Raw genomic sequence first — 72089 nt, forward strand, 5'->3', positions numbered from 1 at the left:
TATAAATGACCTTTATTCTTCTGATCTTGGAGCTTGCCAAAACTGAAATGCAGTTGGCACAGTTAATGAATGAAGTCCAGCTGCTACCTCAGAGGCTTGTAACAGATCCAGATGATAACATGACTTATCTCTATGCTGTGTGATGGATGTAAATGAATTCTACTTACTGTAGATTTTCTTTAATAGAAACCCAATTTCACGTGGAGTAGGACAAAGTGTGATATTTTGTGTTATACCACTTCCTCCTGACTAGCCTGCTGAGTGTAAATGAATCTAAACTTCTCACTGTCACATTCATCACACAGCTTTTGCTGTGTGCAATTTATCTTTCTCCCAGAGAAGACTAAAAATGCAACATCGTGATAGAAGATGCACATGGCTGCATGCTGTACAAGGAAGATAAATGCTTCCTGTTGAACAGCAAAGTCAATTGGTGTCTTTGGGTGGAGTTGTTTTTTCTCCAAATGATCTTTTCAGTTCATTTCCCACAGTTCTTACAATCAACAGAACTAACGTTGCTCCTGGAATTAATCAATAATTTAAAACAAAGCAATCTTGCTTAACTCTGTAGCTAGTGCCTTATATACCATTTAATAAAGACTCCTGAATTAAATTACTCCCCAATAGAAGGAGGTAAAAGAGGGGGATTTAAGAGATAAGATTTTATCTCTAGTAAAACGTGATCGAAAGCTCTTTAATTCTACAGTTTATTTACCCCATATTCTTTGTCTCTGGCTTCTCCTTTGGCACAGACTATTCAGCATGTTTGACATAATGGAGGTGCATCATGCAGCTAGCCCTTTGTCTTTGGTGTCTACTCCCTGACTTCCATGCTCAAAGGACTGGAACTATTTGCATTGTTTTCTGGGTAAGATTTAACAGCTTTAAGCTACCTGAGACTTTTGCTAAATTTCACATATTGAACACTTTTCCCCCTCTTTCACAAAATCAAAGGGAAACTTCTCATTTCACCAATAACACATCACGATGCAAAGAACTGTATGAGGAAATAAAGGCTGGAAATGAATGATAATGGAAGGCACTTAAATAATGGGAGACACTCAGATACTGTGGACCAGGGGTAGGCAACCTATGGCACGCGAGCTGATTTTCAGTGGCACTCACACTGCCCGGGTCCTGGCCACTGGTCCCGGGGGCTCCACTGCTGGCCTGGGGTACTGGCCGCTGGCCCGCTGCCAGCTGGGGTTCTGTCCATTGGCCCCGTTCAGCCTGCTCCTAACCCCGGGTCCCGGCCACCGGTCTGGAGGGCTCTGCAGCTGCCCCCTGCTGTGGCCCACTGGCCCCAGCCTGGGGCAGTGAGGGGTGTAGACAGAGGCAAGAGGAGGCACAACTCGGCACCCCACCTTAAAAATTGTTCCAGCACCACTGTACTGGGATATTTTTAAGTCCTGATTTGCTGCTTACATTACTATCATGCCAAATGGACCAGCACACTGCGTTTGACGTTGAGATTAGAATGTACATGCAAGAACTGGAATCAGAATTTTCTGACAGGTTTCAAGATTTCAAGAAATCAATTTCAAGATTTTGGCCCAATGCTTTCTTTTCTAATTAAACCTGAAAAGTTCAATGAAAGCAACTTGGATTTTTCTGTATTTCAGTGGACGGGTGTTGAAGATTTTGAAATGCAGCTCATTCAGTTAAAAAGCTCAGAATTGTGTGCATCAAAGTTTGGAGATCTGCGGAGTGCACTTGAAGCTACTGAGAGAGATCATGGGGCATCTATTCTGACTTGCTGGATGTCCCTGCCAGTGAAGTGTAACTGTTCGAAGAAAATTGCGTTTGCAATTGTGGTAAACCCAGGACAAACAGCTACAAAAGGGGAGTAGTAATTAGTCCCAGGGGATTAAAAGGCCCCTCCCGATCCACTGAGGAGAGAAAACCAGGGGGCAATAAGGTTCAGCTGGAAAAGGGGTTGCTAGGGAACCAATTAGGTTCAGCTGACTCCAACTACTTGGGACCTTTTTAAACCCTCCCCGGGTGATAGGAGGGGGAGAGTGAGGGAGTGAGAGGAGCAGGGAAGTTGCCAGTAGGCTGTTTGTAGCAGACACCAGACCTTCCTAGTAGGGAGATTGCACTCGCTCCCCAGAAGGGAAGGAAAACAAGCACAAGGGACTGACTGAGGAGAGGAGTAGCACGACCCTGTGCCACCTATAAGGATTCGCCTTGCCCCAAACCTGAGTCTCCAAGGCTAAAAAGGACTGAGCCTACTGAGGCGAACAAGATATTTTGCCACACAATGCTTTCAGCATTTGGATCCACATACCACATTAAATCTGTCCTCTGTCCCTCTCGGAGCTGGTTAACAACTGATCGTTCAGAAGCCTGTGTGCAACTTAAAGTATCCAAATACATGCTAGACATTGGAAACTCGGCAAGGAAAAGCAAGGGCAAGGATCACACTAAACTGATAAAATCTGCATTTTCATTTAATTTTAAATGAAGCTTCTTAAACATTTTAAAAACCTTATTTACCTTGCATACAACAATAGTTTAATTATATATTATAGACTTACAGAAAGATACCTTCTAAAATTGTTAAAATGTATTACTGGCATGCAAAACCTTAAATTAGAGTGAATAAATGAAGACTCGGCACACCACTTCTGAAAGGTTGCCGACCCCTGCTGTGGACCATACAAATACCTTGACAGAGAGACATCTGTTTCTTTTCCCTCCCCCTCTTGGTGTTCTTCACCTATTCTTCCACTCATCCCCTAAGCCATCCCCTTTTCTTATGAGGTTAGTATCAGACTCAGAAACATCAATTGTAAGAGCAAACTTTGGGCCAAATGCATATTTTGCTTAGGATGATCACTTTTTTTTTTTCAAATTTAATTCCAGTTCCAAGAGTTGCTAGAAATTCCATTTTCCATTCTGCAGGAAATTGACATTTTGAAATTTCTGTTTATTCTGCATCAGACGAAAAAGTTGAAATTTCTCACAGAATGAAAAAGTTGAAAAATGTAAACTTGGAAACATCAAAACATTCCATCAAACCAATTTCAACCAGCTCTACCAGTTATGAAGAGTCCCAACCAAGTGTATTTTATAAAAATCTGTAAACAAAATGAGTTGATCTCTAGCCATAAGAGGTCACTATTCAGAGAAGAAGTGAGTGAAGCAGAAAAGGAAGCAGCTGGGGAAAATGGACACAGACAACTCAATATAGTGGCAGGAGGTTGCTTGAGCATGCATCTCCACTCTCTCACCATCTATAATCATATTGACTGGCAGGAGGATGCAGCATCTTGCTGGCTGTTCTGAGAGCTGCAGTTATCAGAACACTAGTCACAAGGAATTCCTGCCAGCAAACATAATGCAATGTTTCTCTAAGTGACGAGAAACATCTTGATTACTGATTTGTGGGTTTGGGTGTGTTTTTGTAAAGGGCAAGGGGAAGAAAAAAGCAGAGGGGGTGGGATGCAGCAATGGGTGGGAGAGTGGAATGTTTATATCTTTGGTCATAGTGCTCTAGATCCCCTCCTGAAATATTATGGGGAAAAAAGCAAAGGAGAGAGAACAAGGGAAGAAACGTGAGGATGATCCACTCACAGGCAGACACTGGGCAGAGAAGAAAATGGTCTGTGAAGGAGCCAGCAAGTTTCTTTAACAATGATGACAGACCCATCCAATGCAGCAGATCTAACACAGCAAGAGATGAACTTGCAATGTTTGAACAGGTCCTTACAGAGTAGACATAGCCTTGAACCAGCTCACAGCCCCATCCTAAAGTTTAAAGAAGTGTAGATTCAGATCCAAACTCTGCAGCTAGGACACATTCCTAGAGAAAACGAAGCATGTATACCAAATGCTCAAAAATCCACACATCTTCACATCCATAAACCTGGTCTCTCAATGACATGGAAGATAACTTCGCAAAATAGCCCTCAATGGTAGATGAATAGAAAAATCAATCTAGGAAGAAAGCAGGACCCTTTGTAATGAGCTGGTTGATTATCAAAAAAATGGAATTCATTCAGCAGAGCTGGCAATATTGTCTGACCTTTGACTAAATAAATTAGATAACATCCATGCAGCAATATTCTTGTTTTTGTAGGAGAGTCATGACTGACTGCTTTTAATCGTGTTCTGGGGCGCTCTGAAAAGATTTTCACTAGTTTGCCCTTTATTATGCAGAGGACAGTTGTCTTTCTAGATTCACTTTTAGCTTTTATAAAATGAATGGATCTGGAATGTATGTAAAAGAACTTGCTCAATACCTCTACTGGCAGGGCAGCAACAGAGACCCGGTAAATTACAACTTCTTTGCTTTCTGATAAATCATTTTTCACCTCTGTATTTAAACAGCACAAAAATAGCATGTTCAAAAAAAAGTGACAGCAGAGTCTGGGTTATAAAATGCAGGATAACAATATAATTCAAAATTGGGGTTACATCTTTAATTACTTCAGCTGTGCAGCACAGATGGCATATGAGATTTTGCCATTCTTTGGAGACCTTCATGCAATACCTATCATAGGGTTCATTAGAGATTAGATTTCTGCCTGAAGTGTGTCTGTACTTAGTGGACTGAAATGCCTTTAAAACACTGTCACATCAAGCAAATGTTTCAGGTATAATATAGTGGGGACTCCGTTTTTATAGTCGTGTTCTCCAAGGAGACTTGTTGCTAGAGCTTTTAATGGCACTTTTCAGCTAGCAGTCTACCTGGGAATAAGTCATAGCAATTGTAGTTGCTTTTGTTATCAGACGTCTCATTGGTCCAGCAGGGATTCAAGAAAGGTAGAAAGTGCCATCCCCTCACTCCATCCCCTCCCCAAAGTCCTTGCTCCGTGTCTTCCCGCTCCCTCCCTGAAGCCCCTGCCAGCTCACTGCACTCCGCCATCCCACAAGCCTCTCTACCAGCCGCCAAATAGCTGTTTGGTGGCACCCCCAATCAGCTGTTTGGTGGTGCCCTGATCAACTAAGCGGGGGTGCCACCAAACAGCTATGGCGGGTGGGTGCTGAGCACCCACTATTTTTTTTTCCATGGGTGCTCCAGCCCCAGAGTACCCACGGAGTTGGCACATACGAGAAGTGAATTTGGCCAGTGTTACTGATGTAGGGATCTTGTAGAGGGTGTGTGCCAGTGGAAATGCTGCATAATACAGGCACACACACCTCCCACCTGAACTCTCAGCACGAAAAATCCAGAGTAACCCCTTTTCCTCACACTCAGATATCTGGTAATGGGGGAGAAGGGAACAATGAGGAGAGGGGCTGAGAGGGAAAACAGGATCATAAAGAGCAAAGACATAAAAGGTATGAAGGCATGGTATGTCTGCACTGCAAGTGAAGGTTTGATTGCATACCTGTATTAGTTTTAATCTAGTTGGCACAGTTAACAATAGTAGCATAGATGTCATGGCATGGGCTTCAGCACAAGCTAACAACTAGAGTACAAGCCCACCAAAGACCCTGGGGACAACTTCAGGTTGCTGGCTCAGTCCTCCATGTCTACTGTTATTACCCATACAAGCTAGATTAAAGCTAGCATGGGTCTGCCTATCCATGCAGCAATCACAGCGTCACTTGCGATGTAGACATTCTTTAAAAGAGATAAAGGGCCAGAGAGAGAAAAGGGAATGAACAAAACAGGCGGAGGGCATCAGTGGAATGAAGTGGGGAAGAGAGGCAGTGAGGAGGAGGAGACGGGAAATTAAAACATCAATGGATTAAATTCTGGCCCACTGAAGTCAATGGCAAAACTCCCATTGACTTCAGTTGAGCCAGGATTTCACCCAGGTGCTTTTTGTTCCAGCTCCTATAAATCCTATTTCCCGCTACGTCCCATGTGTTTCTATGGGCCATGACCACTCTTTTTTAAAAATCTGTTTAATGACAATATCTTGAGGAAGTGACAGGCAGCTTTGCCAATTAGTAAAATAAATGTAATGCCATCATACAAAACTTTCTTCAGTGATTCATAACTAGATAATTTTCCTTGTGAAGTACTTGGTAGTAGTTTTGAACATAGAATTCATAGCAAATAATTTTATTCAGTGAATTTTGCCTCAATTTCTCTTCACAAATTGACTAAGAGCCACTCGTGATTATTCTAAGACTTGTAATTATTTACTAACTAACTACTGTGAATGTTCATGAGCAGTTTGCAACAAGTGAATTATATATCAAAGGGCTTTGTTGGTTAGATTTGCTTGGAACAACATAAGTTTGAAGACATAAGTGCAAGCAAAGCCTTGATGGAGAGACTCCTCAGTCTGGCTCCAGGGGAGGTAAATAAGAATGTACGCTCATGCCTGCTGGAGTCACTCACTGTCTTTCAACATTTTCAGAGGCATTTCTTTCCTAGCATTACCAAAGAGGAGAGAGACCTAGGCATGCTCATGTTTTCTGCATCCTTAATTTAAAAAGTCAGTTTCTAGTGCCAGCATGAGGATGACTCATCATGGCCAAAGCACTTGCAATATTAATCCGGTAGCTGGAAAGGGAGCTGTTCTACTTAAATCAAAATTCATCCAAACACACACAGATTTGCTTGAAATTCAAACTAAGCTTATGATTGGCAGAACACTTACGGGGTGTTACCTTCAAGTTGAGAGGGAGGCATCAGTTATGAAAACAGAATTTCTCCTTGGATTCTCCTTGGAAATCATGCATTCTAAAAGAGAAAGCATGAACTATTAAGAAAAGGGAAATATCAGAGAGTTCACTTTATAAAACATATTAAGTCCAAGGCTTGATTCCTCCACACATTCTTGCATTATTATTATTATAACGTATAGGAATCAGCAAATGTGTATATGGAAATAGGTAAACCAAATTGACAACTTCTATCTCCTAACAATTCAGCTGGTTCCACAATGCAGCTTGTTGAATCTTCTCAATGAAGGATAAAATAAATTAGGTTTCTGTTGCTTGAAAATTATCCTCAATTTGAGTTTTTATTTTCCAAGGCTACAGGTTATCTCCCTGGATCATTTGTATAAATACAGAGTAGAGTGCTTAAAGGGAACCATATACATTTCTGTGTATCCCTAGCTTTTAAATAAAGCAGTCTCAGTTAGGTGGGAGAAAACAGGTAAAAAGATAACATTTATTTAAGAATCCAAAATACACAAAAATAGAGAGGAAAATCGAACCCTTGAAGAAATAAGAATTTGCTTTTAAAAAGGTAAGTTAAATGACACTAAGAATCAGCACTGAATTGTAACACAGTATTCCTGTGTATTCTTATATTAAAATGTTTTGATAACCACATCCCTCTCTGCAATCAGAAAGTAAGCTCATAATCTACCTTGAAAACTGGAGATCTGTCACCTCAACTGTCAAACCCATAACCTGACCTGCTGTTCAGTCCCTTGGGCCTTGTCTACACCAGATTCTGAGCAGGTTTTGACAACATAGGGTGAAACCCTGACCCCTTTAAAATCAATGGCAAAAGTCTCATTGACTTCATTAGGGCTCAGTTTTCACCCATAAGGGTACATCTACACAGCAGCTAGGAGCATTCTTCCCACCTACGATAGACAGACACTCATTCGCTGTACTTGAGCTAGTGCGTTAAAAGTAGCAGTGTAGCCAGGGACATATGGGCAGCACCTCGGGCTTGTCACCTGAATATGCACCCAGGGTCTGCGCTACTCCCAGCTATGCTTCTATCTTTAGCATAGTAGCTCGAGCCAAGCTAGTGTGTGTCTGTCTGTCTGCACTGGGAAGCATGCTTCCAGCTGCAGAGTTGACATACCCATAATAGTTAAAAATTCCAGCAATGACCCAGAGCCTTGCCCACATTAGCAGTCCCACCATTGCTACACTGGTGGAGCTGAACCAATGAAAGCAATGGTGGGGGAAAAGGGAAATGTAGTCATAGCCTAGGAGGGACAACTTTAGCTCTTAATTTAAACATTCTCTCATTCAGTCCACTCAGCAAGGCCTCCATCCTGTAAGATTCAGAGAATTCCAGCCCCAATCCAGTACAGCATTTAAGCACATGCTTAATTTTTAAGGATATGTGTAGTCCATTGACTGTAATGGGGTCAGTCAGGTCCTTAGGTATATGACTTAAGTGCTTTGTTGGGTTGAGGGTCAGAATTCTCAGCCACATAAGATGGAGCCTCAGAGAAGCCTGGGACTTCACTTTCATATCAGGCCAGGCCTCCTCCCATGTTTTCTTGTTCTGTCTTCCTTTTCACAAAGAACATCTCAAAGGTGAATCCTTTCACCTGGCATGTGGCCTGCATAATGTTCTCCTGCCTTGCCCATTAAACACTTCACAATAATAATTTAGAAGATCTTCAGCTACAGAAAAATTTAGAAAAGAAATTCAAAGGGAGCCAAGCTCTTAAAAATCTAACAAGATTATTGTCAGATTGTATCTGATGCAACTTTTCAAAGCTGGCCTATAATGAGATGTGCCCTTTTTCAGGATATTATCAACTTTGGGAAGCACTATGAAGTATAGAAAAAAGCCTGAAAAGAACTACTGTCCTTGCCAAAAATTTGTACTGTGAATATTGAATAACAGAACAGTAGAGTAAGCAATATAAATTAAATTTGAGAGGCAAGAACAGTTCTATTTTTCATAAACGAATGCATGATAAGACAAATCTTGTGGCATGTTAGGTAGCTTTGCACCAAATACTGTCTGAGTGACTAATCTGTGTGATCAGATACGTAGTTAATTCAGGGAAATTAAGTAGTTCTGTTTCTGTCTCTCAACAAGATAGTCTGCATACTTTAAGAAACTGTTGTTAGAACTTTACAGTTCCAGAGAAACATTATTGTTTTATGAATTACAGAGTTTACCATCTGCCTACTTTTCTTCTTGAGGTTAAATGGTGATAAGTTTCAGAGTAGCAGCCGTGTTAGTCTGTATTCACAAAAAGAAAAGGAGTACTTGTGGTACCTCGTCTCTCAAGTGCTTTTCTTTTTGCAAATGGTGATAAGTTTCTCAGGCATTTTTAAGGCATGCTGACCTTCATTATTAATCCTGCTATTGACATCAATATGATTATCTAATTTTGCTCAATATATTTCTCAGTATTGGTTAAAGTGGATATATGAAAGTATATTCAGTATACTGTATTCACCAACAATACAAATATGGCTGGGACAGTAGTTAGGTAACACGATGGAACCCCACTGCAAACTTGGGAACTTTCATAACTAATTATTTTGCTATCTGATGAAATCAGCTAGATAAATTAACTAAACAAACTAAAAGGAATAGTCCACCCTTTCCAGCCAGTATGTTCCCAGCATGATCCATCCAATTATCCTGGCTATCATTGGAGAAGGTCAGTCATTTGAATCTAATATCTTAGACAAGGACTAATTTTACTAGAACTTGTGATCCAGATTCAGGGCCATTCTGTGACTACTTTGTAGTCATTTGCTTGGGCTAAGTGGTCACAAATCTGAAGTACTGAGACAGAAGAACATTCCCCTTGCATGGGGAAATTCTCCATTGGCATAGCGCCACTGTAGCAGCTCATACACCTACCTCCCCTGATCCCCCCCCACCCCCACACGCTGCCTCTGGCATTGGGAGTGGGATTTGATAAAAGGGCTCATGGCTGGAACACATCACACCAACCACTGCATCCAAAGAGGGCAGCTGGGAGTAAAACAGTGGCCCTCAGACTGCTTTACTCTGTACTGCATACAGGGACAGGATCAACAGCCAATGACCTCAGGCACAGATAACTATAAAGATGATTTAAAGTAACTTTCAGTTTCTCTCCAGTACGGTACTGGGCAGGGCTTGACCAGAGCGGAGAATCTGGGTCTGCATAGAGTCATATTTTGAAGAGTTCTCATTCATTGCATTTATCTAATCCTGTTAGTTCCTTCCAATGAATTCCATATGCCACTACTTTGATGTTCAAACAATATTGATGCTGATTTAGTTAAAATGGACAAAAAGAAAATGACTTCTAGACTATATTGTAGTCATATAATATATTCCTTTAAAGGCATCTGAATGTTATCCAAAATGTAAGACCCGGAGTATGACTATTGGGCCATTCAACCACTGCTAGTAGATAGTTCCCTTGACTATCCTTTGATTCTATAACAAAATGAACCTGGAGCTAAACTTATGCCTAACGGATTTAAGCAAGCACAGTTCTGACTGCTCCAAAAGCCAGAATCCCTAATGAATCTATGCATCTCTGAAATCTTCAAGTATGTATGTGCTTAATCATGCTAGAAAAGTGCCAAAATTTTTCCCATTTAAATTAATATAAGCCATATATTATAATGTGATGCTAGAACAAAGAATTTGGTCTGTCTATAACATTGTCTTCAGTGTTTATTTCTAATTTTCACATTGTATCTAAGCAAGCTACTCAAATTTAAATTCCCTAAACCCATATTGTCTCACTGTTGGTTAAAATATTCTTTGTGAAATGAACTTGGTAAGCTGTCCCTCTGGGAAAGTCGTTTAATTGTCAACCACTTTGAATTTTTTTCTCACTTTTATGTTCTTGTTCAAATATAACTTGTTTTATCTAGCAGCACAGGGTCAATTTCAGTCATGAAATTAAACTTAGTGAAGCAAGTATTTACAATTGCCCAAACTACAAGGAAAACAGCTTAAATCAAGTTTGCTTTGTTTTTTTTTAATGTTTCTCTCCTTTCTTCTATTCATTAACTATGTTAATTTATTGACTAGGTATTTATGGCCCAGATCTTTTGAATAGGACTGAAACATGAAAAAACATGTATTTGTTCTGTACGCCTTTGAACACACAAGGACAATGCTGTAATAGAAAATTCCTAAACTGTTTCATATCAAGGAACCAATTAGACTGGGTTTGGAAATGAATGCTGAAGGTTGAACACTGAAGATCATTTGTGTATCATCAACAAATGAAATCTGTCTCCAAACAGATGAAAACATCCTTATTTGCTCATAGTGAAAATATATGCAGGCATGATGCTTTAAACAAATAGATGTCACTATAAGTCTTAAAGTATTGGCCCACATCTTCAAAATTTTACATGTGCATAATTTGTATATGCAGTTATTGTGATTTCATGTGCAAATGTGTTAATGATGTATGCAAACACTCAGTGGTCATTTGTGGGTGCAAAATGTGCATGTCTTCAATTGTGAGAATCTGGACCATCACAGACTGGTATGTTTAGGACTCCAGCAGTTTCAGACTTTACTCTTAAACTTTTGTTACGCTATTTTTACATGTGCCTTTAAACTAGTCCTAAGGATCACATGATTGCAGTTTCCTGCAAACTTCCTTTAATCACACATCTTCTGGACCCCATTAAATCTTATCTGTGACAAAACATGCTGCCAAGCATTTCCTTCCCACTTGGGGTTTAATCCAAGACCTTCCCAGGGAATAACACTCTTGACTTCATTCACAGAGACCACTAAGCAGCAACCAGAGGCAAACTGAAGGAAGAGAGACTACTGATGCCAAGGGTCACTCACCCGGAAAACAGAAAGTATAGACCTGACATTTCTGGAGGATTTATTTGGCAGGTGAGAGGGCTGGGAGTGAAAGCTGCAGTGGTGCAAGGTTATGAATGTGTACTGTTCCCTCAAAGGATGTATTACTATGTCATACCTACACACTGACTGTGACACAACCCTAACTGAAATGTAGGAGTGGCTAGAAATGTTTTGAATTCCAGTCACTGGCAAATGCAGCCCATGTGCTGTATTAAAAGTTTTTTTTTTCTCTCTTCCCATGTAGATTTTGGTTACTGCACTATTTGCAGAAGGATCACTTTGCTGCATCGATATCACAGCTTGGGTTTGTGGCATATATTAATGGAAGCACATGCTCAGATAATTAGGATTTGCAGCATTCATAGGAACACACTGTCCTTGTCACAGTCATTTTTGTGAACTTTGCATTTATTGTGTGACTACCACAGCGCTCCCTCTGTTAATTAGTGAAATGGCTCACTGTTTGTGATTATCGTTGGCCTGAAATCAGCCTTCTGCAATTCACTATCTATTTCACCTTGCCCATGCTGTGAAAAAACGAGTGTGTGATGATCAAATGTTCTGTGGTGCTCAGGTTATTGGCTTCTGTCTTTTATGCTTCCCGCTGTACAATGCATTTAACCATTTGGATATGAATTTGAGTCCCTGTTGGAAATTCTGATCCCTTATGTACTCTGGAGGGAATTCTGCATCTCTGCACATGTGCAGAATTCATGGCTCCTGCAGATTTCTTTGCTTACCCACCAAAAAATGACTTCTGATGGGAAAGCAAAGGAAAGCTGCAAGAGCGGTCATGCGCCCACCCCCTGGCAGTGCAGACAGGTTGGTTTGGGCACCCAGAGCAGCTGGTAGAGACATAAATCACTGCCTGGGGGTGGGAGTGGGATAGTCATGTGTAAGAGAGAGAAAGAGAAACACTGTCCCTCTTGCTCGCTATTGCAGCATGCTTGTGTGGAGGGGCATGGCTTTGGGGTATTTCTGAAGAGGTAAGCATGGGACAGGCTCTGTTCCCTCAGGCAGAGGAGAATGTGGCAGCCTGCCTGCTTAGTGAATTGTTCCCATTGTTCTTAGTGAATTCCCCCAGGAGTATAAAACAGGTGTAAAAATTGTAAGGCTCCTTTACATTGCCAGAGAGGTGTAAAGGAGCCTTTATTATAATGGACAGTATGGCCTTACAAATGCTTATGGTGCTTTAGTGATTAGAACTGGTCTAAATTTTTGGACTGAAAAAATTTCCTATCAAAATGTGCTCCATGAACTGTTTGCTAATGACCTTTTTGGAGATGGTCAGTAGCCAGTATAAATTGTGAGTTTGAGTCCCCAGCCCTTACTTTCTCTTCAGTTGTCTATGATGTAACACTGAGCATATGACTGCATATATTTATTGACTAATAATTAGAAGTAAAGGGTTGATACTAGCTACATCACTGTTAGATAGAGGGGTTTGGAGATTTCCTCCAATGCTCCCCACACCCATTCTCCATCAATTGTATTGTAGTTTAAATAAATTTCCAAAATAATTGAAATGAGCTGGATTTTATTGCATTATTTTGACAAAAAATAAGCAGAATTTTAAAATATTGTGTGCAGAATTTTTAATTTTTTGGTGCAGAATTCCTCCAGGAGTACTTACGGGAACCTTCTCTTTCCCTCACTCACATGGAAAGGTACAAGGACCTGCTGTGCTGGGGACATTTGGAAGAGAGTATGTGGGGGATAAGACCATGAATCCTTCTATTCATTAATGAGATTTATGTGCATATGTTCCCCCTGCACTGCTTCAACTGTTCCCTCTTCCCCAGTGCCCATAGATGGCAGGAGACCATAGCAACTACTTTTGGGAGAACTGTGCCATCTTTTTCTCTGAATTTGTTGCCCTAAAGCAATTGTCACTGAAGGATTAATGAAGGCTTGGATTTGAAAATACTGGGGCATGTAAAAACAAGTAGCTTCATTGCAATATGTATATATGGTCCATTAAAAAGAAACTCCAAGAAAATATTGAGACACTGAAGTCATGAGATGCCAGGCATAAAGTTGCATGTGCAACCTTTGTTGTGACTCCAGGTGTATACATCATGATACAGGCCCTGACTCTGAATCCAGCTGAACTTCATAACTCTTTTGCACTCCCTCAATGCCCAGGTTTCCAAGGGCTGATTTGGTCCTGACACAAGATAGAGCAGCGTTGTTACAGCTAGAGCCCAGCAGCACTCTGACCACAGCCCTGCCATATCTTTCCATGCCTTCTACTCTCGGAGTTGAAAGGTGGGGTGGTGGAGAGCTGGCTTAAGAAATGGCAGAATATCAAATGAAGGAAGCATAATTAACAGGCACCTGATGCATTGTCCACTGTTGGTGGAACTTGTCCCATTTGCAAGGGTGATAAACCTAGTGCAGAGTAATAAAAGGTGGGTTAGGGATGATCTCTGCCATGTAGCTTCTGCAACTTATTTCAGAATCTGATAAGACACAAAGCAGGCTCTGTTCCATATTGGAAACACTAGGCCCTGATCCTGAGCTGATATAAATTAGTATAACTCAACTGACTGATTAAGAAAGAACTAAATTGATTTACACTGGCTGAAAATCTGGCTCATTGCTATTTTCTCTTTTGCTATGTGAAAATCAATTTTTGATTGAGGGCAGTTATTTCAAGTATAGCAAAATTAAAGTGAACAGCAGCAAATTTGTTTTATGCCATTGACAAGTCCGTTTTTCGTATGTGCTGTGTTAAGCGCAAACTCTCTTGCAGAGCTCAGCTGCAGTGTTGCACTATTTAACAAATAGAACATATCGACTGTGACTTGATTACTCTCAAAGTGGAGAGAAGATGCTTTTGAAAAAATGTGATATTAAGACATTTCATTTACTCTAGAAATCAAGGTTACCCTTCGAAGACTGCAGATGTTGTCAGGTAGATTTTGTTCTATTAGGGTCTAAATATGCAAAATGAAAAGAAAAACAGTTAAGGGGAGAATGTGCTTTATTGGAAGCTACGGCAATTTTATTAAGCATTCCTTAACCCTTCTGATTTATGAAAAGCTGTGATTCAGTGTGGAATGTTACAGAGAATCAATTAGGATCAATCTTTTTTTTTTTTTTTTTACTTCAGTCCTTGAGAAAGGTGCCAACTGATCATCACAGGGAAATGAATTCCATTCACTGGCACCTTTCACAAACACTGAAGTCATGTTAAAACCTGGCAGAGCAAAGGGAATGGAAGTCACGATTCTCCATACTGCCCTACCAATGTGCCTCAGCACTGCCGTGGTCTGGAAGGACCTTCTTGTGGGATGAGAAGGCAGTTGAGGCTGTATGCCTAATAAATGCTACTTAGTTTACTGCAGCAGGATGACTTTATTACTTAGAGATTTTCAAAGGCACAAAGAAGAGTTAGTTGCCTAGTTCTTGTTGATTTTCAGTGGGACGAAGGCACCCAACTGTCCTTTGGGCCTTTTGAAAATCTCCCTCAGAGTCTAAAAGGGATTGCTGTAAATTTCATGTTTGTTGCTTCCATGGTTCTGTGCAATGTAGGTCCAGATATTTAGAATTGTGCAACCAAATGGCCAGGTTAGAAGTTCAACTGGTCATTTGTGCATGACTGGGCATACACTTGTTGTAATTTATAGAGGCCAGAAGAGATCATTATATAATCTAGCCTGACCCACCTTATATCACAGACCCTTAAATTTCACCCTGTATTTACCCCTGTATTGAGCCCACTAACTTGCATTTGACTGAAGCATAACTTGTGTTTGGCTAAAGTGTGTCTTTCAGAAAGTCATCCAGTGCTGATATGAAGACTCCAAAGGATGGAGACTCCACCATTTCCTTGGGAGTTTGTGCCAGTGATTAATCACCTTCACTACTGAAAACCTATGCCTGATTTCTAATTTAAATTTGTCTGGTGTCAGCTTCCAGCCACTTAGTGCACAGAAACTGCGCAGTTGCAGCACTGTAAAGAAAAACAAAACACCCTATCGAGAGGCGTGCAGCTTTCTGCACCAGGGCTACAGTGTCACGGTGCCAGTGTAGACACCCTGGTTGATTACAATTGGCCTCCTAGAGGTGTCCCACAGTCCCTGTTCTTGCCTCTCTGGTCATTGGTTTGAACTCTACTGTCCTGCCCTCAGGGCTGTCCTTCGACATACGCAGCATATGCAGCTGTGTAGGACACCCAAAAATGTGGGGCACTCCGGGTCTTAGTGTCCAGCCTCCCACCTCTCCCTATCCCTGTTCTGACCCTTCCTGCAGACTCCCACAGCTAGCTGCTGCGGCCTGATGAGTCTTCCTCTGGAGGGGATCTAGTAACTTAAAAGTGAAAAAGCCTTCCAGCCTGTCAGACCTATTAGCACAACACTGAAACTGTTTAAGAGCCATTCAAGTGGTAATGAAGCCATTTAACGGGCATTTGCCAACCCCCTGGTATATACTGTCAGTTTCTGAATTTACTGACAAAAACAGTTGTGCATTACTGAAATATTTACTCAGAACATGTTAGACTACAGGACCTTAGTTTAAAATTTGCTTTAAAAATATTTCATGACTGTGTCGCTGATGGTTGTAAAATCACATCTCTAAAAAATCCTTGCATAGATTTTTAGATGCACAATCTGAGTATGCATCTTTAGCCTTAAATGCTTGGATCTTGAGACATATAGTTTTTTAAATAAATCCTTCAAAAGACCACCCTTATCTAAAATACACATGTGAGCTCGGGCTGCCGTTGGGCATAGGGGCACCAGTTTAATAATACTGCATAGGGCCTCATAAATCCTATGGACATGCCTGTCTGCCCTAAGGTAGACTGTGAGCCCCACCCCTTAAATTCCTTGGGAATTTTGAAAGTCCCCTTTCTGTTTGCTCGGTGATGTGTGCAGTGGTCTCAGCACAGCTTTCCAGGTGACCATGCCTGCTCCACACACCAGGTGATCCCCTGCTTGGAGCAATGCCGAGCTGCTGGACCTCATCAGCATTTGGGGAAGGGAGGCTGTCCAGTCCCAGCTGTAGGAATTATGATACCTATGGACAGATTTCAAGATGCATGACAGAAAGGGGCTATGACTAGGATACACTGCAGTGCAGGGTCAAAGTGAAGGAGATGTGGAACGCCTACCAAAAGGCGCGGGAGGCAAACCGCTGCTCCGGTGCTGCGCCCACAAGCTGCTGGTTCTACAAAGAACTGGTCGTGATACTCGGTGGCGACCCCACCTCCACTGCAAAGGCCTCTGTGGATACTTTGGTGGCTTGCATGCCAGTCAAGAGTAGACCGAGCCAGGAGGAGGAAATCTTGGACGAGGATGTGGAGGGGGAGGGGGATCCAGAGGCAGAGGACAACTCGGAGGTCAAAGATGCATGCAGCCAGGAGCTCTTCTTTGCCCTGGAGGAGGCTAGAGAGTCACAGCTGTCAGAGTTTGGCAAAGCGCAAACAGGAGAAGAGGACCCTGGTAAGTGGCTTTGATTTTGGGATTTTGGAAAATGTGGAGACAGGAGTGATTATAAATTTCCCTCTACAGTGCTGGCTCTCCCCAAGAGTGATATGCCCAGTGTACAATTCAGTCCTGGAACACTGATTTCCCCTGCCTCTGCAGTTACTCACCACTTGGGGGGTCTTGTGGCTCATGTGTGCTTGCCTGGGGTCAGCCAATTAGTGACAGATATGATACCTTGGGAGCCCCGCCTCCCTCTTTGATATTGCTGGCTGAACGGCTGCGCAGAATTAGAAAGCAGCCATGAAGAACTAAACAGGATGTGATGTCTGTGTGATGTCATGATGCCCTCCGCAGCCGAGAAACAGGAACTGAAGAAGTGGCAGGACAGTGAGAAGAGGGACCGAAAGGAGAGCGCATGTGGCTATCAACATAGGAATATTGTCATCGGCCAGGTTCAGCCTCCCATATAGGCAGCACCAGTGGGCCTTTAAACACCCAAAAGCACACTTAACAGTCATTTTACACTTGCTCAGCCTCTTGTTGAACTGCTCCTTGCTGCTGTCAGGGTGCCCCATGTATGGCTTCATGAGCCACAGCATTAAGGGGTAGGCACGGTCTCCCAGGATCACAGTGGGCATTTTGGCTTCCCCTACGGTGATCTTCTTGTCTGGGAAGAAAGCCCATGCTTGCAGCTTCCTGAACAGGCCAGTGTTCCGAAAGATGCATGCATCATGCACCTTTCCGGACCAACCTGCGTTAATGTCCGTGAAACTCCCACAGTGATCCACAAGTGCCTGGAGAACCATAGAGAAATACCCTTTCCAATTAATGTACTCGGTGGCTAGGTGGTCTGTTGCCAGAATTGGAATATGTGTGCCATCTATTGGCCCTCTGCAGTTAGGGAAATCCATTTGTGCAAATTTCAGAGTAGCAGCCGTGTTAGTCTGTATTCGCAAAAAAGAAAAGGAGTACATGTGACACCTTAGAGACTAACAAATTTATTTGAGCATAAGCTTTCGTGAGCTACAACTCACTTCATCGTATGCATTTGGTGGAAAATACAGTAGGGAGATTTATATACACACATACAAAGAACATGAAACAATGGATTTTATCATACACACTGTAAGGAGAGTGATCACTTAAGATGAGCTATTACCAGCAGGAAGGAGGGGGGGAGGAGGAAACCCTTTTATGGTGATAATCAAGGTGGGCCATTTCCAGCAGTTAACAAGAACGTCTGAGGAACAGTGGGGGAGGGTGGGGCAGGGGGGGAGAAATAACATGGGGAAATAGTTTTACTTTATGTAATGACTCATCCACTCCCAGTCTCTATTCAAGCCTAAGTTAATTATATCCAGTTTGCAAATTAATTCCAATTCAGCAGTCTCTCGTTGGAGTCTGTTTTTGAAGTTTTTTTGTTGAAGGATAGCCACTCTCAGGTCTGCAATCGTGTGACTGGAGAGATTGAAGTGTTCTCCGACTGGTTTTTGAATGTTATAATTCTTGACGTCTGATTTGTGTCCGTTTATTCTGTTACATAGAGACTGTCCAGTTTGACCAATGTACATGGCAGAGGGCAACTTCATGAAAAAATTCATACAGATACAGACAGACATCATCTTCCTCTCCAAATGCAAACAGATGGACATTATACCAAAAGGACAGAAGGTAAAAAATCCATTACAGTCCACATACCACACAGACTGTGCTGACAGCTTGTGCCACACACTCTCAAAGAAAGTGCGGATCAACATCCTCTACAGCAAACAGGGAAAGATTAAGAATGAGCTCTCAAAATTGGATACTCTCATAAATAACCAACCTTCCACACAAACTTCCTCGTGGCTGGACTTTACAAAAATTAGACAAGCCATCTACAACACACACTTTGCTTCTCTACAAAAGAAAAAGGACACTAAACTCTTGAAACTACTACATGCCACAACAGTGGTTCCCTTAACCCACCCAGCAATATTGTTAATCTCTCCAACTATACTCTTAGCCCAGCAGAAGAATCGGTGCTATCTTGGGGCCTCTCCTTTTGCCCCTCCACCCTCACGAACATGATATAGTGTGACCTAGAATCCTATTTTTGACGTCTCCGACTCAAGGAATATTACAAACACACCTCTAACCAACGTATTAACCCACATGGACCTTCCAACCAACACTACAAAAAGAAGGATTCTGGGTGGAGTCCTCCTGAAGGTAGAAATAACAGACTGGACTTCTACAAAGAGTGCTTCTGCCGACGTGCATGGGCTGAAATTGTGGAAAAGCAACATCATTTGCCCCATAACCTCAGCCGTGCAGAACACAATGCCATCCACAGCCTCAGAAACAACTCTGACATCATAATCAAAAAGGCTGACAAAGGAGGTGCTGTCGTCATCATGAATAGGTTGGAAGAGGCTGAAGAGGCAGCTCTCCAACACCACTTTCTACAAGCCATTACCCTCTGATCCCCCGAGGGTTACCAAAAGAAATTACAGCATTTGCTCAAGAAACTCCCTGAAAAATCACAAGAACAAATCCGCACAGACACACCCCTAGAACCCCGACCTGGGGTATTCTATCTGCTACCCAAGATCCATAAACCTGGAAATCCTGGACACCCCATCATCTCAGGCATTGGCACCCTGACAGAAGGATTGTCTGGCTATGTAGACTCCCTCCTCAGGCCCTACATTACCAGCACTCCCAGCTATCTTTGAGACACCACTGACTTCCTGAGGAAACCACAATCCATCGGTGATCTTCCTAAAAACACCATCCTAGCCACTATGGATGTAGAAGCCCTCTACACCAACATTCCACACAAAGATGGACTACAAGCCATCAGGAACAGTATCCCCGATAATGTCACGGCTAACCTGGTGGCTGAACTTTGTGACTTTGTCCTCACCCATAACTATTTCACATTTGGGGACAAAGTATACCTTCAAATCAGCGGCACTGCGATGGGTACCCGCATGGCCCCACAGTATGCCAACATTTTTATGGCTGACTTAGAACAACGCTTCCTCAGCTCTTGTCCCCTAATGCCCCTACTCTACTTGCGCTACATTGATGACATCTTCATCATCTGGACACATGGAAAAGAAGGACCCAAGAAAAAGATTCCTTGAAGAATTTCACCATGATTTCAACAATTTCCATCCCACCATCAACCTTAGCCTGGACCAGTCCACACAAGAGATCCACTTCCTGGACACTACAGTGCTAATAAGCGATGATCACATAAACACCACCCTATATCGGAAACCTACTGACCGCTATTCCTACCTACATGCCTCTAGCTTTCATCCAGATCACACCACACGATCCATTGTCTACAGCCAAGTTCTACGATATAACCGCATTTGCTCCAACCCATCAGACAGAGACAAACACCTACAAGATCTCTATCATGCATTCTTACAACTACAGTACCCACCTGCTGAAGTGAAGAAACAGATTGACAGAGCCAGAAGAGTACCCAGAAGTCACCTAATATAGGACAGGCCGAACAAAGAAAATAACAGAACGCCACTAGCCATCACCTTCAGCCCCCAACTAAAACCTCTCCAACGCATCATCAAGAATCTACAACCTATCCTGAAGGACGACCCATCACTCTCACAGATCTTGGGAGACAGGCCAGTCCTTGCTTACAGACAGCCCCCCAACCTGAAGCTAATACTCACCAGCAACCACACACCACACAACAGAACCACTAACCCAGGAACCTATCCTTGTAACAGAGCCCGTTGCCAACTCTGTCCACATATCTATTCAGGGGACACCATCATAGGGCCTAATCACGTCAGCCACACTATCAGAGGCTCGTTCATCTGTGCATCTACCAATGTGATATATGCCATCATGTGCCAGCAATGCCCCTCTGCCATGTACATTGGTCAAACTGGACAGTCTCTACGTAAAAGAATAAATGGACACAAGTCAGACGTCAAGAATTATAACATTCAAAAACCAGTCGGAGAACACTTCAGTCTCTCCGATTACACGATTACAGACCTGAGAGTGGCTATCCTTCAGCAAAAAAGCTTCAAAAACAGACTCCAACGAGAGACTGCTGAATTGGAATTAATTTCCAAACTGGATACAATTAACTTAGGCTTGAATAGAGACTGGGAGTGGATGAGTCATTACATAAAGTAAAACTATTTCCCCATGTTATTTCTCCCCCCCCCCTCCACTGTTCCTCAGACGTTCTTGTTAACTGCTGGAAATGGCCCACCTTGATTATCACCACAAAAGTGATCTATATCTCCTTCCCGCACTCCTTCCTGCTGGTAATAGCTCATCTTAAGTGATCACTCTCCTTACAGTGTGTATGATAAAACCCATTGTTTCATGTTCTCTGTATGTGTATATAAATCTCCCCACTGTATTTTCCACCGAATGCATCCAATGAAGTGAGCTGTAGCTCACGAAAGCTTATGCTCAAATAAATTTGTTAGTCTCTAAGGTGCCACAAGTACTCCTTTTCTCATTTGTGCAAAGCCATCCATAATGTCATGCACGTTGCCCCGAGTCACGGTCTTTTGGAGCAGGATGCGATTAATGATCCTACACACTTTCGTCAACACAAGTCCAATGAGTCCCGCTCCGAACTGGTTAGTGACCGATCAGTAGCAGTCTGGAGTAGCCAGCTTCCACAGTGCAATTGCCATGTGCTTCTCCAACATCAGGGCAGCTCTCATTCTCGTGTCCTTGTACCACAAGGCTGAGGTGAGCTCATTACACAGTCCCATGAATGTGGCTTTCTTGTCCAAAAGTTCTGTAGCCACTGCTCATCATCCCAGATGTGTTTTCTAAGCCGAAAAGCGGCGTTCCACTGTGGCCAGCATCCCTGGGAATGCCACAAGCAATCTCGTGTCATAGCTACTTTGCATGGCAAGATCAAAGTTGCACTCCTCTTGCCTTTGTAGTTTAAGGAATAACTCCACAGCCACTCGTGATATGTTAGTGAGAGAGAGCTGCATATTGGTCAACAGTTCGGGATCCATTCCTGACAGACCGAAGAGGCAGAGCGTGCAGTACACAAACCGTTGAAAGATGGTGCGAAATGCAAATGGAAGCACAGGGATTGCTGGGATACGAAGCAATGCATTATGGGGCTTTGGGACAGGACCCAGGATGCCCTGCGACCCCCTCCGTTTTCACATAATTCTTAGCAGCAGAAGAGGAAGAGATGCTCTGTAGGATAGCTGCACAGATTGCACCGCTTCAAATACAGCTGCAAGTGCTGCAAGTGTGAATACACTATTGCACAGGCAGTTGACAGTGTGAACACACAACAGCAGTTTCCCTTCAGTGCTCTCTGAGGAGCAATGTAACTGCCAGTGATGTAACTCTGCCAGTGTAGACATACCCCTAGACTCTCTCCAATGCAGCTTATGCCCCTTGCGCTCAACTGAAACAGTTCTTGTCAAAGTCTAAAAAAATCATAAATAATTATAATAAATAAAGGAGTTTGTGGAACCTAAGTTTAACCACCTACAGTATTGAAGGCCTTTTGTTTCAAAGGAAACAATATAGAAAGCAACTTTTATTTTGAAATCTTAAAATAAGTTTTCCACTAAGTGAAGACAAAGAAATTTGGAATAAAATAAAAGTTTCTAAACTGGTATTTTCGTCCAAAAAGAATCTGCAAACGTATTATCTTCATCAGCATTTCCAACCTATTAGTCAATCAGTGAATTTTTTTATCCTTCACATAATGAACAAACATGTAGCAATAAAATATTTCAGTGCATCAATGAGGAGGTTGCAATCACTTGAAAATGTACAAGTTTGGTTAATGGGTGATTGTGGCTTAAAGAAGGGCTTTGAAGTGTGTGTGATGTGGGAGGGAATTAAGATGAAACAGCTCTAGATAATTCACTAACTTGTGCCAAGTGAAAGCTGAAGTCAGCTCTGTATGACTTTAAAGAACAGTCCTGCAGTGGAGTTTGTCAGCAGTGGGTGTCACTCTGGGCCCTGGAATGAAGAATGTGTGGAGAAAGGTTGTGTTTAAACATTTTGGGTGACATCATGGCTTCATTGAAGTAACTAGGAGTTTTGTCAGTGATTTAAATGAAGCCAAGATTGCACCCTGCAAGTATAATTCATAATGCAGAGTAGCTAGATATTTTAACTGGACATTTAATAAACATGAAACTGTTCTTGCTACTATATTTCATAAAACCAATGTACCTTATTACTGCAGATATATGAAAAGTCTATTTTTAAATTACAAATTGTAAAGAAGATCCCAGATGATCATTCTAATCTGAACAAGTGGCAAAAGAACATGTTTGTTATAGTGAATGAAGATCAATATTTTAGAGTTGTTTAAATAACAAAGAATCCCAAAGGTATTTTGATATTAATTATCACCATTGTGGATTTCTGCTGAGGGGTTGCTCCCTGGCTCCGGCTGACACATACCAAAACCTGCAGATCACCAGCCACGATACTCCCTTGGCTCATGGGAAGATCAAGATGGAACATACTGCCAACCTACCATTGCTCTACTTCTACTGGTTTGGGTCCCTTTATGCCTATTTTACTTCCCCTTGGCTCACCTCATCTTTGTACAGCAGCAGGGGGGGACATCTGAATTGTGGTTTTAGCTAAAAGTGTGTGGTATTTTCCTTGGGGGAAAAAAATGAAAATAGGTGCCTTATTTTTTTTTTGTGTGGGAGGGGAGAGGTTCTTAAATTGCCACCAAGTGGTAAGCTGGACCAATTTATAGTTTGGGGTGGAAATCATGCAAATCTCATTGGTTTTGATCAAAGGTCAGGAACATTTGGCAGTTTCATCTGAGTTGTTGAACAGTCGTTGCCATTATACAAATATATGAATGAGATCAGACTCAGACCCATAATTTCTAGTTTACCATTAGTTTGGAAGTGGTAAAAGTCGTTGCTGTGTTTTGTGCCATGTGTCATGGGAGAACAGGCTTGGTGCTCTAGAACTGCTCTGAATGAAGTTCAGTCACTCTTGTAGGTTTCAGAGTAGCAGACATGTTAGTCAGTATTCGCAAAAAGAAAAGGAGTACTTGTGGCACCTTAGAGACTAACACATTTATTTGAGCATAAGCTGCTACAAGTACTCCTTTTCTTTTTGAATCACTCTTGTAGTATGACTTCTCCTTGGGGCACACTAGGGCAAGTCTCCTGGATGTCAGCACCTCCTGGGTCTGATGTCAGAGCATTCAGCACCCCTGTTCCATGCCATGAGCACCATGCAGTGAGTCCACCTGAATAGGAGACCTGGAGAAGCCTTACATACCCCCCCCCACCACCCGAGTCTATCCCCTAGTCTTCCACAGTCAGCAGTGACTGTCAGCCAGGGTTGTAAAACAGAGAGGTTTATTGTTATCTGGAACATGAGTAGAACAGTTGTTAGCACAGAAAAGTAGGAAGAGTCAGCAAAGTCCATCTTGGGGAGACCCAGAGTCCTGGGCTCTCCCCACAAGTCCCGAACTAGGAAACTGACTAGCTTCCAGCCACCCACCCTCAGCTATGCCTAGTTGCCCTTCCTCTGTCCTTTGTCTCTTTCCCAGGCAAACTGGTCACATAACCTCGACTTCTCTCTTTGTTCTCCAGCTCTTTTGGTTGGCTCCTTGCAGAGGATGGGCCATGGCCATCAGTTGCCAGGATACAGTGTGTCCAGCCATTGTCTGGGCCCAGGCAGCTAGATGGCAGTTACACCTGCCCTCTAAAGGTCTCTGCAATTATTAAACACCCTTATCCCACCACCTAGATACTTGTGTAACACATACGGGAAACTGAGGCACACACAGAGTATTCAAACAAAACATTAAGAAAATTCCCACTTTGTTACACCATGGTCTACAAAAAGCCAAAAGATTAAACCCATGCATTGAATCCATCCCTTCATGTCACAACATTTTGTAATTAATATAGTTACAAGGTTGTGTTGCATTAGCAAGTTAAAAATTATGAATTATTTATTTGGGATTTTCAGTGGTGCTCAGCTTTTAGTGTAGCAGTGTAAAAAACAAGATGGGTTCAAGTGTGAAAATATACAAATTGTACTCTGACTGTTGTTTTAATAAAAAAGAAAAGGAGTACTTGTGGCACCTTAGAGACTAACAAATTTATTTGAGCATAAGCTTTCGTGAGCTACAGCTCACTTCATCGGATGCATTCGGTGGAAAATCCACCGAATGCATCCGATGAAGTGAGCTGTAGCTCACGAAAGCTTATGCTCAAATAAATTTGTTAGTCTCTAAGGTGCCACAAGTACTCCTTTTCTTTTTTGCAAATACAGACTAACACGGCTGCTACTCTGAAACCTGTTGTTTTAATGGAGTCCTAAAAGTAATACTACTATTTTTATGGGGGGGAAGAGGGGGACAAAGAGCATTTTTCTATTTCTGTGGTTCCCAACTGAAGATGGGAAGTGGATTTTGCACTTACATGTTTATAACTAATAGTAGCTCATAAGTTGTTTAATCAACAGAGTGAGCATCAAAGAAATGAAGCGATGCAAACATTGTGCTTCATAATATGAATAGCATTCAATGACACATTGCAGAAGCAGCCAGAAATAACATAGAAAAGGTTGTTCATAGAACAGATTGCATCATGAGCTCCTGCTATCAGGCTTCAGATGCTTCAACTCAAATCTCGTCCCTGAGTGAGTTCCCTGCACAGATCCTGGCTCCCAAGCTCCCCTAACAAGGCAGCTAAGGGTAGGACATTTGTGTATCTTGATATTTGTCTACCTACTAACACCAGGAATAGGCATTAGGGGATCCTGGGAGGAATGGTCCGGTGCTGTTGTCAGAGCATGCCCAGATAGTGTAATTGCTATTGGGGGACCGGTGCTGACCCTGAAATCAAGGTTGTGCGATGAAGGCTCCAAGCCACCTTTGTAGAACTCTGCCACAGCTGAAGATCTGACCCTGAATATTTTTCCTGTTCTGTTGTTCATATTTTGTTCAGCACCACTCCATCCCCACACACTAGGAGGACACTTTCACAGGGCAGCCTTTGTTTTTGTGTGCACACAGGCCTGTGCCCACTCCCTAAAGATGCAGACAGCCTGTGTGTGTGTGCGTGCCCTTTCAATAGTGTAAAGGTTAGCATTTTGAACAGATTTTTTCCCCCAGGTGCACTAGTCTGCTTGTGAAATTGGCATATGCACAGATGGAGGCCAGATAGGAGGCTGGCTGGAAAGTTAGCCCTTAATGCACAGAGGATTCATATTTAGGTTTTGAAAAAATGTAAAGACAAGTGACTCAGGTATAGAAGCTTGAGTGGTGGAATGAATAGATGGAGCTGTAGGAAAGATAATAAAACAGCCATCACAAACTGAATTTGTGGCTCAGAATATCAGACAATTAAACTATTCCTCATTCTGGTTCCCTAAAAGTTTTCATTATTAAAGCTTTATGGCATGTTTTCACACCGCATGTTTTCACACCACATGTTTGATTTTATTCATCATTTCACCAGCTAAAGGTCACTTTAGAATTTCCAGGCTCATTTTGAATGTAATAGTTATATATTAAATTATAAAAGGTTCAGCCTTTAGTTTATACACCCAGGGGCTCTATTCTGCTTTTGATAGCTTGCCCATAAATCCGTCATTGTATGATCAACTTTACTTGGAGTTGTGTGTGTGATCAGGTTCTGTGAAATGTGTGACTGCTTTGGTGTAGCTAGTCAGACACTTTCCCCAGTAATCCTAATCTGACAATTGAAAATATTTACAGAACTTTTTACCTAGTTGACTGTAGCTTAAATCAGATTGTATATTTTAAATGTGTGCTTCCCAGTATGATGGAAATAAAGCCTCAATTTAAACAGAGAGGAATGACTAGATTTAAGCAATAGCTGAGACCTTCACTGGAAAAAATTGTAGGTAATAAATTGCATCAGAGGCCTAATGTACCAAGCATAGTGGCAAAACACCCCATGGCCCAGTGCTGCCTAGGATTATCACTTTCTAATGTCTGAAAACTGGACACTACAGCAGGAGCACAGCAACCTCCCTCTGCCCTGCCCCTGCTCAGCCTCTTCCCCCTGAGGCCCACCACCTGCCCCACCCCTGCTCTGGCTCCCCCCCAGTCCCCACTCTCATTCACTGCTCTCCACCCATCTCCCTCTCTCTTGCAGCTCTCTCTCTCCTTTCCTAGCTAGCTCCTCTCCACCTCCTTCCCCCTCACAGCTGCTCCAGGGCTCTGCTCCAGGGCTAGGATGGGAGATGCAGCCCCTGACACAGAGCCTGCCTGCCCATCAGATGCAGTTAGGAGTCAGCCCTGGATGAATGGGGGCTGGCGCGAGTTGATGACCAGGCACCTTCCACCCGCCCACAGTAATGGGACTTACTGGAGTGGATGCCAGCAGCAGAGAGGCTGGGATACTAATCAGTGGGTTGATCTGACTCCCCATTGGAGTCAATGTGAATTAATTCAGGCCACTGACATGATGACACCTTCTGTCAATGGCAAATATCGTAAAAGCTCCATTAGGTATAGGGCCCTATCTAATTCACAGCCGTGAGAAACGTGTCACGTACCATGAAATCTGGTATCCCCTGTGAAATCTGACCTTTTGGATACTTTTACCCTATCCTTGAGAGTTGGGTAGCCGGAAAGCAGCAGCTGCTGGCCAGGCACTCAGCTCTGAAGGCAGCGTCCACTATAGGCAACAGCACAGAAGTAAGGGTGGCCATACTGCAATCTCCCTACAATAGCTTTGTGACCACCTTTTTGGTCAGGACCTCCAGTTTCAGAAATGCTGAGTCTTAAGGGCTTTACATGTTTATATTTTGCCATTTTTAAATACATATTCCTAGTTTGTTACAATACCATGAAATTTAAGAGTTAAATATCTGAAGCTGTGAAATTCAAGATTTTAAAAATGCTATGACTGTGAAATTTATAAAATTGGACTGTGAATTTGGTAGGGCCCTAGCTATGTATTTTTAGAAAAACTTGCTAAAATTGATTTAACTCAGGTGCATCAACTGGGGTAACTTGGATAGTCAGGCATGAGAATGTGAGACACTTGCACACTTCAACAAGTTTTCATGTTCTCCATCACATTTTTACACACACCTTTCCTTAAAATTCTAATATTCTCCCAGAAGGAATTGTTATTTTTGCATTACATTAGAAAACAACCCAAACAAACCCTGTTTGCACCTCACAGACAAGGACAGAATGGAGCCTATACTGTTATCAGTTATCTCAGATGTATTTCAATAGCCCTGTTTTGTGGACCTACTTTTTTTGTGTGCATGAAACTGAAAATGCAAAGTGAGAGAAAACCAATATGACCATGGACCACATGCAAATTAAAATTGTGTATCAATGGACAAAATGATCATTAACAATAGACCTTTTCTTCAGAAAGTTTGTTAGATATGTAATATCTAGCACATCAGGGACAGATCCCAGCCTCCACTCTGACTGGAAAGCTATCTTAACAAGAAATCTGAGGGTAGGAAATGTGTGTGTCTCCTGACATACACCATCATTCCATCAATTGGTAAGGGCTTCAGGGATATGCTATGTGGAATGAGAGTGTTTTCAGAGTACGTTGCCTTCTAGACATCCCAAGGGAGTGGAATTGTTGCTAGGGGACAGTTAAAAAGCTTGCATAACTTAATCCCCCCATCCTCACCTTCAGCTGATCTAAATGATCCTGGGTGCTGACCAGTCTACCACAGACCCAAGAATACGGGGAGTGCAAAGAAGGCTTAAAGACACCGTTTCCTACCCAACTGCACCAAGTGGATCTCTGGCACAGCTGAAGATCCAGCCCTGAATATGGTACTCAGATTTCTTTCAGCACAAATTATTTTAATGTACTCCTGATCTCTGGCAAAGAAAGGTCAAAAGAGTAAGTTTGGCTCTTGGGTTAGCATCAAACTTAATGAAAACCATCCAGCTCTTGGGAGCTGAACAGTCCTTGCACTAGACAGGACCCTAAAAAGCAAGGGAATCTCTTAATCAACTCTGTGGCTATTCATTTTCCTCCAAAGAAAGGGCAGCCGCATGACTGCAATGTTTCATTATTTACTCAATAATTGTAAAAAAAAATCAATGTATAGTATGGAGTGCAGTTTCAATCACAGATCCATTTGCAGGCTTTAATAAATCATAAATAAAGCACAAATAAAGAAAAGGAAGCATACTGTACTGATGCCTCCTTGCTGATTTAAAGTGACAGCCTTGTATATTTCCTAAAGCAAAATGCAGCTACTTAACATTCTTGTATATCATCTCACAATGACTGTGATCAACAGGAGAACACAGCCTAAGGCTAGCATTCAGGAAGCAATTTTGGTATTGTCAGCAGCAGGGTTCCAAGTAATTCACTAAGAGATGGCATATATTAAAATGTAAGAAAGAAATATCAAACAACACGACAGACTTTGAGAAAGACAATGATGGAACAGTCACTAATCAAAACCATGCAGAATAAAAGTATAGAGAATGGGTGGGATTGACACTACCTGCTTTCTGGGGTGATGAAAGGGCTACTATGTAATTCACTTTAAAAAAAAAAGTAAGTTTTACCTAGAACTGGTTGTTAAGCAGAATTTTTGTCCTATGGGAAATTCTGATATTTTGACATTTGTTCTCATCCTGAACCAGGATGAAAAGTTGAAGTATTCCCCCCCACATCGTAAATTCAAAAAAAAAATTGGATTCACAGAGACTGAAACATTTTGTTTTAACATTTTCAATCAAAACAAACCCTTTAGACATTTCTGTATCAAAGTGTGTGGGTTTGGTTTGATTCAACATTAGTCTATGCCATTGTGCCATGGGAGTTGTAGGGGTTGGTGCCTTATGCCCCAGTTTTCCTCTGTAGGCAGGGCTCCCTGGCTGGACTATGTTTCTCAAGAAGAACCATGTCATGCACTCCCATGATGCATTGTGTCTAGTCACCTGGAGTGAAAAACAGATTGCATCATAGGAGACATAGCCCAACTGCCCATTGAGGAGAATGGGGGCAACTCCCAATTGTCACCTCAACAGCTCAGGTGAAAACAGATTAACATCAAATTACCCTGAAACAAAACATTTTTATTCAGTTCCACAAACCAGAATGTTTTGATTTGGGTCAAACCCAAGTGATACACTCCATCAGCTCATAGATGTGTAATGAGTCAGTTATAGAAACTTTAAACATTATATCTGGTCAAGAATCACAGATATTATTTCATGTTAACATTTTACTTGATCTGAAAAAGGTTGATCACCATTCTATAACACAATCCAGTCATCATAGGTTCTTCTAGACTAGATAAGACCTGAATTTGTAATGTAAAAAAATCAAGCAAAAAAGCAACTTCTTAACAAAAAAAATCCCCTATGCCTTTTCAATATAACATAAGGAAGAAGCCAGAAAGGGCACGTGTCCAGTTGTTTTTCCCTTGCCCATCATTTTTAACCCTGCCACAAAAACACAGTAAAACACTTTTATTTTAGAGATGACACTACGTGTGAGTGATTGCTGGACCCAGACTAGGAAAGAGTCTAGTCTGTCAAAGAAGCTTATTGGAACATCTCTGAGGGTGAGATTTACCTGCATTTAGTTTCCTACTGTATTAGGCTTAGATGTGCATGTTTTTGTTTTATTTTGCTTGGTAATTTACTTTGTTCTGTCTGTTATTACTTGGAACCACTTAAATCCTACTTTTTATATTTAATACAATATTTTTTTACTTATTAATTAACCTGGAGCAAGTATTAATATCTGGGGGAGCAAACAGCTGTGCATATCTCTCTATCAGTGTTATAGAGGGTGAACAATTAATGACAGGTTTCAGAGTAGCAACCGTGTTAGTCTGTATTCGCAAAAAGAAAAGGAGTACTTGTGGCACCTTAGAGAATAACACATTTATTTGAGCATAAGCTTTCGTGAGCTACAGCTCACTTCATCGGATGCATTTGGTGGAAAATACAGAGGGGAGATTGATATACACACACAGAGAACATGAAACAATGGGTTTTATCATACACACTGTAAGGAGAGTGATCACTTAAGATGAGCCATCATCAGCATCAGGGGGGAGGGAGGAAAACCTTTCATGGTGACAAGCAAGATAGGCTATTTCCAGCAGTTAACAAGAATGTCTGAGGAACAGTGGGGGGTGGCGTGGGGGGGAGAAATAACATGGGGAAATAGTTTTACTTTGTGTAATGACTCATCCATTCCCAGTCTCTATTCAAGCCTAAGTTAATTGTATCCAGTTTGCAAATTAATTCCAATTCCGCAGTCTCTCATTGGAGTCTGTTTCTGAAGCTTTTTTGTTGAAGAATAGGCACCCTCAGGTCTGTAATCGAGTGACCAGAGAGATTGAAGTGTTCTCCAACTGTTTTTTGAATGTTATAATTCTTGACGTCTGATTTGTGTCCATTCATTCTTCTACGTAGAGACTGTCCAGTTTGACCAATGTACATGGCAGAGGGGCATTGCTGGCACATGATGGCATATATCACATTGGTAGATGCACAGATGAATGAGTCTCTGATAGAGTGGCTGATGTGATTAGGCCCTATGATGGTGTCCCCTGAATAGATATGTGGACAGAGTTGGCAACGGGCTTTGTTGCAAGGATAGGTTCCTGGGTTAGTGGTTCTGTTGTGTGGTGTGTGGTTGCTGGTGAGTATTTGCTTCAGATTGGGGGGCTGTCTGTAAGCAAGGACTGGCCTGTCTCCCAAGATCTGTGAGAGTGATGGGTCGTCCTTCAGGATGGGTTGTAGATCCTTGCTGATGCGTTGGAGAGGTTTTAGTTGGGGGCTGAAGGTGATGGCTAGTGGCGTTCTGTTATTTTCTTTGTTGGGCCTGTCCTGTAGTAGGTGACTTCTGTGTATTCTTCTGGCTCTGTCAATCTGTTTCTTCACTTCAGCAGGTGGGTATTGTAGTTGTAGGAATGCATGATAGAGATCTTGTAGGTGTTTGTCTCTGTCTGAGGGGTTGGAGCAAATGCGGTTATATCGTAGAGCTTGACTTTAGACAATGGATCGTGTGGTATGATCTGGATGAAAGCTAGAGGCATGTAGGTAGGAATAGCAGTCAGTAGGTTTCCGATATAGGGTGGTGTTTATGTGACCATCGCTTATTAGCACCATAGTGTCCAGGAAATGGATCTCTTGTGTGGACTGGTCCAGGCTGAGGTTGATGGTGGGATGGAAATTATTGAAATCATGGTGGAATTCTTCAAGGAATCTTTTTCTTGGGTCCTTCTTTTCCATGTGTCCAGATGATGAAGATGTCATCAATGTAGCGCAAGTAGAGTAGGGGCATTAGGGGACAAGAGCTGAGGAAGCGTTGTTCTAAGTCAGCCATAAAAATGTTGGCATACTGTGGGGCCATGCGGGTACCCATCGCAGTGCCGCTGATTTGAAGGTATACATTGTCCCCAAATGTGAAATAGTTATGGGTGAGGACAAAGTCACAAAGTTCAGCCACCAGGTTAGCCGTGACATTATCGGGGATACTGTTCCTGACGGCTTGTAGTCCATCTTTGTGTGGACTGTTGGTGTAGAGGGCTTCTACATCCATAGTGGCTAGGATGGTGTTTTTAGGAAGATCACCAATGGATTGTAGTTTCCTCAGGAAGTCAGTGGTGTCTCGAAGATAGCTGGGAGTGCTGGTAACATAGGGCCTGAGGAGGGAGTCTACATAGCCAGACAATCCTGCTGTCAGGGTGCCAGTGTCTGAGATGATGGGGTGTCCAGGATTTCCAGGTTTATGGATCTTGGGTAGCAGATAGAATACCCCAGGTCGGGGTTCTAGGGGTGTGTCCGTGTGGATTTGTTCTAGTGCTTTTTCAGGGAGTTTCTTTAGCAAATGCTGTAGTTTCTTTTGGTAACTCTCAGTGGGATTAGAGGGTAATGGCTTGTAGAAAGTGGTGTTGGAGAGCTCCCTAGTCGCCTCTTGTTCATACTCCGACCTATTCATGATGACAACAGCACCTCCTTTGTCAGCCTTTTTGATTATGATGTCAGAGTTTTTTCTGAGGCTGTGGATGGCATTGTGTTCTGCACGGCTGAGGTTATGGGGCAAGTGATGCTGCTTTTCCACAATTTCAGCTTGTGCACGTCAGCGGAAGCACTCTATGTAGCTTTTCCACAATTTCAGCTCATGCACGTCGGCGGAAGCACTCTGTAGCTTTTCCACAATTTCAGCTCGTGCACGTCGGTGGAAGCACTCTGTGACAGGGTCAGGCCAGATGGCTACAGGAGAGTGATCGTATTGGGATCCAGGAAGTGGGCGGGCGAAGCTGTCCACTGCTAAAGGATCCCCCCCAGCCTAAGGGGGGGGTCCACAGGACCTGGAAAGCCAAATAATTACGGGGGACAACTAATGAACAACAGGGACAGGGGTTTGGTTAAAGAGTCAAATGAAGGGAACCAGACGGGGACACCGAGCAGAGAACCCTGCACAGCGCCCACTGCTCCTCGAAGGTGTCAACGGAGTCAGTGGACGCCGCCCAGAGGAACTCTGCCCAGAGGCGTGAATGGACGGAGGACTGGAAATAGGCCCCACAGTCACAGGAGACTCCATTCGCCATCCTCCTCACCCTGGTTTTATAGATGGCCACTTTAGCCAGGGCCAGGAGGAGGTTGACCAGGAGGTCCCGTGACTTGGTGGGGCCACGGACAGAGAGTGCATAGATAAGAAGGTGAGGGGAAAAGTGCAACCCAAATCTTAACAGCTACAGGAGAGTGATAGAAGGCAGATATATTAGCCCCAGGTTAAGTAGGTTCCTTTTCCCTGGGTAAGGTAACAGGGAAGATTTCAGAACAATCAGGAACTTTCTGGAAACAATTAAGGCAGACAGGCTGATTAGAACACCTGCAGCCAATCAGGAAGCTGCCAGAATCAATTAAGATAGGCAGGCTAATCAGGGCACCTGGGTTTAAAAAAGAGCTCACTTCAGTTTGTGGTGTGTGTAAGGAGTTGGGAGTAAGAGGATATGCTGCTGGAGGACTGAGGATACAAGCATTAACAGACATCAGGAGGAAGGTCCTGTGTGGTGAGGACAAAGAAGGTATTGGGAGGAGGCCATGGGGAAGTAGCCCAGGGAATTGTAGCTGTCACACAGCTGTTCCAGAAAGCACTCTACACAGCTGCAATCCACAGGGCCCTGGGCTGGAACCTGGGGTAGAGGGTGGGCCTGGGTTCCCCCCAAACCTCCCAACTCCTGATCCAACACAGGTGGTTCCACCGGAGGGGAAGTCTCTATGCTGTTCCCTGACTCACATGGTGGATCAGCAGAGAATGTGGAGATTGTTCTTACTCTTTTTGCCCCGTGCTGGCCAGTGATGAGGTTATCTGAGTGAACAGAAGATTTGAGCCATGAAAGTGGCCAAACTGAGGGCTACTGTGAGTCTCTGAGGCGAGCAAAATCCACCAATAAGTGCAGGACTCACCAAGGTAGAGGAGGAACTTTGTCAGACCCTGTATAAGCTTTATTCAGAGTAAAACAGATTTATTTGGGGTTTGGATCCCATTGGGAACTGGGTATCTGGGTGTTGGAGACAGGAGCACTTCTTAAGCTATTTTCAGTTAAGCCTGCAGCTTTTGGGGGATGTGGTTCAGACCTAGGTCTGTGTTTGTAGCAGACTAGCATGTCTGGCACAACCAGACAGGGTACTGAAGTCCCAGCTGCCACGGAAAGTGAGCTAAGAGGTAATCTCAGCACATCAGGTGGCAGTCCCTAGGGGGTTTCTGTGACCCAGCCTGTCACAGGGTATATGTAGCATGATGCTATTTCTGTCATCTTTTTCCTTCACCCTAAGCTTACACATAGCATTTCTTTCTCCCTTTTTGATGGGAAATCTTATTTCAGATATTTGAGAAACTATCTATCCTGTATTCTTTGGATTAGGGCTGACCAGAAGTGGAGAATTCCTTTTCATGGTAACTTTCAAAGTTTCATAATTTGTTTTCATTCTGTATTGAGACAAAAACAAAAGCTCTCAAACAGTTTCACAAAAGCATGTATGTATTCTGGCATGTGGGAAACCCTGGTTCAAGTCCCTGATCTGCCTGATTCCGTGCAGAGCTTTTCATCCCAGATCATGTTAAATTAGGGAGAGCAGAGCCTGCTACATCCCAGCCCAGGACCCACAACCACCCAGCTGTAGAGAGAATCTCTCTCCTCTTCCTTTCCCCTCCCAAATATTTTTCTTTTCTTTTCAACAAAATCTTCATCAAAACTGAAAAATCTCCATGAAATGTTTTGGCTTTGATGAAACAGCATATTTTTCTGAAAGTGTTCCACACAGCTTTATCTTGGACAATGGAATAAGGAAGGTCTTGAAGTTTCAATCTCTCCTCCATCATGTTGGATCCATAGTTGTTCCTATCAGGGTTTCCACTGTGTTTTGTAGCTTCCAGCATGGGAATGCTGCTACATCAAGTGGAGTGTTCTCAGATTTTGCTTTTGGTCCTCCAGTGCTTTGTGTCTATAGCCATCATGGAAGGTGTTCTCCTATATGCATATCTGTTTAAAACAGAACTGCAACTGCAGGATTTTTATTGGCATTTTACCCCATTCAATAAAGTTCAGAGTTTTTGTTAGGGCCCAGATTTTTGTCACACATAGCAAATGGATTGAATAATGTTACTGAAGAGCTTTAGCAGTAATCTGGCCAGGGAAATGGAGATATGCAGAGGTTTGGTTGGTGGGGTTTTTTTTTTTTTTGCCATAGAAAGCCCTGTCTTCCTCTCCTTTCATGTTTGAAAGTACATGTTTGCAGGTGCGCTGTTTTTATCCCACAATTAATGGCTTCATTCATTAATAGTTGTAAGATCCTTTGACAGAAGGTGATCTATGCCTATTATTTCCCATTAATGTATATTAAATGATTAAATATTGTATTGAAAATTAATTCTTAAAATCATACTTTAAACCAGCCAATAAAAACCACTACAGGTATTTTTCAGTGGCTACATATCTTTAACTACCAGTTACAGAATAAAGTACATGTGTAGTTGAATTAACGCAATTAATTAGATTACTTAGAATTTCTAGAGCACCATCAGCACACTTGGTGCATGCTTCAGTGACATTTTTTATGAGGATTGTAAAAGCAATCAAGCTACAGTGCAGTTAATGTATAGGTTTTGTTTTTAAACTAGATGTTTCAATGATCTAAAAACAATGCACATGTCTCAGCAGAAGTTAAAGTTTGTTGTTAAAGCTCAGCTGTTCCAATGAGAATCTGAATCCCAAATCTATGTGTGAGGGGGACTAGGGGGACCACACCGAGGTTACTCAATAAGGGCAAACTGCAAAGAATGGGGCAGACAATCCCCAAAGCTGGTGGTCATTTCAGTATTTAGATCCACCGAGCTAGCTTCAAAACAGCTTCTATAATACCTAACTGGTTATCTCAAAGACAAAACACCGTTCCCTTAAAGCAACCCAGCCTTGGGCTTCCACCCAGATGCCCAAGTCAAATATGATGAGGATTACTGAAAATCTTATCCATCATATAAGAAAGTTCTACCAATCCCAAAGGATCAGACACATTACCTCCCAAGTTAATGAAAAGAGAGAGTAATGGTTAAAAGATCAGTATACATACAGACATGAATACAGTTCTGAGATCAATTTTATAGTAGAAATAGTGAGCTTTGTAGTTGCAAAGAGTTCTTTCTGAATTAGTCCATAGGTTATAGTCCAATGTTCATATCCATGGTGATCCAGATGGGACTGGAGATCTCAGTCTTACAACTCAAGCTTCCTCTGCCTAAAGCCTCAAGCAGATCTGAGATAAAAAGGATCAGGACCCAAGGGCTTTTTATACAGTTCCAGGCCTTCTCTTGACAGCTTGGAGTCCTTAGCTGAACAATAGGCAATCATCCTGACTTTAATGTAGACCTATTTCCTAAGTGTTACCGGTAATTAGCTACACAGATTAACATAAGGCAATTGCCTGTTTTCCACCATTTGCACGTGATCGGCTATATACTTCCAAGAAAAATCAATAGAGTATATCACTATATTTACAGTTCATTTAAATGTTCTTCTTTTTATCTTTGAATTAACAAAATGCCGCATAGATAGGAACTGTTTGATTATCTTGTCAACCTCTAGCAATATACATGTAAACACACAAAACCACGAACATTATTTACCAGTATGTCCCTAAAGATTGAATTTGGGTCATATAACCTGCAGAATGCTTAACCCTTTCTGTCCATGTGTCCCATTAAGATTTTCAAAAGAACATTTGCAACGAGGCAAAAACAAACCTGTCCAATCCTAATTGTAAACCAGTGTGCCCTAATCTAGAAGACACTATGCCAGTGTTTATGAAAGAGATCATTCTAATGCCTTACCGAGTGGTCCACAGAATGGCTCAGAACTGAACGTGCCTTCTCAGGACAACTGTATTCCATCGGAGCAATGAAAATGTCCACCAGTGGGGAAGGTCTTGAATATGGGAAACAGAATTTTCAGCAGAGCTGGATGTAGACCAGTGCAGACTGTGGACTGCAGGTTGCTCACTACTGATGTAGCCTCTCTCTGACAGAGAAAAGGTTCTGTCTCTGACTTTTTGGCAATACCATAACTTGTAATGCCTGTGAAGTACTTCTGATCTAGATTGCTTTGTAGGCTGATGACCTTCAGCCCTGACTTCTTTCTATCAGGTGTGGATTGCACTGTTTCCATGCTTCTCTGGTGTCTGGCTGCAATAAGGATTTATGAGAATGAGCTGAACTGTCTGAGATTCAATCTGAAGAAAATGCAGTTGTTGCTGATTGTCCTGGGGATACAACATGGGGAACTGACAAATGTTTTAACTGCTCTATCCCTTGGCACCATTTATCCTATTCTTGCAAAGAAGTTCACAATGTTGAGATACTTCTGGATTGTGGATTGCTCTTGAATTCCTAGGAAACAATAGCCATTGGTAGTGGTTATATTTGTCTGGGGTCAGCTAAGATACTAGAGCCTTTTCTTGATTGGAAACTGTGCCAAATTCATCCTCGTCTTTATTACTTTCTCTAAGGTGGATCAATGAAATGACCTAACTGGGGCTACCTATGAAGACCAGTTGGAAGTTTCAGCCAGCCCAGAATGTCGTAGCCAAACTGCATACTAGAGGTATATGAGTTCATTTACACCAGTGTCCTACAAACTGAACTGTCTTCCATGCTGCTGCTGGATGCTATTCAAGGTTGGTTCTACTCTATAAAGCCTTGATTTGAGACTATTTTAAGGCCTGCCTGTGCTTCTTTGTGGTGGCTGAGATGAGTCTAGATATTTTTGCTGACAGTTCCTACTTTGGGGAATTGGAGGTATGGTGTCTTGGTAGAAGCCCCCATCAGAGCCAAAGTTCATGTTTATTAATCTTCAAAGGCAGATACAAAACACCCTTATGGACTGGCCTCTTCTTGCAAAGTAACTAGCCAGGTGAGCAGAATATCTCCTTGAGAGACATGTATGCACCAGGAAGCGTAATAAGCTAATCACTGAGGTATATGTCATGTCCCTACAATGGCAGAGTTATCTATAAGAGTCCTATCTAGTCCTCAACCAGGTAGTACTTATGATTACACCATTCTCATTAACAGGAGGCCAATGTGTTTTGTTCTTGCTCACAGTAGCTGCAAAATAGGCCCCTAAAACACGCAGAATCTCACCTCACTGATTCCTGCCTTGCAGCAATGGGATTACTTGTGCAGGTGATTTCTGTTAATCTTTTTGCCCTTTTTTGCTGGAGCCAGGACAGGGTTTCAGTAAACTGTAAAGAATGTTTGCCAATAACAGACAACCTCTCCAATATGAACCACTCAACAAAATTAGAGAAGGAAGCTTGTCAAGGCAAACCTCTGGGAAATTTGATCTGAAGAACACAAAGTATCATACTGTTTGATTCATTCCTCCAGTTTCCAATTTGTCTTCCATTTATAAGCAAGGTCCTCAGTAGTGGTTGGCAAGCTGAAACTAAATTGTGTGGCAAAAGTCCTCTGGATTCTGCAGCAGCCTGGAAATTCTGCAGCAGCTTCAGGATTTTTTTAAAAAAGAAATTTTTATTCAATTAAATATGAATTGGGCCCTCGGCTGGAATGCAGTGGAGTCGGGTGGGCCTGTGTTCCCCTACCCCGGCCAACCTGCCTTCGGTAGCAGAATCGCACGCTGCGGACTTGCACCGGCGCTCCCCTGCCTGAGGGGTGCGCTGCGGACTCTGGCCGACACACCTTCTCCACTAATTCCCCAGTGCCCGAAAGGTGTGATTAAGGCCTGCCAGTGGGACAGTAGCTCTCCATCTCCCCCTAGAGGCTCGGTGGACTGTTTGAAACCTGTCACAGTGCTCTATTTATAAGCAAAACTTCCTGTGCCCCATAAAAACATATTTTTTTTTCTTTTTTCATTATCTGTTGACATGTACAAAACCACAGCAAAGCCATTTCATTTTCCAGATGGTCATGGCCCTCTTTTACCCTTCCTGCTGTTATATAATCATCACAATCAATTTTTTAAAGTGCCAGATGCTAATATTTTTGCACAAGATTCTGACGTTAGACAATACATCTGCTATCCTCAAATAGCCTGCATACAATTTTCAGTAACCCACTCATATTTCGTCAGTGTCTGTTTTCATGTCCCTTTGTCTGACCCATAAAATAGGTAGTTTAATACACTGCAGAAAAGATAATAAAATGAAATAGAAAAAAGGGTAAAAGCAATAAAGAGGAACCATTTCTGAGAGAACTTTGTTAAAATTTTCTGTAACTGCACCAGTCAGATTGATGCTTTTGCCTTGGATAATGCAACAGACTCACTGAGCTTGAATGCATCAGGAACCTATTAAAATCCCTATGTCAATTATTGTCCAATAAAAGAAAACATGAGGGTGAACACACTTTCTGCTTCAATGATATCTAAGCATATGTTTATCTAAGATTTTAAATGGCATAAAACACTTCCATCCAAATGTTCTTAGCACCTTAGCAATAATTAAAATACATAATATCACAAAATGCATAGTAATAAAATCACAAAAGATAAAATGAAGGACGCTGATTAAGTTGATCTCGGTTTTATCTCTGACTTTGCCCCAGGCTTTCTACATGAGTATGGGCAAGTCACATAGGCTTAGGATGTCTAATATGAGAAATTTAGAAAATAATTTTGAGAAGTGCTGCATACTTACAACACCCATTGATTTCAATACACTTGGTCAGGGGTAGTCAACAGGCAGACTGCAGGACAAATCCAGACCACAGATGCTTTTGAACAGACCCCAATATCTTTTTATTTACTTATTATTATCATTATTGTTGTTTTTATTATTATTTTTTCTGGACCTTGACTATACCTTAATCAAGAGATTTGGACCTTGACAAAAAATAATTGACTACCCCAGCACTTGGTAATTCCTAAATAAATTAGCTAATAGGATTTGTGTGTGCATAGAAGGGGGTGGTCTCTGATACATTTGTACAAAACTTTTTCAATGGAACCTGAAATTGCTAATCTTGGATTTCTGCTTTGCACTGACAACCTGTGAAACTTGCAATCTTGCCTGATTTCAATGTGAAATGAGCAGAAACTCAGCATTTTTGACTGTTTTCCTTTGAGATTTTGAGTTTGTTGAACCCTAGGGTCAAAGGCAATCGTTATGAAGAGCACACTTCCGTGGACTGAGTCATAAGAAAACATTCACACAAACATCTGTAAAGCAAAACTGGAGCATTTTGTGTAGTGCTAGCATAAGCAAATCTGCTTGGGCGAACAGTTGGGTTAGAACCTGTAACCTTCAGAACTGAAAACATAAGCCTCTATCACTTAAGCTAAAAGACTAAATCCAGTAATTGGCTGTTGGAGCAGACACATTAATTTCTTATGTGGGGTGATCACTGTGAAAAAACACAGCCCCTCATTCTTTTGGTCCAGGCTATACTAACATCAATTGGATTGTAAAATAACAAAAGGATAGATCCGGTGCTCATAGAAGTCAGTGGCAAATCTGCTTTTGACTTAAATGGGACCAATGTTAGGACTAAAATTTCAGAGTAACAGCCGTGTTAGAAGAACAGGAGTACTTGTGGCACCTTAGAGACTAACAAATTTATTAGAGTATAAGCTTTCGTGTTAGAGTCTCTATTCAACAGATAGTGCATTCCTATCAAAAACTGATGCCATGTTTCTCTCTTAGAACACCTTTTCTACTTGCATTGCCTGACAGTCAGGCAGGAATATGTGGTGTGGGGTGTTTTGTTTTTTTGTTGGTGGTGGGTTTTTTTTTGTTTGTTTTTTGTTTTTTTGCAGTTCTGTTTACTGCAAATGCTTGCAGAGTTCCCATAGATATTCCCCCACCCCGCCCCCTTTAGTCCACATTGCAGTTTGTTAGATAAGACCTGTAAATATTTAATGGAAGCTTGTTGAGATCAATGCAAGCTTGTGTATTTCAAAGGTCACACAAACCTAAAAATAGGAAGATTTGCATAAGCTCTGTGGTACTTAGGTTCACACTGCTAACACAAATATATATCTGGAAAAAAAACAGCTTCTTAAATTCTGCATGTACTGACTCAGATTAATTTTGGCATAACGCTCACTTTTAAAATCATTACTACAGCTGGACAAAGTATCCCTTGGCATTATCTGTTTCGTATAGAATGTCACATCTACAAAAATGCAACCTACATTATTTTGACAGGTTTCAGAGTAGCAGTCATGTTAGTCTGTATTCGCAAAAAGAAAAGGAGTACTTGTGGCACCTTAGAGAATAACAAATTTATTTGAGCATAAGCTTTCATGAGCTATAGCTCACTTCATCGGATGCATTCAGTGGAAAATACAGTGGGGAGATTTATATACATAGAGAACATGAAACAATGGGTGTTACCATACACACTGTAACCAGAGTGATCACTTAAGGTGAGCTATTACCATCAGGAGAGCGGGGGCAGGGCAAGAACCTTTTGTAGTGATAATCAAGGTGGGCCATTTCCAGCAGTTGACAAGAACGTCTGAGGAACAGTGAGGGGGGGCGGGGGGGAATAAACATGGGGAAATAGTTTTACTTTGTGTAATGACCCATCCACTCCCAATCTCTATTCAAGCCTAAGTTAATTGTATCCAGTTTGCAAACTAATTCCAATTCAGCAGTCTCTCAGTGGGGTCTGTTTTTGAAGTTTTTTTGTTGAAGAATTGCAACTTTTAGGTCTGTAATCGAGTGACCAAAGAGATTAAAGTGTTCTCCGACTGGTTTTTGAATGTTATAATTCTTGACGTCTGATTTGTGTCCATTTATTCTTCTACGTAGAGACTGTCCAGTTTGACCAATGTACATGGCAGAGGGGCATTGCTGGCACATGATGGCATATATCACATTGGTAGATGTGCAGGTGAATGAGCCTCTGATAGAGTGGCTGATAATAGTGTGGCAGATTGACAGAGCCAAAAGAGTACCCAGAAGTCACCTACTACAGGACAGGCCCAACAAAGAAAATAACAGAACGCCACTAGCCATCACCTTCAGCCCCCAACTAAAACCTCTCCAACGCATCAGCAAGGATCTACAACCTATCATGAAGGATGACCCATCACTCTCACAGATCTTGGGAGACAGACCAGTCCTTGCTTGCAGACAGCCCCCCAACCTGAAGCAAATACTCACCAGCAACCACACAACAGAATCACTAACCCAGGAACCTATCCTTGCAACAAAGCCCGTTGCCAAGTCTGTCCACATATCTATTCAGGGGACACCATCATAGGGCCTAATCACATCAGCCACACTATCAGAGGCTCGTTCACCTGCTGAAGCCAAAGGTTACAGGCACCCTGCCTGGGGTTGCCTGGCTTCAGCCCCACTGCCCAGGGCAGTGGGACTTGGGCAGGCTCAGGCTTCAATCGCCCCTCCTGGGGTAGTGTAGTAATTTTTATTGTCAGAAGGGGGTTGCAGTGCAATGAAGTTTGAGAATTCCTGATCTATGCTATTGCTATCCAAGTGTCCTAGACCGCTGTGATATCAGGTGTAACTCAACCAGTCACCATCCTTCCTCTACAGCTAATTTGCGTGCCACTGTTTCATTAGTTGTATGTGGGAGTCTGTATCCCAGATGGTGGATAACTTGACCCAACGGCCATACCCACGTGACGGCACAGCCTTTCAGATACGAGTTTTAAATGTGGGGCTTCAACCACTCCCCAAGGGAGACTGTTCTACAGCCTAGTAGATTTTAATTGCATTTTCTTGTCTTGAATATAATGTGTGTGTGTTGGGGATTTGGAAAACTAACAGATGTTGGGGAGATGCAGTGGAGGACCCAGGAATCTGAATAAGGGTCTTCCTTTACTGCATATGTCCCCACAAACTGGGCTTTTGGTCGGTTTTTTTCCACCTCCTCATTCTAGGTAACACCTTCAGAGCTCTTGTTTTCTTTCCACATTCTGACTTCCCTGAACTGTTATCCTGTATTTTGTCCTATGGTTGTTTACTTTGTCTGCCTGTGGGATCTTTGGGTCACGGAAAAATCCTTACCCTATATTTATGGAAGTAGTCTCACTCTCTTTTTAGAGCATGATGCAAGAGCCCCTGTTTTGCATGAGTCTTTCCTCAAGAGATGAGGACAGGCCAGATATCATCTGCCATGGATAAATAAGTAAATAAATGATAAATTAATAGCAGAGGCTTAATCAAAGACTGGGGAGAAGCAGGCCTATTTAGGGCCAGATTACAAACACCTTACATGGTGGAGCAATTACTCACATGGCCTCAGCGGGGTTACTTGTGTGTGAGAGCCCGCTCACCAGTGGGGGTAAGTCGTTCAGAATCTGGCACTTAGCCCTGGTCTACGCTAGGAGTTGAGGTCAAATTTAGCAGCATTAAATCAATTTAACCCTGCACCCGTGCACACAATGAAGCCCTTTTTTCCGACTTAAAGGGCTCTTAAAATCGATTTCTTTACTCCACCCCTTACAAGGGGATTAGCGCTGAAATCGGCCTTGCCGGGTTGAATTTGGGGTAGTGTGGATGCAATTCGATGGTACTGGCCTCCAGGAGCTATCCCAGAGTGCTCCATTGTGACCGCTCTGGACAGCACTCTCAACTCAGATGCACTGGCCAGGTAGACAGGAAAAGGCCCGCGAACTTTTGCATTTCATTTCCTGTTTGGCCAGCGTGGCAAACTGCAGGTGAGTGCAGAGCTCATCAGCAGAGGTAACCATGAGGGAGACCTAGAATCGCAAAAGAGCTCCAGCATGGACCGAACAGGAGGTACGGGATCTGATCGCTGTATGGGGAGAGGAATCCGTGCTATCAGAACTCCGTTCCAGTTTTCGAAATGCCAAAACATTTGTGAAACTCTCCCAGGGCATGAAGGACAGAGGCCAAAACAGGGACCCGAAGCAGTGCCATGTGAAACTTAAGGAGCTGAAGCAAGCCTACCAGAAAACCAGAGAGGCAAACGGCCGTTCCGGATCCGAGCCCCAAACATGCTGCTTCTATGATGCATGCCATTTTAGGGGGTTCAGCCACCACTACCTCAACCGTTTGCTTTGACTCTGCGTAACCAGTGGCCAGGCGATTTGCCTCAACCTCCCACCCCACCGTAAATGTCTTTCCCCCTTACTCTCACAGATATATGGAGCACACAGCAAGCAGTAATAACAATGGGAATATTCGTTTTGCTGAGGTCTAAGTGAGTCAGTAAACTGCGCCAGTGCACTTTTAAATGTCCAAATGCACATTCTACCACCATTCTGCAGTTGCTCAGCCTGTAGTTGAACAGCTCTTGACTACTGTCCAGGCTGCCTGTGTATGGCTTCATGAGCCATAGCATTAAGGGGTAGGCTGGATTCCCCAAGGATGACTGTAGGCATTTCAACATCCCCAAGGGTTATTTTCTGGTCTGGAAAAAAAGTCCCTTCCTGCAGCTTTTGAAACAGACCAGAGTTCCTGAAGATGCGAGCGTCGTGTACCTTTCCCAGCCATCCCACGTTGATGTTGGTGAAACGTCCCTTGTGATCCACCAGTGCTTGCAGAACTATTGAAAAGTACCCCTTGTGGTTTATGTACTCGCTGGCTTGGTGCTCCGGTGCCAAGATAGGGATATGGGTTCCTTCTATGGCCCCACCACAGTTAGGGAATCCCATTGCAGCAAAGCCATCCACTATGAGCTGCACATTTCCCAGGGTCACTACCCTTGATATCAGCAGATCTTTGATTGCGTTGGCTACTTGCATCACAGCAGCCTCCACAGTAGATTTGCCCACTCCAAATTGATTTCCGACTGACCGGTAGCTGTCTGGCGTTGCAGGCTTCCAAAGGGCTATTGCCACTCGCTTCTCAACTGTGAGGGCTGCTCTCATCTTGGTATTCATGTGCTTCAGGGCAGAGGAAAGCAAGTCACAAAGTTCCCTGCGAAAGTTTCGCAGCCATTGGGAATCGTCCCAGACCTGCAACACTATATGGTCCCACCAGTCTGTGCTTGTTTCCTGGGCCCAGAATGGGCATTCCACCGCATGAACTTGCCCCATTAGCACCATAATTCCCACATTGCCAGGGCCCATGCTTTGAGAGAAGTCTGTGTCCATGTCTTCATCACTCTCGTCACTGCGCTGACGTCGCCTACTTGCCTGGTTTTGCTTTTGCAGGTTCCGGTGCTGCATATACTGCTGGATAATGCGCTTGGTGTTTAATGTGTTGCTAATTGCCAAAATGATCTAAGTGGAGTCCATGCTTGCTGTGATATGGCGTCTGCCCGGAAAAAAGCCGCAGAACGATTGTCTGCCGTTGCTCTGACGGAGGGAGGGGCGACTGACGACATGGCTTACAGGGTTGGCTTACAGGGAATTAAAATCAACAAAGGGGGTGGCATTACATCAAGGAGAAACAAAAACAATGGACGGTGGAGACTGCGGGAACTGTGGGATAGCTACCCACAGTGCAATGCCCCAGAAGTAGACGCTAGCCTCGTGGAAGCATTCTGCCAAGTTAATGTACTTAATGCACTTAGAGCATTTTGTGTGGGGACACACACAATTGACTATATAAAAATGATTTATAAAAAAATGACTTCTATAAATTCGACCTAATTTTGTAGTGTAGACATACCCTTAGTGAGATTGTACAAAACACAAATGAAAAGTGACTCTCTGCCTGCGGGGCTCACAGTCTAAAAGCCAGAGAGATAAAACAAGACACACTCAAACACCCAAAGGAAGTAGTGATTTACTGATGATGCACATATGCCAACTGATACAGACTGTGGCTGCCTGCCTTCTCCATTGCTTAGGCCACTGTAAGTATACCAGGCTAATGCTCAAGTCCCCCAGTCAGCTTCTGATGCCAGCTTAAGGCTTTGGTCCCAACTTTCAAAGCAATTAACAGATCAAGCCCCAGCTTCATTAAAGACTGATATTCATTCTATGAACTGCTGTGCCATCTGTGTTCCTCTGCAACAATGCAGATTGCAAAGCCCAGGACAAAGCATGTGAGGTCTGGGAACAAAGCATTCTCTGTCTAAGGGATCTGGTATGGGACGAACTTCTTCCAGAGGTGATCAGGTGAATCCAGAATCTGAGCATCTTTAGGAAATGCTGCAAAACCTTCATCTTTGAAAAGGCCTTTTCACCATAAGAATGACACGCAATGGACGCACCCTGCTACCCCATAACCCCTACCACCACCAACAACAAAAAGGAAGGTAATGAAAGGTAATAATAATAATTAATAAACAAATGCTACTCCAAGCAAAGAGTTTACCCCCGAAATAGAGAAGTGCCAGAGACTCCATGAAGTTCACTAGGATCTTTGCTGTTGCTACTGATTTTATGTAGAACGTACTCAATAAAAGTTAGTTACCTACATACCTTTAAAAATCTGGCCCTTAGATACCATGTTGATTGGTGACAGTATAAAATTCTAAGAAAGAGAGAAATGTTTACAGCCATGCACTCGATCTCACATACAGCTGGGGGGAGAAGGTATTTGTCTACTGTGGATCAGTGTTTGTGAATCTACTGAAGAAATGAATCTTCTGGAGGGTTTAATTGTGAAGAAGGTGGGCAGGGGTGGAGGAATTGTGTTATGAATAGGAGGTAAACAGGAATCGTAAAAGGAAATTCGAGAGTTCAGTGAAGCAGGCATCACTGATGGGGTGGTGGCTAAAAGCAGAGGGAAACTCTCTCTTCTCTTGCAGGCTTGGGGGAAGCTGTGTTTCTCACCAGCTACCCCTAACTCCTTGGCTATTGCAATGAAAGCTTGCCCTCCTGTTTCAATCTTCTTTAACTGTCATGAGGTAAAAACATGATGAGGAATGAGAACTTAAATTTAGGGCAGATGTGAAGATGAGGAATTTAAACTTGTTACAGTAACAAAGGGGGGATGAGTGGAGGAATTCAAAGACAGATGTTTGTAAAATGCCATGTGCATTTACAAAAAGCTGTAAATGACTGTTATTAACATACCTCTTTCTCGTTGCACCTCTGTTTACATGTCAGGGCCAGTGAATTACCTATCTAGCAACTTTAAGACTGCAAAGGAACATATAATAGAAATGGCATTAAGCCTTCCCTTCAGTAGCGAGCAAAATGGTGCATAAAAATCTCATTTCTCAACAACGGTTAGCATGCAACAAATTATCCCACGCATGAGCCGCAAATATACTGCACACCATCAAAGGCTTTCAATAATTTTGTCACTTAGCTATTTCAGAATCTGTTTTTATATTTCTGCAGCATGTTCAGCTGTGAAGGTGGCATGCATCCAGTTGTTAATAATAGACTTTAGTATATGATTCATCATAGGAAAAAAAATCAAAATAATGTTTAGTCACATTGGTTTGAATATATTAGTGAATAAGTGAAAGTGACCCTGTGATAAGGCAAACCCTGCACCAACATGGAAGGGATTAAGGGAGCTGCTCTTGGCTCGAGTGGCCCCACCTATCCACACCTGTAAATCATGCCAGGACTGGAGGAGGAGTTAAAAGGAGGGAACTCCACTCAGATGGGGGCGACAGGCTGTTGAGATCCCAGGGAAAGTTCTGCCAGCCAACGGAGACTCTGCCCTTGCAGAAAGGAGAACACAGCTCCTGGGCTAAGAGGGGGAAAGAGACTGAGACCCGGTGAACTTGGGCAGGCGGGGGGAACAGGATATCAGATGACTAATATCCTGACTGAAACTGTCAATGCTTTTCCTTCTTTTCCTTTATGCTTTTATTTAACTTAATTTGTTGACTGTGGACTATTTTGTTTGGCTCATCTGAGACCCTGAGAGGGGAAGAAACACCCAGAAAGCCTCAGCTGGAGTGCAGGGTGCCAGCCCTGTGAGACTGATGTACCCTGGAGCCCGGTGGAGGCAACTAGCATGTCTGCTTGTGCTCCCCACATAGCTTCTTAAAGGGGGTGCTGCCAAGGACAGAGTCGCAACAGAGCCTATATTTCGAATGACTGGAGACTAAATCCTTTAGTACTGAATCATGCAAAACTCCCGCTAACTTCAATGCGAATTTTGCCCGAGTAAACGCTATTTTCAAGTTCACCAAATTTCCTTGATGCATTTTTGCAAACAAAACAAAATAAACTTCCTATCTGTAACCGCTTGCAATGCCATTTAGTGAAAAATATTTTCCACTGTTGTAACATATGCAGTATTAGAAAACATCTTTTTTGTGATTTGACTGCAGGTCCCTGTTGTCTAGTAGATTAGGCATGGGAATGGGAGGCCATGTCACTTAATTCCTCTGATCCTCCAAGTCCCATGTGTAAAATGGGCACAGTCATACTTATTTACCCCCTGGGGCTGCTGCGAGGCCTAACTAAATAACTTTTGTAAAGTGCTGCATAAACACGTACTAAGCTCAGTCAGTAGCAGAGGTGGGAATAGAACCTAAGGCTGGTCTACGCTACAAAGTTAGGTCGACAGATGCTGCATTAGGTCAAGTTAATAATGTATGTGTCTACACTACCGAGTCCCTTCCGCCGACTTAAAGGGCATGTAAAGTTGACTTCTGGACTCCACCTCCGTGAGAGGCCTAGTGCTTCAGTCGACATCCACGTGTCGACATAGGATAGTGTAGACGCTGTGCTGTGTAATTCGAATAAATTGGCCTCTAGGAGGTGTTCCTCTGTGAGAGCACTTTCAACTCCACTGCACTTCAGCCAGGTACACAGGAAACAGCCACCCACCTGTTAAAGCCTGGGGAACTTTTGAATTTTCATTTCCTGTTTGATCGGCGTGGAGAGCTCATCAGCACAGCTGACCATGGATGCTCAAGGCCGCAAATGCGCTCCAGCATGGAGCACACAGGAGGTGGTGGATCTTATTGCTGTGTGGGGAGAAGAGTCTGTGCAGGCAGAGCTCTGAACCAGCATAAGAAACGCTGACATCAATGCCAAAATTGCACAGGGCATGGTGGAGAAGGGCTACACCAGGGCCACCCAGCAGTTCCTCATGAAAATAAAGAAGCTTTGGCAAGCGTACCAAAAGACAATGGAGGAGAACAGGCACTCTGGTTCTGAGCCATAGACATGCTGCTTCTCTGAGAGGCTGCATGCGATTCTTGGCAGTGACTTCACCACTACCCCAAAACGCTCTGTGGGTACCTCCCAGGAGTCCCATGTGACCTTGGGCAACAACGAGGAGTACATTGTTGATGAGGAGGAGGAAAAGGAGAATGCGTGGCAAGCAAGCGCATCCATTCTCCCTGACCCCCAAGAACTTTTTTAAACTCTGGAGCCCATCCCCTCACAGGACCAGTTGGCGTGATGCTGGGGAAGGCACCTCTGATGGGTACACATTTCCAATCAAACTATAGAGGTTACATGATATTTTTAATGTTGAATCTGAATAAAAAAATTGGGATAGCGGTTATCAGTGGCCACTGCAGCTTTGCAGAGGGTGCGCTCTGAAAAAGACTGTTTATGTGCACGGGATGGCCTGGGAATCCCCCATGGAGATCTCTAGGAAGCTTTCACGGAGGTTGTCATAATATAAAGGGAAGGATTAAACACCTTTAAATCCCTCTTGGCCAAAGGAAAAACCCTTTTACCTGTAAAGGGTTAAGAAGCTAAGATAACCTCGCTGGCACCTGACCAAATGACCAATCCGGATACAAGATACTTTCAAAGCTGGTGGGGTGGGGAAACAAAGGGTTTTCTCTGTCTGTGTTGTCTTTTGCTGGGACCAGAGCAGGAATGCAGGTCAGAACTCCTGTAAAGGGTTAATAAGCAATCTAGTTAGCTATGCGTTAGATTCTGTTTTGTTTAAATAGCTAATAAAATAAGTTGTGCTGAATGGAATGTATATTCCTGTTTTCGTGTCTTTTTGTAACTTTAGGTTTTGCCTAGAGGGATTCTCTATGTTTTGAATCTGATTACCCTATAAGGTATTTAACATCCTGATTTTACAGAGGTGATTCGTTTACTTTTTCTTTAATTAAAATTCTTCTTTTAAGAACCTGATTGCTTTTTCATTGTTCTTAAGATCCAAAGGTTTGGGTCTGTGTTCACCTATGCAAATTGGTGAGGATTTTTATCAAGCCTTCCCCAGGAAAGGGGGTATAGGGCTTGGGGGGATTTTGGGGAGAAAGACGTTTCCAAGTGGGCTCTTTTCCTGTTATTTTTGTTAGACGCTTGGTGGTGGCAGCAATAAAGTCCAGGGACAAAAGGTAAAATAGTTTGTACCTTGGGGAAGTTTTGACCTAAGCTGGTAAAAATAAGTTTAGGGGGTTTCTCATGCAGGTCCCCACATATTTACCCTAGAGTTCAGAATGGGGAAGGAACCTGACAGAGGTACTCTGCAAACCTTTGCAGAAGGTTTCTGGGAAGGGCTGCCTTATTTCGTGCACCACAGTAGGACACTTTCCCGTGGCACTCCAGTATTAACTCTGCTGGCATCATTTGCGGCACACAGCACTGCAGCATAAGAACCAGGTCTGTATCCAGACGCTTGCAGCATCTGCTCTCTTTCTGCCTCTGTTACCCTCAGGAAAGTGATATCGCATATGGTTACCTAGAGGAAACAGGGGAAGTTTTAAATGCTAGCCCTTAAACCGTAAGCAATTCGATAAGCAATCCGCCCCTGTTTGGTGAATTCTGGGTCACACAACCACGTTTTCCCGAGCGTGCCCTGGTTGTGGTTGGAAGGATCAACCCATATTGCAGCCAGCATTTAAAGAACGCGGGGAGGCGATGGTTCCTATTCTTGCACCCCAACCCGGTGCCGCTTTCATAACAATAAAACTATTTTCAGGGCTTTATGCTGATACCTGTCCTCAAGCACCATCCAGGTTGCTATGGGAAAGGGGGCTGTGCTGAGGTTGGAACCATTGATCCCACGGATGTCTCAACAAAAGCTGCAGCACAAGACCTCTCGCCCAGGCCTTGTGGCCTCCCTCACCATGGCTGTAGCAGCAAACTGACTCTTGCAGTAGACTGCAGTTCTGCTTAAATTGTTGCTTGCCGGGAAGTGCATTGAGGGTATTTCTTTTATAAAAAGATTTAACTTTGCACCAGAAACAACATATGCACTGTCAGTGCTACTCTTGTGCTTTGTATCTTTGCAGATAAAACCTTGTCCGTAGGTGCATCCTCCACATGGGGACAGAGACTTTTCCAGATTAGAAGGCAGAAAAAGAAGACTTGGGAGGACATGTTCAATGAGTTAATGCATGCCTCCAAGAGTGCAAAACAGAGCTCAGCGCATGGAGAATTGCACTGTCTGACAGCTTGCACAGTGACCGCTAGGGCAGGAGAGCATGCAGGGAACACGAGCGTGGCACACAGGACAAGATGGTGTGGATTATGTGGGAGCAAACAGACATGTTAAGGCATCTGGGTGAGGTTCAAGAAAGGCAGCTGGATGCTAGAGTCCCACTGCAGCCTATGCTGAACCTGTTGCCATCATTGCCAAGTTCCATATCCTTCTCTCCCAGATGTCCTAGGATGCGGGGAGGTGGAGTGATTCCGGTATCCCTTGCACTCAACTCCAGGGGAGAGTACAAGGACCAGAAGGCACCCATTCCCACATCTTTGATTGTTATTGCAGTGCAGTTGTAAGCAAGCTGTCCTTGTTTCTCTGTCTCATTCCCCAACCCCTCAGTGTTATCAGCCCCTTAGCCCCAGGTTATCTTGCTTTTCTTTGCTGTTTCTCTCTCTGTTTATGAGCATAATAAAAATAAATGGATTGCAGAGAAAAGGCTCTTTATTCATTCAGCACACTGTGGTGAGCGGGGGTGTAGTTTACAGGGGACTAAATGCAATGAAGGGGACAGCTGGGTAAGAAACATCACATATAAGTGTCACATTACTGTGGGTCATTGATGAAACTAGTTTTCAAAGCCTCATGGAGACACAGCATGCCTCAATGTGCTCTTCTTATTGCCCTGGTATCTGGCTGCTCAAAATCGGCTGCCAGGCAATCTGCCTCAACCCCCCCCAAACCCCGCTGGAAACTTTCCCCTCTTTGTTTCAGATATTATGGAGTGCACAGCATGCAGCAACAACAATGGGGCTATTGCTTTCACTGAGGTCTAACCTAGTAAGCAAATTATGCCAGCGGGCTTTTAATGTCCAAAGGCAAATTCCACCACCATTCTGCACTTGCTCAGCTATGGTTGAACCGCTCCTTACTGCTATCCAGGCTGCCTGTGTACGGCTTCATGAGCCATGGGAGCAAGGAGTAGGCTGGGTCTCCCAAGATCACAATTGGCATTTCAACATCACCAACAGTTATTTGCAGTCTGGAACAAAAGTTCCTGCTTGCAGCTTTCTGAACAGACTGTAGTTCCTAATGATACAAGCGTCATGCAGCTTTCCCGACCAGCCCACTTTGATGTCGGTGAAACAGCACCTCTGATCCACCAGCACTTGCAACACCATTGAGAAATACCCCTTGAGGTTTATGTACTCTCTGACAAGGTGGTCTAGTGCCAAGTTAAGGATATGCATTCCGTCTATCACCCCACCACAGTTCAGGAACCCCATCGCGGCAAAACTATCCACTATGTCCTGCATGTTGCCCAGAGTCATACTCTTCTTAGCAGAATTGATTAACCCTGGAAATTTGGATTACAGCAGATCCCACAGTAGATTTACCCACTGCGAAGATGCCCCACTAACCGGTAGCAGTCTGGGGTTGCAAGCTTCCACAGAGCTATCGCCACTTGCTTCTCCACTGTCAGAGCAGCTCTCATTTTAGTATTGCTGCACTTCTGGGCTGGGGAAAGCTCTTTTCACAGTTCCATGAAAGTGGCCTTATGCATTCGAAAGTTCTGCAGCAACTACTTGTCATCCCATAGCTGCATAACGATGCAGTCCCACCAGTCAGTGCTTGTTTTCCAGGCCCAGAAGTGATGCTCCACTCTGTCAAGGTGATGCATGCCTGTTGCCAGCATCTATGAATTGCTCCACTCCATGTCTAACTCTCAAGGTCCTTTGGAAAATACCACTAGGTATCTGCATTTTTATGCCCTTAAATACTTTTAAAAATTTGGCCCTCTGTGCCTCCATTTCTCATCTGTAAAATGGGGATTATGATTTTTTCTACCTCCCCAGGGTATTTTGAGGATAAATACACTAAAGATTATGAGATGCACCAATGCTACAATAATGGGGGCCATAAAAGGACCTAGCTTTGTTAGATGTGTGAAAGGGATTTGTTCCCATTTTTACAGTGTTCAGGCCTCCAAATTTCACAAAAAGCTAAATGTGGAGGTGGGAATACTGTGTAACATCACGCAGAAAAAAATTGCAATACATTCAATGTGAAGAATGGTTCACTAGTTACACCCAGCTCAGTACTACTAACTTATCCCTCCTACAGAAGACTTTTGTCCCAAGGACACAATAAAAATTTTTCTGAAGAGCACCAAGTGCCAAGCAGTTTAAAATAATGTTGCCAGCGGAGCATACCCTGGAATCTTACATTCAATGTATGAAATCCTGGCCCAACTGAAGCCAATGGAAGTGTTGCAATTGAATTCAGTGCGGCCAGAAAGTCAGCCAGTGCTGGCCATCTGTCTACCTCCTTCAAATTCCACAACCTGAAGACAATGCTATCAATATGTTCCATATGTAAACATTGCTAGCAAGTATGTTTGCAAAGCGGTGTCACCTTCTTCCTCCATTGTGACTGAGACTCATAACTGATCATAGAAAATTTTACCAAAATATCACAATCATGAGAGAGAGCAAGAGAAAAAGGCAAAAGTAAAAATTTTATAGCACCATAGTTACAGGGCCCATTATTTTAATGTCCTTTATTTGGCAATAAAAATGTTTACAATAGCATTGTTTAATGATTATATGACAGAAGCCCCCATGGTCCCATTGTGCTAGGCATTGTATAAAGTCATACAAAGGCCCAGCTTAAGTCCTAAAGAGCTTTTCTCTAGAACCATTAACTAACATTATATAGCAGCTTAGAAATCTTAAATGCTATTCAGCCCTACAGCAATGCAGGAAGGCAGGTGAGGGGAGGGAAAGCCCGTGCTGCGTTTGCTTCCATTTTTTCCTCCTGCCAAGGCAGCAGGAGCAGTAGAACCACAAAATGTTGCTGCTTGTCCAGTTTTCGACCAGAATGTCCAATCAAAAAGGGACCCTGGCAGCTCTGGTCAGCACAGCTGACTGGGCCATTAAAAGGCCGGTTGGCCGCAGCAGGGCTAAGTCTGTCTCCGTGCCCAGCTTTGCATGACTCCGGGAAGCAGTGGCATGTCTGACTCCTGCGTGGCAGGATGGCCAGGGGGGCTCCATGCTCTGCCTCTGCCCGCAGGCATTACCCCGAGTGCCAGCTCTGCAGCTCCCATTGGCTGGGAATATGCAGCAGGTGCGAATACCGGGCACCATGTCGCAGCCAATGGGAGCTGTTGAGCTGGAGCTTGCGGTGGAGCCTGTGGGCAGAGGCAGCATATGGATCCCTCCCTCCCTCAGTTGCCCCTCCACCTAGGAACTGGACATGCTGCTGCTTCCTGGGAGCAGTCTAGACATCTTTCATCTCCAGGAAATGTCAGGGCAGCTGTGGTGTGGCTGCTATTTAAGGGGCCAGCTGAGATCAGCGCCTCCTGGAGCCCCCACAAACTACACCAGCCAGAGTCGGCTGGAGCCCACCCCTCCATCTCCTCCCACATCCAAACTCTCTCCTGGAGTATGCCCTCCGCACCCCAATGCCCTGCCCCAGCCTGGAGGCCCCCCCCTGCACTCCAAACCCCTCAGCCCCCCAGCCCAGCACCCCCTCCTGCACCCCAAACCCCTCATTCCCAACCCCACCGCAGAGCCCGAATCCCCAGCCGGAGCCCCCATCCCCTCCTGCAACCCAACCTCCTGCCCCAGCCTGGTGCCCCCTCCTGAACCATGAACCCCTAATTCCTGGCCACACCCCAAACCCTGCCCCCTGTCATGGAGTCACCAGGCGATGCTCTGGATCTACTTCATATGAAGCCAGTCAGGACCCTGAGGGAATATGCCTCCTCTCTCTCAGCATACTGTCGCCAGGGCAAGAAGCTTACACAGCTTCGACCTTCCTGGGTCTGACCTCGGAGCATTCAGCATCCCCTTCCACACTGCGCACTTTGTGCAGAGAGTCTGCCTTGGCGGGGCTCCTGGGGAAGCCAGAAGGCCCTGCACCACAACTGTGCAGTCAGACATGACTTTCAGCCAGCCAGTAAAACAGAAGGTTTATTATTTGACAGGAACACAGCATAGACCAGAACTTGTTGGCTGAAAGTCACTGATTTCTGTGCTAAATCCATCTTCCAGCCCCCCCCCAAGCAGACTGCCAGGTTCCAGCAATCTGCCCTCAGACACCCTGTTGCTCCTCCTCCTCGTCTCGCTTCCTGGACAAAGTGTCACCTGGTCATCACTAGGTTGCATCCCCCTCCTCGGTCTTAGGTTACGAAGGGCACTGGTCATAGCATATGTGCAGGCAGCTGGAGCAGCCTCACCTGCCCCAGAGGTCTCAGCCAAAGTCACACACCCCTATTCCCACCATCAAGGTATTGGTGCAGCACACAAGGAAACTGAGGCACATACAGTATTCATGCAAAACAGTAAAACTCTCACAGGCTCAATAGTAACATAACAAGGGAAAATCCCTACTTTGTCACACCCGCCCCAGCCCGCCCTCTTCTCTCACGCCCCTAACTCTCTCCCGTACACCCTCCTGCTCTTCCTAGCAGTTGCCCCAGCTAGGCGGCAGCTGCTTGGAGAGGAGGGGGTCAGGTGGAGATGCTTTGAATTTATGGCTCCCTTCCCCAGTACCCAGGAGCTTCCACTTCAGCCCCTCTGAGCTCTCTGGGGTATGTCTACACTGCAATTAAATGCCATGTTGGCCTGGCTCAGTGGACTGGGGCTGTAACATTCCTGTGTAGACATTTCGGCTCTCTAAGTCCCTCCCTGCCTCAGGGGTCTCAGAGCTTGGGGTTCAGCTAGCTCAAACCCAGCCCCACAGCAAGCCCCAGTCAGTGGAGAGGGGGCAGCCAGCTTTAATTGCTGTGTAGCCACACCCACACCCCCTCCCAGCAGGTGGAACACAGCAGCTACTAGCCTAGGTGGCTGTGCAGGCCAATCGGTCACTTCAGAAGGTGCATGTAGGTTAGGGTCTCTGCCAGTGCATCCCGGGGCAGTGCACTGGGGCTGATCTGGCCTCTGCCACTGGGGTGGCTACTGCAACCCAGCCAGTCAGCAGGGCACATCTGCAGCCACGCAAGCAGCCAGACATTGCTGTGCGCAAAGCCTGGCACTTCGCAATGGTGGGTGCCCGCCGGAGTCTGCAAAAAGTAAGTAAGTGGGTCATATGGTCCAATACCACAGGCAGCACAAAGGGGGCCTGGCCACAGGGCATAGCTTCACTAGGACTGATGTTCCTGAAACTGAAGCCCTAATCCCTGGCTATGGTAATCTTTCTCATATATTTCAAATAAAGGATAACTTGGAAATGCTAGGAGAAGGTTTATTTATAAGGGCACTGCCCCAGTGTTTTATTAGTGACAAACACGTATATACAAATAATACATTGTAACAGTGTACAATCCTTTGCATGACTATTGGTGCATACAAGACAATATTTATTAATTTTATATGTAATGTGGAACACTGGGCACCGAACAAAGGACAGATGGTCAAACTGTGTGTGACATTCTAACATATTCCCTTTCAACGCGCTTTGAGACCAATCTGGGACCCAGTACAGGTGAAAAAACTTGAAACGAAGAACCCTGGAAAAATCTATTGGTTAGCAGGATGGTAAAATAAGAAGGGGTCAGTTTCTGCAGCATGAATCACATTTTATGCAACCTCACCTTCTTAACATTAAAGAGCTATAATGAATTTATAAAACAACATCAGTGCAATATTAAAGGTTATATATTTAAATATAAAAGTGTCAGGAAATGTTAACATTAAGACTCCCATAACATTAATTTATCTACATTGCATGTATTGTCTATTAAAGCATACATTTAAACAATTTAACTAATCATTACACATGGAACAGCATAACTTTCCCCCCTTGCTATACAGTTCATTATCAGTAGGGAAGGCATCAGTCAGTGGCTGCAGCACTACTGGATCCCCTATTAGGACAGTTGTGTGAAGGCAAAAAAAATTAAGCTCCTGCAATAGTCTCTTTAGTCTCGCTCATTGCAAGTGAGTGGGACTGTTTTGCAGGGCAATTAATTTTACAATAGTGTTTAAAATCTCTCGCTGGTGAGGTGAAGGGTATTTGAATCACACATTTCATCTCCCACATCCATATTGTTGCAGCTCCTGGCCTTCTGGTGACTGCTTGGGCCATGCAGTGAAAATGAGTGAGCGAGCATGAGGGAGTGCGAGAGACAGAGGGATGGAGTGAGTGGGGGGGGGAGGGGAAGAGGGCCTTGGGGCAAGGGTGTTCTGTTTTTTGCATTCAGAAAGTTGGCAGCCCTAATCACAACAGGGCCTTTGACTAAGGCCACATTCCTGCTATTGCCCATGTCCAGGCAGAGGGCTGGGCAATTGAGGTTTCATATGTGTGCAGCAGTCCACCCACACACTATCGACTGCAGGATCAGGGCCTAATTCTGTAAACCCTTTTACTTGTTTTCATTCAAACCCCAGAGAAATAATAAAGTCTCTGACACCCTTTTCACCCCCACTGCAAGCCACAGCCCCATTATGAAGCTTTCATAGAATCATAGAATATCAGAGTTGGAAGGGACCTCAGGAGGTCATCTAGTCCAACCCCCTGCTCAAAGCAGCATCAGAGATGATGTTCCTTCATCTCCCATGCAGCCCAGGATTTAAATTTTGTCTCTCATGGTTCAATGTATTTGGTTCAACCTTTCACCACCACATCCACCTTCCCATGTGGAAACATCTCAAAATGGCTAAAGCCCTAGACATTTTCTTTAAAACACACAGAAGCCATGACTCCTATGACAAAAATGCAGCTTTGGTTTTGCCTATCAGTAGAATCCCCAGCTCTGTTCTATTCTCTATAGCAGTGCTTCTCAAGCTATCTGATGTGGGGGACCGGCAATTTTTTTCCCCAATGGGCACGCAGACCGGCAGCCAAAGGCTCGGTAATACTGCTCTATAGGGCCTTATATCCCTAACTCCTGTCTTTGCAAGCACGTGCCCCAGAACACAGCGTTTATCTAATGCTAAGACGGTAGATTCTTCTGTTACAATACTGGCAGCACATCACCAGTTAGTTGTCACCATCCAGACTCTTCCATAAACTAATTCACTTTGAAACAGTAGTACCCTTTACTCTAAAACAAACTGTCAACAACAATTACACTGCAGCCAAAAAATTCTTCTCCATTAGCAGGCATGGCTGCAAGTGTCAGGTTTTAATAATCTAACAGCAAGCTAGCTGAAAGATAAATTGTCTAATCAACTTCCTGACTTGTAACTTTTGAACTGCTAATCCCCCATGTAATCCAGTTCCAAGGCTTGTCAGACTAAATGATAAAGTAATGTAATGCCAATCTGCTCTTATTAAAATATTGATGAAATCTTTGAGAAATAACTCAAACGTTGCCTTGTTACATCAGTATATTTGTGGTTAAGTTTGATTGCTGATCCCAAGAAAGTAACCTTACCATTCCAAATGACATTGGATCTACAGCAGCAAATCCTTCCTCAGGTCAGTGAGACTCTTCTCATTGGACTACTGACAACTTACGTGAGGCAGTGTAGAAGAATTAGACCCTTTAGGTCTAGAAGGGATTATTTAGGTCTTTAGATCTAAAGATCTAATTAGACCCTTTAGGTCTAGAAGGGTCTACAGGGATTATTATTAGAAATGTGCAGAGAAAGGTAATTCCATTTCACAGAGGATTTTGCTATTTCAAAATCTGGTTTAATTTCCATTAGGATCCTGGAAGTCCTGTGGTCCCTGGGTCCAGGACAGTATTCAGAGACATGGACCCTGGAAGCCCAGGTTGTCAATGAACCATGTGGGCAAGCTGGCAGGACAGGGTTCTGTCAGAATTTCAGTAAAATCAGAACATCTCTGGGCCATGTTTTGGATTTGCAGAATCAGCAAATACTGATTAAATGTTGTTTCAGTGGAATTTTTATAATTAGCTCTAACAATTACTTTACAAAATTGTGAAATCAAATCTTTTCTGTCATTTATGCTGGTTTGTACCATTTATTTGGATGGCTTGCAGAAATTAGCTTAGACTAATGGAAGGGGGACTCAAAAGAACATCCATTTGAAGGTTATTTTATACATACATGACTGAATTTAGGATTGTTTTCCTGTTACATTTTTGAGTGCCTGTAAAAGATTTCAGACCAAGGCCATGTCTACACTTACAAGCTTACAGCAACACAGCTGTACCAATCCAGTGGCACTATTGTAAGATCGTTCATGCAGCCACATTATGTCGATTGGAGAGCCAACAGCTCTCCTGTTGACATAGTAAAACCAGCTCAATGAGCACTTATGCCAGCAAAACTTATCGCTTGGGGCTGCGTGTGTGTGTTTTTTTCACATTTCTGAGCGACAAAAGTTTTGCCAACTGGAGACTCACCAGTGCAGCGCCTCCCGCTGGTCATCCTGGGAATTAGCTCTCCAGCCTCTGCAGGCCAGTGTCCCGCTTGCCTCAGGCCCCTGTGTCCCTCCCAGACCCCGGTGCCCCTTCCCTCAAGGTTCTGCCCTCTGCAGTCCCCCCACAGTCTCTGGGTCTCCCCACCCCAGGGAATCCCCACCCTCTAACCCCACCTTGCCTCAGTGGCTCCTGCCAGTCCTCATCTAGCCCCCACACACTGAGACAGACTGCAGTCTGTACCACTCATCATCGGCAAGGAGAGTTTGGACCTGCTGCCTTTGCCTAACCTTGGGCTGCCCCTCTGCAACTCCAGCACCTGCTTTAGGCCTTCAGCAAGGCCTGCAAGCTGAGGGTTTTCTAGCTGGAGCTCCCCAGCTCCTCTAGCTTTTCCCCAGCCCTGCTTCACTCTAGGTACCCTGGTGAGCTCCCAAGCAGCCAGGCCCATCTCTCTCCACAGCTAGAGAGAGACTGCCTGAGTGCCTCACTCACAGCCTTTTATAGGGCCAGCTGTGGCCCCTGATTGGGGTGTGGCCCCAGCTGTGGCTGCCTTCCCCCTCAGCCTAGCCTTTGGCTCCCCCAGAAGAGCCCTTTTCCTGGGCTGTTTTAACCCCTTCAGGGCCGGAGCGGGTGACCACCCCGCTACACCGACATAAGTGCTAGTGTAGACGTGGCCTGACAGCCCTGATGACCAAAGTCTTCTGTTGATCCACAGAATAGATGCAGTATATGTAGCTGTCAAGGTTTCTTACCCATTCTAAACTCTAGGGTACAGATGTGGGGACCTGCATGAAAACCTCCTAAGCTTACTTTTACCAGCTTAGGTTAAAACTTCCCCAACATACAAACTTTTACCTTTTGCCCTTGGACTTTCGCTGCCACCATCAAACGTCTAACTGTGTTTTTTATTAGGAAAGAGCCGTTTGGAAACATCTTTCCCCCCAAAATCCTCACCAAAACCTTATACCCCCCTTCTTGGGGAAGGTTTGGTAAAAAACCTCACCAATTTGCATAGGTGACCACAGACCTAAACCCTTGGATCTTAAGAACAATGAAAAAGCATTCAGTTTTCTTAAAAGAAGAATATTAATAGAAGAAAAAGTAAAAAGAATCACCTCTGTAAAATCAGGATGGTAAATACCTTACAAGATAATTAGATTCAAAACATAGAAAATCCTTCTAGGCAAAACCTTAAGTTACAAAAAGACACAAAGACAGGAATATCCATTCTATTCAGCACAGCTTATTTTCTCAGCCATTTAAAGAAATCATAATCTAACGCATCAATCTAGCTAGATTACTTACTAAATTCTAAGACTCCATTCCTGTTCTGTCCCCAGCAAAAGCATCACCCAGACAGACACAGACCCTTCCCCCCCTCCCCCCCTCCAGCTTTGAAAGCATCTTGTCTCCTTATTGGTCATTGTGGTCAGGTGCCAGGGTTATCCTAGCTTCTTAACCCTTTACAGGTGAAAGGGTTTTTCCTCTGGCCAGGAGGGATTTTAAAGGTGTTTACCCTTCCCTTTATATTTATGACAGTAGCAAAAAAGAAACTGCTTCAGTGCACCTATCCTGGTGGGATTACAGTGAACGGTGAGTAGTTCGTTCACTTTACATTAGAGTTGACCCAAGGAGGACAATTCCATTGCACGAACATTTTTTGAGGTTTGAAATTTGTTTTAGTTCCACATTGGAATGAAACCAAAACCTCTCATATTTTGTCACAAAATGGAATTGTGTTGAAATGTTGGTTTTCAGACAAAATCTGAGGTTTTTTTATTGGAGAAGTGTATGTAGACTGAACGTTAGGGCACTGCCTCTGGGAGGCATAGCTTCAAGTCCCTGGTCTGCCTGATTTGGAGTAGAATTTTTCATCCAAAGTCATTCTGAAGAAGGCAGAGTACAAACTTGAACTTGGGTTTTCCACATCCAAACCCAGTGCTCCAACCATTTGGTGCTCTCTCTCTTTCTCCCCTCTCCCTTTCCCTCTCTTGTTTCCACATTGAGAAAACAACATATTTTGTTTAAAATGTTCTGACCGGCTCTACTTAACAGCCCTATTTGGCAATTATGAGGGTGGTTATTATAGTGTACAGGCTTGCCCTCTAGGCACTGAACTGAAATTATCAACTCATTTCTCATAAGCCACCATAACGAGGATAGCAGATGATAATGACATAAGCCTAACTTTTCAAAAATAGCCTCAGTTTTTGGGCATCTAACTTTAGACACCCAGAGATGTTTACATATGTAATACTTTTGCAAGATCATTTACCTTGCTTCTTGAGCCATGCACTGAGAATTGTACGTTGCATGTGCATCAGAGAAATCATGATGCAATTCTTCATGCACCCTTCTGAAAATGTGTCCTGTATTTGAGTAAACTGGGCTACTGGGATTGAGGGGCATGAGTGAACTGTTGGATCAGGGAACCCTGTAGCTTTAGTCACATTTTTAGAGCATTAAATACTTTTTCAGAATGTGCCAAAAATACATTACTTGAATAAATTGAGGAACAAAGAGAATGGTATAATTGCTGAAAGAGTCAGAAGAGCAAAAAATAACTGATTAAAGATGTTCTCATGAAGACAGACAAGAAGCCTGAAGTGTGAAGATATGCAGTTGTCAGAATACAAGCTCCCACGCACTACTTAGTCCTGGCATATATCAGATCAAGAAACAGAACTTCCGTGCATACCTCGGCAACAGTCTATGAACTACGGGCTAGATCCTCACTGGTGTAATTCATCATAGCACCATTGACTCAATGTTGCTATGATGAATTATATCAGCTGAAGATCTGGCCTTTATTCATACTCACACAGCTAGGAGTCAATTCATTGTCAAATGCTTTCAACATTACATTCCCCCCCCTTTTTTTTTTTTACAGATAATAGCAGTCCCTTCTATGACTGAACTGAAAATATACTGAAAGAACAGTCATTCACCTATCATACTAATTCACCATCTAGTTATCTGCATCAGCCACTGAAATCATACAACCGCACATTATGATTTCATCTGATGTTAAAAGCTAAGTATGCTTGATCCAGATCAGTACTTGGATAGCAGGCTTCCAAGGTGGTGGTGATGACTCATGAATGGCATCCTTTTCTCTAAAAAAGAAAAGAAGTACTTGTGGCACCTTAGAGACTAACAAATTTATTTGAGCATAAGCTTTCGTGAGCTACAGCTCACTTCACGAAAGTGTATGCTCAAATAAATTTGTTAGTTTCTAAGGTGCTACAAGTACTTCTTTTCTTTTTGAGAATACAGACTCACACGGCTGCTACTCTGAAACCTATCATTTTCTCTGAATCAGTACCAAACAAATGCCTTAGTACACTGTTAGGGGATAATGTATTGTCTTTTGGATACGGATGACTAAGTGGTCTTTAAAATCCAGCAACACTCTTTGAAAGAAGACTGTTCACCAAGCAATCTAATCCAGTTCTAACCTGGGAATTTACATCGTATATGCAGTAACACAAAAACAATTTCAACTGAAAAAGTTATTCTTTCTTTCCTCCTTCATAAAAAATGTTACTGGTACAAGATGGATGCTTTGCTCCATCTCACAAGTGATTGCCTTTCAGTGACAGGTAAGTGATCCCTGTACAATAGTTTGCAAAGCATTTGGGGAGCATTCTGGCTTCCAAAGTTCATTATTCAGTATAACCAGATCCCTCTGTGTTTATAATTCCATGTCCCATCTTAGTCAGGCTACAGTTAGGTGTATGCTGTTGAGACAGTACTTGCTGCTCTGGTGGGTAGCCTCTTCTTGTCTGTAGCCAGGAGAAGAGCACCCATATCTATCCTGTTGGATCTCTTGATAAGGCTACTTTGGTCCTGATTCCAAGAAGCTTCAAGATGGAAGGGTGATACAGAAATATCCTAGGTGCTAGGGTACTTCCTTTCAAACCAGCCCCAGAGGGTCATTATGGACCTTTGTTTCTTCAACTCCAAAGTGCTCTGCTATGGATTCCCACAAGGTTTAATCCTCTTCCCCATGTGATTCAATATCTGGTGGAGAGAGCTGGTGATACAATACAGGCTGAAGTGTCAGTATTATACAGCTGATGCCCAGCTCTACATCTTATTTACATCAAACCTAAACAGCACCATCTTCCTCTTTGCTTAGCCAAAATCAGCACCTCGGTGAATAGCAGCCAGCTAAACCCAAACCCAGACAAGCATGAGGAGATGCTAGTAGGAAAAGGTAAGTGCTTCAAAGACTATGCCCCTGCTCCAATAACCCCCTCTATCAATGACATCTGCCCTCAGATTGTCAAGTCAGTTCACCACCTTGGGTTCCTTTTAGACTCCTTGGTATCACTGGGTGCCCAAGTAGCCATGACAGCAAAAGCTGCCCAGATCCATCTTGTTACAAATGGTATTTGACCACAGAACAATGTGGGACATGTCATCTGGCCATTGAGTTCTGTAGACCTTTATTACCACGAGATGCCATTCAAAACGTGCAACAGATAAAGCATGGATTAAAATCATTACCCACACATTTAAAATACTTCTTTTTCATCAATGGAGAGCTATTTAAAATGGGGTATTTGTCATCAATATATCTATATATTGATGGCACAATGTCAACTACACCATTTTACGGTGTTTTATTTGTGTCATTGCCTATATATAAATAGCCACATAGGAGATAAAAACACATATTTTTACTAGATACCCAGCATGAGTTCAAAAACCAAGTACCAGAGCTGGAACAAGGACAGCAAAGAAGCAGCACAACCAGGTAAGTATTTACAACTGATGTTTTGGCTTTTGCTGACTTTGCTTGAATTATGCTGCAGATATTTCAGAATTTGTGTATCATTTTTATACAGCTTATTCTTTCATTCTGCTCTGTCCTGATTTAATGATCCTGGGAATACTGAGTGCCCTCAAATCTCATGTAAATTGTGGTTGCTCAGCACCTGCCAGAACAGTTCCCTGATGACAGAAAAGCTCTCCGTTGTCCATGACAACATGGTTTGTGGGGCCAACATAAACTTTATCTGGGAGCATAAATTTCTGCAAAGTGGAGTGACTTGAGGCTCATTGTTGCTGGAAAAACAGGTTACTTATTCTCTTCAGGTGCTGCTGACAATCTCTTTTGTCCAGGATTTCTTTCTGTTGTTGTTTTGAGTACATAACTGTGATGATGTTTGCTATTTATTGTGAGATAAGGGTGGTGGGAAATAACCAGCCACTGTTGAATGAATGTCACCCGATCACATAGTCTGGTATCCTATAAATGACACTTACATAGAATGCTATTGATCATCTGCATGTAAACTCCTTGGGGCAGTAACTATAGTTTCCTCTGTGTTTTGTGCAAAGCTAAATATATTAAATGCTACTTAACTGCTATTGCTAGTACTAATTAATTGATTCATAGGCCAGAAGGGACCACTGTGATCATCTAGTCTGACCTCCTCTATAAACACAGGCCATGGAACTCACCCAAAATAATTCCTAGAGCAGATCTTTTAGAAAAAACACCCAATCTTGATTTTAAAAATTATTGATGATGGAGAATCATCATGAATAATATTAATTTTATTCTCCTACTGAGGACCTGGGCCCTGTTTTTCTAAGGGATCATCAAGAGAGAGAGGCCCTAAAGACCCTCTAGAAAACATTAGTGAGACCTCATTACTCAGAAATGTCCTTGTGAAGTTGTGCTGGCCTGCCAAAGCATCACAGTGTTTCCAAGTTAGAGCAGTCTGGAAAAGATAGTGATGGGTGATTGTAGAATCATTTTGAGCTGTTTAGTCATCCCTTGCTACTTTTCAGTTGGTTTTCAGTCACACTGAGGCAATCAAGTGGTCTGGATAAGAGTCCTTTTTGGTCCACTGAAATCCTTTCAAACTGCTAGCTGATGAAGTAATGATGAGGTATGCAATATCAAAACATTAACCTCCAGATTAGTGCCAGCAATCCCACCTAATACTGTTTCCTTGGTTTGCAGAACCTACCACAGCAGGAGGAAGCAAAATATCAGGTAAAAATATGAGGAAATAAAATAAAATGAGACTACTGCATTATTAGGAAAAAGGGAAGTAATTTTACTGTCAAGATTTTTTTCCTTACTAATCACTCCCAGACCTAATCTAGCCAAAATCGAGTGATTGTGCTTTGCACGCACACACACACACACACACACACACATGCACACACACACACACACACACACACACACACAGCTCCATCCAGACCCACTGTATTTAAAGTCACTCCTTAACCCTGTCAGTATCAGATTTCCATTCTGTACTTTTTTCAGCTGAGATGATGTACAATAGAGTTGTGTGTGGGCTGACACTTGATGGTAAAGGTGATATCACCACATATAATTTTTAAAAATCCATGTTGGTAAGTTTGTAATTTTTTTTTGGCGGGGGGAAGGAGTTGTGTGTGTGTGTGTGTATGTATATATGCATGCAGGCCCAAGGTTATTTTTCTACTTGATGTTGGGCAGGTTGTTGTCTTTGATCAAAGAAAGAAATCAAAGTGGTTGTTGCAAGAGCTGGAAAACCCTAGACAAAATATTTTACAATAGAACTAGCTTCTTAGTGGATGGGAAGTCTTTGCAGACTTCTTGCTCTGTTCAGTTCCTCCCTAACTTGCTTGGGCAGGGCTCCAGAATCAGCACATATAAGATGCACCAGTAGTAAGTAGGTATCAAATTAATGTGAGGTATGTCACCTTTTCTGAACCCGTTAAACACCTCTCTAGGTATTAGTCAAAGAATAACCAACATTTTTGTAAGTGGTATTTAGCCTGGGATCATTTGTTAGGTGCTCTGGACCAAATCTCTGTTCCTACTGATTTCAGATAATAATTGAAGATGCAGTAAAGATCATCATTTGCAGTGTCCACTGAGAATCCTGTTAACTGAATGTATCCTTTTTTTCCTCCTTCATAAATGTAAATTATCATTCCCTTCTCCATTTAAAACACACTTTGACTGTGCTAATGTTCCCAGGTAAAAAGCAAGGTCCTGGGTTTATTCTTATTTGGATTAGCAGGGTGCAAAATTTACTATGATTATGGAAATGTTTTGCATGAATAAAGACTACTGGAAAAATGATGGTTAGATATAATGTTATAAAAATATACTCTTGCTTTCATTGTAATCCCTGTGACCCCCAATGCTACGAGTTGATGCAGTATCGTAGACCTATACAGCCATGTGAAATCCTATTTAAAATCAGTGGGATTCTGCAAGTGTGCAAGCGTCTGTGCAAATGCATCTTCCTGAAGGACTGGGGTCTGTGCAAATACAATCAAAGTGCAGTTAGATGTAGGGTGGGATTCACAAAGGTGTTTAGCCACCTAACTCCTATGGATGTCAATTGGAGTTAAATGCCTAGTACCTTTGTGAATCCCACCCTATGTCTAGCAGGACTTTGATTTTACTTTGTGAGTCCCACAGTAGCTATATCTGATATGCCTTGTATCAAGAAATGATTTTTAAAAACAATGCGCAAAGCCTATTATGGAACATCTGCTGCCTCTTCAGTATGGTCCTAAATCAGCAAGATTCTTAATTGTCTACCTAATTTTAAGCATGTGAATAGTCCCACTGATGTTCCTGGAACTGCTCAGATGCTTAAATACCTTGCTGAACTGGGACCTCTCAGGAGCGGTAGTGAATGCTATAGTGAATGTTGCTTGTGGGAGAGGGGGAGGAGGGAGTTTCTGTTCTAGTCCCTTGTTCAGACACTCAGAACTTTATTTTCATTTATCAAGATGAAATTGTCCACGTTTGGTTTCTGTACCAAACATTACTTTGCTGTAAGTTTGAGCAAAAAATGGTTCAATGGTTATAAGAAGAGTTAAAACTATACAATTTTCCAATAAAGAAAATGCTTTCAACCTTTTATGAAGAGCTCAACAGCTTGGAAAACGGAACAATTCTGCATTGGTTGCAAAGCCAGTAAAAAGGATGCTCTGAACAAAGAGGTGGTCAAATATTATTCAGCAAGTATATTATTACATGAATACAATGTGCATTTGTGAGCTATATTCAGTATTTTTTTTTGCTATACAGCCAGCCGTTAATTTGACTGAAATAGAAATCTTATTGCCAATATGCTACAAAAAAATGAAGTACACATCTGTTTTAAACAGCAGGGATCTTGGACGGGGGTATGGGCGGGGGGGAGGAGTAGAGTGCCAGCACAGATATTTTTCACTCTGGCTAATAGGTTTATTCCTTGGTCTGATAAATAACAGGTAAAGTTTACAAGCTCTGGTCATTATTTAGCAAATCATAATAGTAACTTCAGAGAAACACAGACAAAAAGAAGGAAAAGTACACCCTGTACTGGGATAACTATTAAATATTTAGAGGCATGGAACAGGTACCATTGCTTAGGGGCTGTGTATGAGAATTCTTTTGATGCCTCCATACATATTTAAATAACTCTTCATTGGGTTTATTTCTGCACAGTGAAATAGGAAATCCATGAGCTAAATATTGCTGGGTTTCCTCCACATTCCTTGGGGCATGGATCTGTCAGGGGCTTAGCTGCACAACGCCACAGATCTCAGAGTACCTTCTGGAAGCAAAGGACAGCCATGGAGAGGCACTGCCATCACGCACCCTGAGTTCCTTGAGGGACCTTGACCATTCCCTGTGGAGTTGGGTACCCAGCACAGTGGGAAGACCCACACAAATTAATGCAAACTTCTGCTGTAATTGGTGAGGTTTTACCTTGTGCATTCAAATAAGGACCATGCTGCTGAGAGTAGCCAATCTCCACTCAGCCCTCCGCCCCCCATTTCAGTCTAACCTATGGTTCCAGATCACTGTGGAGCTCATTAATAATAACATATGCCAGAGTTAAGGGTAAAACCCTGGGGAGCAGACACTTCCTCTTATGTGTCTTTCCTGGCCCTGATCCATGCATTTTGGCTCCTCTCCACATGCAGAAACAAAGGGTAGGATGGGGCACCTAAATCAAGTTTTCAGAAGTTTATAAATCAATGCTACATATTCACTCTGAGGTGAGACTATTAGGTTTAGGTCCAAGAGCTTTCAAAAAGTAAAGAAAATTAATCTGGGTCTTTTTTATATTATAGGGATGCAATCCACGGGCTATATCATCAATTATTCCACAAACATAGATTAGTTCCTTTGATAAAAATGGGATCCTCTTTTGTCCAGAATTCAGTCTACTGGTAGTTTACTTTTTTTAGGCCAAGTTATTGATTAGGAATTAGGGAAAGTGAGTAGCAACTTGTTTTCATTGTATGTTTTAAATTTTAATTTGGTTAATTTGGGATTAACATCGCAGTGTTGCTCAACTGCTCATTATAAACTAGTGTAATAGACAGTAACCCTGGCCAAATAATGCAAGAAAATATTAATTAAATAGTTCTTTGACAAATAAAGGCTACATTCAAGCCACATATTATTCATCCAATAATATTTGATTAGTTCTGATAGCTATTATCCGCTCTGAAAGTTGCTATGATTTTCTAAGACTTCCACTTATGAAATCATGTCTAATACTATAAAGCATGTAGAACAATTGCCAAGGTCACGCTAGATAACATTACTACTTTTGTGTTAAAAGAGATAGCCCTTCAATGCTGAGAAATAGAATATCCAGGAACTCCAAGCTTGCCCTTATGCAATCTCCTTCACGTAGCACAACAAAGAACAATTGTGTGAAGCTCAATGACCTCAGATGCTTGAAAACTCTCAAGCTATTTCTGAACATGAAGTGTACAAAGCTAACTGTGAGATCAGGATGAGGAAACCTTGACCAGGCAGAGCCCACTGTAGATGTGAATTATTTTTCTATGAGGCAGCTTCAGAAGAAAACAAAGTGTAAATGCAGCCACTCTCAATTCAAAATGACACAAAACAGCTTTTGTGTGAGATCTGGGAGTGGTTTCATGGCTCCTCATCTGACACAGAAATAAAATTTAATATACAACTGTTTTTGAAAATATTTGATATAAGCCAAAGGGGCTTTTATAGGCCAAGTTTAGCAGTGCTGTGAACTAATAAAGGGAGCTGTCCTACTAACCATTATTGTAATAAAAACAGATGATCTTGACTTTCTGAATTGGTACTTTTCTGAGGAATAATAGTGACCCATTAATTTCTGTTTGCCGGTAATCCGCTTATGCATGTGACCTCCTGTTATGTAAAACTTCATATACTTACTTTTCTTTGTATGGGGGCAGTGGTGGCTCCAACCCATTTCCCATGGGATAGGTGGTAATATATATACAAATGTGTTTGTGTGTGTAAATATATACAGCTATTGTAGACTGAGAATGTTTATGATAGAATTTATGGTCCAGGCCAAACAGATTGTCTGGGCTGATTGCACCTGCCATTCTATGTCTTTCTGTAACCAATATTTTTAAAAAGCTAGTGTGAGTCACAGTTGTGACAATAAATTTGTAAATTAGGAAGAGTCAACACCTGCACTTGAGTGTGTGTCATCACTGATGAATGGCAACACCCCCTTCACCTCCCACGGAAGAGCTCACCCCTTTGTGCTTCAGCTCTGGGAGTTTAGGCCATGAAGGGACAGTCTCAATAGAAGCAGTCAGAAAACAGGTGTCATCAGCGAATTTGAGCTAGAGAGGGGAGATAGTAAGACACTTTCATACCAGGGAGGGAAAGCATCACAGAGAAGGAAAGGAAGCAGAATATGCTTGGGAACTTCAAATTGAAGAAGAATAACCTTGGAGGTGTCCTTGGAGCCTTGTTAGTATGGAGGTGACAAGGAGAGTGTGCAGGGCACGGATGGCTGCAGATAAAGTAGGAACAGATCGGAGAGTTATATGTAATTAAAAACAGGTAAATATTAAATCACTGAGTTACAAGTCCTTGCCAGGGTTTTGTTGATTACATAACCCAGTGCTGTTGTGTTTATTATGTCACCAGGACCTTGGGATGGAATGAAAGCCCTTGAAATCAGAGTTGCTTGTAATGTATTTTATTTACAAAACGGCTTTAGAACTATTCAGAACATAGATCCTCTGGACTGCTGTCATTGATTTGATAGTTAATTCCTATCATATTCATGATAAAAACTGGCCTGATTACTTTCTTTAGTTTTATGAGTAAAATTTTTTTTCTATTTGCAATTAAATGTTTCAGGTTGTGAATATCAGGGAGGTGATTGACATGCTTCTCAGCCAGTTAAAGACGTTCAGCCTTGTGTCTTGTAATGTCACTCAGGATATGCAATAATCATCCTCCATTGTTGTTGCCATGGCATAAGGAGCAGTCTCTGTGAATTGTTGTAGCTAAACTAAGGAATGAGAAATATATTTCAGTGCCTAAAAAAATGGAACTACCAGTTCAGAATGTTAAAATCTGTGAGTTGCTCTATGACACCAGATACTTGATGGGGAAGTTGAAGTTTACATAAATACATACAGGCAACTTGGGTCTGAATATAGCGTACTCCAGGGCTGCTACATGCAGTCTATAATTCTCCAGTGGGGCCTTGTTATGCTCAGTCTTGACTTTAATATGGAGCTATGGCCAATAAATGCTAAATATTCTACTGTGTACTGCTCCATTAGGATCTGGGTATCCAAGGAATGAAATGGCTTTAGTTTGCTCTAAACGAAACAAAGGGGACTTTGCTAGCTGTTCTTTTAAGTGTCTTTTTTCATAATTTCAGCATTGTTTGAAATGCCTTCTTAGAAGCACAAAATAAATATATCTTCTCTTGCCACCAGTTTTGCCCTTTATTTGGCAGATGTTGATTTCTCCCACCCTATGTTACAAACTGAACTAACTCAAAAATTATTCTTTAGGTTTAAACCAGCACCAACATAGCTTAGGAGTAATGTTGGTTAGTGTCACAGATATGGCAATTTCCTGCAATATCTTTGGCAGATCTTACTGAATTAAATTTAAGTAGCTTTGGAGTCCATTTTTGTTATAAATGCAAAAATTATGTATTATTGTGGGATTGTATGTTAAGTACTCTAAGAACAGAAAAATGACCATCCTGGGTCAGACCAAAGGTCCGTCTAGCCCAGTAACCTGTCTTCAGTGCCAGGTGGTTCAGAGGGAATGAATAGAATGGGTAATCATCAAATGATCCATCCCGTCGCCCATTCCCAGCTCTGGCAAACAGAGGCTGGGACACCGTCCCTGCCCATCCTGGTTAATAACCATAGATGGACCTA

General features: G+C 42.9%; 3 long non-coding RNA genes across 3 annotated transcripts; 2 read left to right on the forward strand and 1 right to left on the reverse strand.

The window, feature by feature from the left end:
* Positions 1-16278: 16278 nt before the first annotated feature.
* Positions 16279-17105, reverse strand: LOC122460435. Its single transcript, XR_006281737.1, has 3 exons — positions 16982-17105; positions 16674-16678; positions 16279-16289 (listed from the first exon to the last, which is right to left on the reverse strand). It is a non-coding gene; the product is annotated as an uncharacterized LOC122460435 (long non-coding RNA).
* Positions 17106-32283: 15178 nt separating this feature from the next.
* LOC122460376 lies at positions 32284-40290 on the forward strand. Its single transcript, XR_006281640.1, has 4 exons — positions 32284-32294; positions 36622-36794; positions 38347-38350; positions 40280-40290. It is a non-coding gene; the product is annotated as an uncharacterized LOC122460376 (long non-coding RNA).
* A 23758-nt stretch (positions 40291-64048) lies between these two features.
* On the forward strand, positions 64049-67074 carry LOC119856344. The gene is made up of 4 exons (XR_005293240.2): positions 64049-64122; positions 64596-64665; positions 65884-65916; positions 66747-67074. It is a non-coding gene; the product is annotated as an uncharacterized LOC119856344 (long non-coding RNA).
* The last annotated feature ends 5015 nt before the right edge of the window (positions 67075-72089 follow it).

This window comes from Dermochelys coriacea, chromosome 5 (assembly GCF_009764565.3).
Source record: "Dermochelys coriacea isolate rDerCor1 chromosome 5, rDerCor1.pri.v4, whole genome shotgun sequence".
NCBI classification, from domain to species: domain Eukaryota; kingdom Metazoa; phylum Chordata; order Testudines; family Dermochelyidae; genus Dermochelys; species Dermochelys coriacea.